Consider the following 72089-nt stretch of genomic DNA (forward strand, 5'->3'; position numbering starts at 1 on the left):
GACAGAACGGTTTTAGCGACTGCGCAGTCTATAGTCTGTGCACCAGTTTAACTGCAGTGAAAGTTTGTTGAAAGCAAGTCAATTACTACTGAAATATTTATGCACTTGAAATTAAGAACTACTGGAACTTATCTAAGCTGTAACAGATTTTGGGCCACATAGACAACTCATGTTCTGTGCAATATGAAGGCTTGTATATATTCTGTGAAGACAAATAGTGTAATTGTGTTTATGTTAAGTTTAAGTATTAGTTTGGTAATTATTTCAAAACCATTCTTTATCAGTAATTGAGATTTAGAAATTAATTTTGCCTGATTAAGGCTGGCAACCGTCTTTAATTTATACGACTACAGTTGTTACTTATTAAACAACCTACAGTTGGTTAGAATCCCTCTCGAATAACGTCCTTCTCTTCAGGAGACGAAATTTAGTCCGATCACTTTCCAGTGGTATACACTGTCATCATCAGTTCTAAAATCCTGTCAAAGGGGTAGCATTCCAATGTGGACTTCCTATTGTACTAACCCTCTAGAATGTTACACGTTCTTCATTGCGATAATTTTATCTTGAGAGTAACACCGGTTTCTACGTGATACAGGAAACGCCATAGTCAGTTCCATTTGTTAAATGCGTAAATTAATCGGACGGTGTGGTGTTGTGGTTTTTCTCCACTGTAGAGCATGTTTGGCTTAGTAATTTCGTTTAGATTGGAGACGTGTTATTTTAATACAACGCTAAATTGCTCATTGGCTATCAAGTCAACTGTCGCTCGTCGTTTAGTTTATCCTCCTCGGCTCTAGTGAACTGGTTGTTACAAGAAAGGGTCGTCCTACGCATGCTGGGCCTCCAAACGGTAGAGCGTAATAAACATAAACTGTCTTTATGCGCTTCGAAACTTAATGGTTTTAGAGACAGATGTGTATAACTGGGTCCGTCCCGAAGAAAATTACAGCAGAATACTGCGGCATCTGGCGCAAAAAAGATTATTGCGTCACCAACTACCCATTCCTTTCAGAAGCCTTACAAACTGAATGAAACCTAATGTAAGTCCAAGAAGACATCTTAATGCGGTCGCAGGGTGTTTGTGTGTGATACATAAGGTGGAAGCATCATGGGATGAGAAAAGTGTAACTCAATTACGGGCCGAGCAGCGAGCGCAGGAAATTGCGCTGCCGTTCCTGGCAGGCTTATTGCACATGTGCTGCGGCTCCACCGGTCTTTATGAATGCGTGGGATGTCGGCCGACGCCCACACCAGCACCTCGGCTGTTGCCTGCGGCTTGCAGTTGGGTTCAGCACCTCACAGTCCCTTCCTGCGAAAGAGTTCCGTTAACGCCCTCTTCGATAACATCTCTTGAGCGTCACCTTTCGCAAGTAGCGCTTCATGTGGCTAATGGACGAAAGGCTACTTAACATTTATGGCTAATTGGCCTGATGCAGACGTTGATATTGAGCATTACGGCTTAAATCTTGCTTTTGCGTAGCATATTCTGCCGTGGTCACGAGTAAAAGCTTGGACGTTCACGTCCAGAAAATGTCTCCACGTTTCATTGGTTGATCGTTGATTGGTCTCGTATGGCACCGTTGCTTTTCCTGGTCTCTGACTGCCCGGAATTAAGGGACAGAAACTCGAGTGCATTGCTCCCGAGAGAACTTTTGAGTCTGGCCCCAACGTTACTGTTCGGGATATTGATTTTAATACTTTGTGATCCAATTAGGTAAGTTCGTGGCTTCCGCTCAGACGATAAGTTCGAACGAAGCAGTCATTTATGTGATGACATATTTGGAAGATTGTAGCAGGCGGTAAAGGTGATTGTATCAGCAATTGTAAAATTATTGCGGGAGGCTTTACAATTGTGGAATGAATTTCTGATACCTCAAAATTTTAAATATTTACTGCTGGGAAGTAGATCTGCACATTCCTCTATCAAATCATCAATTGAATCGCGACCGTGCATGCTCTTCTGTAAGAGGGTCTCTGCTTTATACGACGCAAGGTGCTCTATCAGAATTTTAACGACGTGTGCTTGACAAGTATATGTACACCTCCAACTCTCAAGTGAACTGTTTGCTTGTAACCACTAGCCTTTCCCTAACCTCTGTATTAGAGATGCAGCTACCTTCGTAATTCCAACGAACAAGCCTAAAGTATTTCCTACAGATAACAAAAACACACAGCCACTGGGTCTTGCCTCTGGGGTGTTCGTGCCGCAATTTCTCCTTTGTGGCGGTCCGAGAGCCCACAGAGAGGAAAAAATTATTGTGCGTTACAGGTAGTTCCAACGTCAGGCGTCAGATGGACCCTCCTGGCAAGTAATGTCGCACTAGGCAAACGAATCGAACGCGCACTCTGGGTGTTTACCGCCAGTCGGGTGGGACCGTTTCGGAAACATTTGAGAGAGAAAATTGCAAATCGTCATTCTTGTTGGGAACAACGACGTCTTTCGCCTAGGTTGTGAGACATTTCTCAGTGCTTTCCAGAAATTGACGGTCGTGGAGAAGACGTCACTTTGCAGCTGTCGATGGGCAACGTCGTGTTCTGCAGCCTTATGGAGCGTCGATTGTATGACGAGCTCGATTGTAAATTTTTCGAACTACGTCCAACAGTGACCAGCCGAGTGGCCACTTCCGGTGTATAGCGCGCACCTGAACTATCCACAGTGGTTTTTAAGTAAGACGATACTCGGAACCTTTTGTAGATGAACAAGACTCATATAAAGCAATTACTACCAGACATCAGAAAACAAATGTGGAAAGTGAGAATCTCACAGTTTTATTTGTTTACTGCTGGAATATCGCAGCAAAGCGCCAGAACTAACGTTTCACGTTAACAGGATTCTCCTTTACGGCGTACTAGGAACTGTAAATTGTTTGAAACTCGAAGAATTTTCGAACATATCCGATGAATATTGGAATGATGGATTAGATTCCCCAGGAGAAGCAATGACAAACTGAAACATTATGTCTTGTGGGATCCGACATGATTATTCTTAATTTCTTTTTCGATTTCCTCGTGGTTTTCCTGTAGCCATTTGGCCTTAAATTCCCTGCGCTTTCTGTTTGTTTCATTTCTAACTGACTTATATACTTATATTCCTGTCTTTTCCTGGAAATATTTGTACTCTTTTCTTTCACCGATCAATTGAAGTATGCCTTAGCTTAATCCGATGTTTTTTTTATGGTTACATTCCTTGTACCTACATTTGTCTGTCAGATTTATGTGATTGCCCTCTTTAGAGATATTCAGTACTCTCCGACTGAATTGCCTACTGCGATATTCACTATAGCAGTATTTACAGCCCTAGAGTGCAGGATGGCTATAATTAAATTTTCGCTACCTGAGAGGACTTCCAGGGAAAACGAGTGATCGTATGACAATGAAACTTTGTGTAAGCATTTTTAAGGACATGAAGAAGAAAAATAACGAATAAACTTTCGAAAGAAACACATTTTAATTTCCACGTGAAAGGCTAGTTGCTATCTGCATCCCATGTTTACGATCCAGGTTAACAAAAGTAGCTCAATGCGACGACCATCTGCCTCCAAGACAGCTTGAAACCACTCTAGGGATATCATTTCGTAATTTTTCGCTGAACTTTTCGAACGGTTGACCGTGGAACTTTCAGCTGTCGTGACACAGCCTGTGCATGCTTGAATATCGTAAATTGCGTCCAGCATTCCACAGACGACTCCTGTATGTAAGAAGGCCAAAGAATAGATCAGCAAACTTCAGACCATTATCCCTAACATCAGTTTTCTGCAGAGTCCCTCAACACAATCTCAGCTCGAATATAACAAATTTTCTTGAGACCGAGAATTTTATGCCCTTGTATCAGTATGATTTTAGAAGGTATCGGTCGTGCTAAATTCAGCTTGCCCATTTGTTCCTTATACTGCGAACTACGGATGACTGGCATCAGGCAGATTCCATATTTCTAGATTTCCGAAAAGCATCTGGCACTCTGCTACACTGTACTGTTAACGAAGGTAGGAGCATATTGAACAGGTTCTCAGATATGTGAGTGGTTCGAAGACTTCTTAGTAATAGAACCCAGTACGTTATCCTCTATGTCTATCGTTCATGAGAGACAAGGGTACCGTCAGGAGAGCCCCAGAGAAGTGCGATAGAACTGCTGTTATTTCCTATATGCATAAATGATCTGGCAGCAGTCTGCAGTCTACAGTTGTTCGCTGATGATGCGCTGTGGTGTACGAGAAGGTGTCGAAGTTCAGTGACTGTTGGAAAGTACAAGATGATTCAGAGTAATCGGTGTGAGTCACGGTGTGGAAAGAGGACCTCTCTGCATTCCTTTGATGCGTCGATACTCGCGAATAGCAGCAGCCCTTTTGCTGTTTGTTTTGATAAAACAACTTTACGAGTAAGACTCTGCTCAACTTATCCAGACTCAAGCTGACAGTCTGCAACTTTAACCCACACTGATGCTTGTGTTTCAACTCGTCGTCGCCATACCACAACTGGGGCCTAACAGCACATCACGACAGTAATAACACTACTACCCTGCAGCGCACGCTCTGAACTTCGTTCCTGTAAAGTTCGGTCCTTTATGCCTAATAATTTTCCGTCTACACTGGTACAAGTACAGCAGGTCAGCAACTGGAAGCAGTTAATTCCATAAATTATCTGGGAGTACGCATTAGGAGTGATTTAAAATGGAATGATCATATAAAGTTGATCGTCGGTAAAGCAGATGCCATACTGAGATTCATTGGAAGAATCCCAAGGAAATGCAATCCGAAAGCAAAGGAAGTAGGTTACAGTACGCTTGTTCGTCCACTGCTTGAATACTGCTCAGCAGTGTGGGATCCGTACCAAATAGGGTTGATAGAAGAGGTAGAGAAGATCCAACGGAGAGCAGCGCGCTTCGTTCAGAATCATTTAGTAATCGCGAAAGCGTTACGGGGATAATAGATAAACTCCAGTGGAAGACTCTGCAGGAGAGACGCTCAGTAGCTCGGTACGGGCTTCTATTGAGGTTTCGAGAACATGCCTTCACCGAGGAGTCAAGCAGTGTACTGCTCCCACCTACGTATATCTAACGAAGAGACCATGAGGATAAAATCAGAGAGATTAGAGCCCACACAGAGGCATACCGACAATCCTTCTTTCCACGAACAATACGAGACTGGAATAGAAGGGAGAACCGATAGAGGTACTCAAGGTACCCTCCGCCACACACCGTCAGGTGGCTTGAGGAGTACGAATGTAGTTGTAGATGTAGATGTAGAAGTAGCGAAAGTTAGGTTATAAGACTTCAGCATATTCCTTCTTTCCATATTAACTCATCCTAAACTTCAGTCTACATCACCACTAAATTGTGATCTGAGTCTATATCTGTTCCTGGGTACAGCTTACAATTGAATATCGTTTTAGGAATCTCTGTCTAACTATTATGTCAGCCACTCGGGATCTTCCTCTGAGTCTCCAGCCTTTTCCACGTGTACCTTTTGCTAGCAACCTAGTATCATATAGTGTACCACTATCGCTACAGTCCAGTTGCACCAGCTTTCCTTACCAGATCATTCGTTTTGTTTGTCTGTCAGAATACATACGCCGTGAAATTAAAAGACTGCCTTTTATGTCTTCTGTCACCGTCGAAAACCGGTTTCATGAAGGGATTCCCAAGCCATGGTTGGAAAAATTTCGTAGGTGGTGCTGACGTCACATTGTGTCTACTGAGTCGTCGAGACGCGTTGATAATTGCCTGACAATCAACTTAACTGCACTTTCTATAGCCGACCGCGGTGGTCTAGCGAATCTAGGCGCTCAGTCCGAAGCCGCGCGACTGCTACGGTCCCAGGTTCGAATCCTGCCTCGGGCATGGATGTGTGTGATGTCCTTAGGTTAGTTAGGTTTAAGTAGATCTAAGTTCTAGGCGACTGATGACCTCAGAAGTTAAGTCCCATAGTGCTCAGTGCTCAGAGCCACTTTCTATACTGTCTTTTTTATCACCCAGGTTAACACGAACTGAATGCTAGTAGGAAAAGTACAGAATAAGTTACAACATTAATCTCAAATAACTGAAGGCCAGCTCCAAAGAAAGTAAACTCTTAAACTGGTATAGTGGGCTCAGATTTGAGGCACGTTCCATCCGAACGCCAGTTCGGTGTGTTACACTCCCCATCGCCTCGCTCGTTTGGAAGTACCTGAAGCACGAAGTTCATTAGCATCAGCATCCAGTCCAGCTGCCAATCGTGGACTCGGCTCACGAACGTCGCAGGGCAAAAACTCCTCTGGCAGCGGACACAGTAAGGCCGCGAATCGAGTTTGCAGTCCCAGAGGCGGGTACTGCGGCCGGGCAGCCATTAAAGTTCAAGGTGAATGTCAGCCCATTGCATAAAATCCAATCACTCGCTTTGCAGGCCAAACAGGTAGTCAAGAGCGGTTCACCTTCAGCAGCTTAGCAGTCAACGTGAGCGGAACAAACGGACAGCGGGAGCGCTGGCACAATTGCGACCGGGTCACCAATATTCCGCTGTCCCGCTTGTTGGTAATAACTAGCGCGTTGTGGCTTTCCCCGTGCATGCAGTAAAAGTCCGCTCCGATGACTATGAAGCGTCATAAGATCAATGGAATATACAAGCTGGCACATTGTTTGATTGCGGAGGGAACAGTTTTGTCGGGTGTTCCAGCACATTCGCGACGCAGGACCATGCTAACATATCATACCGTGAATCGAGTAAAAGTTAGCTAGCGCTACGTCATAAATTTACAATATCGCAAAACGTATAGGAGAATTCGCTAATGTTGTCCGAGCTAGTCGTAATAATACGATCAATCAGAATAGGGTTCTATTGATTACCAACAAGAAATTAATTAATGGATACCTTATTTATTTTTGTAAGTCTACCACTACAGTCGTACCTTCCTTCTACAGTGTATTTACTTTTCTTACAGTGTTTCAATACGAGTTGTCTAGAGTGAAGGTTACTTTCTTGTAGGACTGTCGTTGCGTAACATGTTGTAGATTCGCAGTTACAATGCTTCCTTTGTTTCTTTGTTTCTCCGCCGGTTGCTGTGGAAAAGCAGGATACGATACTACTCTTTCATAACAGTAGGATATATGAAGAGTGTGAAATATAATTTTGTTTAATGACTGCGAAATCTGCCGACAGGAAAACGAGACGCATTGAGGAAGAAAAAAAATTGGTTCAAATGGCTCTGAGCACTCTGAGACTTAACATCTGAAGTCATCGGTCCCCTAGAACTTAGAACTACTTAAACCTAACTAACCTAAGGACATCACACACATCCATGCCCGAGGCAGGATTCGAACCTGCGACCGTAGCGATCGCGTGGTTCCAGAATGAAGCGCCTAGAACCGCTCGGCCATCAGCGGCCGGCATTGAGGAAGAGGGTTAGCCTACTTGTTTTGCTTATGTACGCTACCAAGTTAACAAAAAGGAAGTGGCTTGTATGTGCAACGTTTATAGTCATGTAGGTATCAATTGTCAGTGCCTGATCTAGCGAAAAGATGTTACCGTTACAGTTCACTTACTTTCGAGTGCAATAAAGATGTTCTTGCCACTGAGATACCATGGATGGAATTGACGTTTTGGGAACCTCATACGGTGGTGTTGGATTGGATGAAGGGATTTAAAGCCTGCAGATATTCAAGCTGATGGAATCTCGTCTGCGAAAATAAGACGAAAATAGTTTCTCCTGTGACACTAAACCGTTTAAAATAACGAGAGTTTACCTTGCAGCTCTGTATCTCCATGCTCCGTAAGTGGAAGGTCACGTGTTAAATACTCATAGAGAGGTACTTTTTTACAAATCCTTATCAAAATGACTTTGGTCTTCATTTTTAATTAACTTTATTATTTTGCGCAGATCTAATGAAGTGAATTTGTATTTTAGATATGTGATTACCATAAAGTAGAGCTTATATTTTCTCGTTGTGCGAAAAGAATTTATGTTTTAAATGTTTGTATGTCGATAATCATTCAAGAAAATGTACTTATCGTTTTGGGACCAATGCGTGTCAAATATAAAGTCTTTAAACCTTTCAGTGGGCCTAGCTGTTCTAGTTCCTTTTGGTAACTGTCAGAAGAATTCGGTAGAAGGTGTGGCATTTATCACTGCTTCCTGTCTTCACGTTAAATTTAATTTCATATTCATTGTTACAAGTAAGTGCGACAAATAAGCATGAGCGTCTTTATAATGAGGTTCCACGATACTTTGTAGCGTCGCTGCGAAATTTCAAAGATAACACCATAACAGATCAACGTGATGAATTTATGTTGTTGCCAGCCACGACGCAACTGCAAACTCCACGTTCCCCCGGGGCACCCATCACGCGACCTCCGTGTGACATTTCTGCCTTTTCAGATGGTCGTCAGGAAATATGTTGTCAGCTCTGACGCAGCTGCTCACCCCGCAGCGTCTATCACAGATGATCGTCACGAAATTTACGTTGTCAGTCCTGACGTAAGTGCTCCCGTCCCCCTACCGCCCCGCAGCGCCGTACACACCACGGAAGGTTACAACTCGTTCTCCTCTCCTCCTTAAAATAAGGAACTGTAAAAATTATGCTTCGTCTGTTATGTTTAATCAATGGACAGCAATTTTTAAAAATATACTATGATAGATTAACAAAAATGCTGTAATTACAACGACATAACCAATTATTTCAAATGAAAAAAGAATGAAAGAAAGAAAAAGTTACACCAAAATAAATAACTCAATATGTTGTTTAAAATGTCGTAGTCAAGGATTCGAAATGAAGTTAGGAAGAATTATCACATGAATAAAAATAAAGGTCCCAGTCATTTCCATTAAGATTATTTAAAAACTTAACACGCCACGAAGTTTACAATTTTAAAGCTTTGGTCACTTTTTTAAATGCAGCTTCTTTTGGCATGTGAAAATTTAAAGTTTGTGACATCTCTTGCAGAATGCTAGGTTGGTCATGTAACTACCAAACAGATAAATGGTGACTGAACGTGAACAGTAAAAGAGAAACATATGCTTCACTAACTGTTATATGCATGTTTTTGAGACTTACAATTTAGTATACAATTTAGTACCTTACAGAACACAATGAATAAGCTGTGTCATGTAAATGAATGAATTCGAAGAACATTTTACCGCCTGTGCGCTGTTTTACAATATGCTGGCTAAGCCTAACAGGTAACAGTTACGTCAAAAAGATGTAATACTGAAATGTAGATCTGAAAAATATGTGTTTAAAATATTGTGATAGCATGTGTCTATCTTATATGATCCACCCACTTCAAACGATGAAAATGGTGATTGCAGGTAAGAAGTAAAATACAAACAGATTTTATCATGATGTTTTCTGTGCGGTAAATGTTTTTAAAATCGACACAGACATTACTCTACTAGAATATTCCAAAATGTGAGTTATTTTTATTTTCAAACGTAAAAGTCATTTCGATTAAGATTGTTTAAAAAATAATACGCCACGCTAACTGAACCCAGGACCTTTAATTTATGATTTTAGAGCTTTGGTCACTTTTTGAAGTGAAACTTTTTTCGGCATGTGTAATATTAAAGGTCGGACATCCTTTGAAACACGCGAGGTGGGTCACGTAACTACCAATCAGATAAATGATGACTGAACGTGAACCGTACAAGATAAACATATGCTGTCACTAACTGTAATGTGTACCTTTTCGAGACATACAATTTACTATATGACTTAGTACCTTAGGCAACACCGTGAATAAGCTGTGTCATGTAAATGAATGAATTCGAAGAAAATTTTTCCACCTGTGCCCTGTTTTACAATAAATTGGCTAAAACATAAGACTTGAGTCAAAAAGATGTAATACTAAAATGCTCATGTGAAAATTCTGTACATAACAGAATGTGGTAGCATGTGCTTTTTATATGTTCCACTCACTTCAACCGGCGAAAATGGTGAATGCGGGAAACCAGTAACACATAAACAAATGCTATCACCGTGGTTTATGTACAGAACTCTATTAGAACATTCAAAATAGAGAGTTGATGTTATTCCCACACAGTAAAGGAAATAAACAGATTAATATTTCAGAGATTTTGTTTTTGATTTTTAAAAAAATTTTGATGCCTTTTTTTTTTTTTTTTTTTTTTTTTTTTTTTTTTTTTTTTTTTTAAATTGAAATGCTTCGTTATCCTGTCGAGAACTTGGTCGATATTTGTACCTGTTAGGGACTGAGCATATCTGCTTTTCCTGCAAGGATATTGGTGAGGAATTTAATTTTGGAGTAGTTTCACTACAGTACACTATCGGCTCTGGACCAATAAGTTCAGGCGTCCTCGCATGAGTCGCTGTGTCCACGTTTGACTGGGTCTGGCTTTTAGCCCCTCCCGCTGGCGATACATTCTATTTTTCCGTAACGTTTTACCTGCGTACAGCGACGCTATGGCAGTACCTCTGCAGTTAACGATGTTTTCGAGGGATCACTGTACCACAGGAAATTATTTTTTTGTAAATTCTTAGCAAACGAGAGCCCACCAGGGTGAGCGGCTCAGGGCTGAGAAAATGGGACCCAATTTTATCACTCTACAGGCTTGGGAAAGTCTATTTCACCCTTTCGGTCCTCCCCTGTGAGAACTTATACGCTCTTACTTCTGACGCATCCAACTGGCGCTGATTTCAGTACTAAATGTATGTAAATTATATAATAGTTACGTGTAACGCTATTCGGTAAAGCAGGAAACCCCAGTTTATTTTGTAATTTATTTTCCCTTTATGCGGATCGAGGTAGCCGATACGAGCAGCAAGCCTGAAGATATGGTCCGACACTACGCAACTGGAAATCCAAAACGTTAAGCAGATGAAGAGAAAAAAAGCCAACCTGTTATATCGAAAATACGTAAGCTGTCTGAGATTTTGCTACTCAGAATGATGTTGCTGTATGTAAAGAAATTGTGGCAGAAAACATAAAAGTTGCTTCTCATTGTACAGATGATGGCCGTAGGCCCACTGTAAAATACTTGTTATGAACAGCAACTCTTTAAGAAGCAGCCACATTTTCTACAAGTGAAACGGTAGTCGAAAGGACAGCAAATCCTCCCAATTCAGCCACATGATCTTCCAACCAAAGAGAAGTTCAAAGCACGACAAGCCTTCTCGTCCAAGAGGTGTCTTCTTCAACCCAAAAAATGGTGGAAAATATATCACATGCTTCTAGCGTTATTACATATTGTGCAAGTCAAAAGAGAAACGAAGGTAAATTACACTCCAACGATATTGGTGAACGGTCGAGCAACTTTGATTTAGATTATGGGAGTGAGAATGGAAATAGCGAACTGCGACGTGTGAACAGTGTTTTTTTGCCTTCTAGCAACTTTGATTTAGATTATTGGATTGAGAATGGAAAGAGCGAACTGCAACGTGTGAACAGTGTTTTTTTTCCTTCGAAGAAAGTAAACCCGGTTCCGTTAAAAGCCATTTTTTACATGCAGATGCAAACCAACGAATAAAACTCTCGTGAAGGATTGATGTTATTTAGAATCTAAGGGGACACTTTTCTGTTTTGCTTGCAAAGAGCGGGATTCAAACGCTTCGTCACGGTACACGGAAGATGGATGACTGGAAGAAGGTCAATATTTTGTTGAAAAGGCATTAAGAAAGTATTTCACATAGGCAAGCGATAATTTCGTTGTTAGTTTATAAAAACAAGGATGCACGTGTTGTCTTTCAACTTGTGGGACAAACTGAGACCGAACAAAAGTATCAGAACAAGTAATTGCAGTTATAACGCATTTTGCAAAACAAGATCTTGCGTTTCGGGGAAGTGATTAAGTAGTCGGATCGCCCCACAATGGAAATTATTTAGGTTTATTAGCGGTAATAGTCAAATCTGATATTTTATTGCCAAACGTACGCATATTCATGGAAACAAAGAAAAGGGACGTACGTCATCTAATTGCACCAAGCATACGGAACTACATTATTCGTGAGATTAAGAGTTGCAAATATTATTTTGTTTCTTTGGATTCCACTCCAGATGTATCGTATGTAGACCAACTGACTCTGACAGTGCGCTATGTCCAGTCATCTGGACCACTGGGAAGATATGTAACATTCTTGGCCATGGAAGGCTACAATATTAAGCGACTCGCACAAAGGTTAGTAGATCTTTACTTGAGAAAGACACTGACGTCAAAGATTGTCGTGGCCAAAGCTATGACAGCGCCAGCAACATGAGTAGGAAATACAACAGCTTATAAACATTTAAAAGCACTAATTAAGAAGATAAACAAATAGAAAGAATACATTCCCTGCTTTGCGCATTCATCAAATTTGGTGGTAAAGTGCGCTGCAGAACGCTTTATAGAAACGTCCTTTTTCTTCGATTTCGTTGAAAACCACTGTATATTTTTCTTTCGCTTCCACTTATCAATGGAGTCTTCTTTAGAAAGCATTGGATAAAAACTAGGTAACAAATTCCTGTTTTCGTAAGGTTGTCGCGGTGGCGTTCTCGCTTCCCGCGCCCGGGTTCCCGGGTTCGATTCCCGGCGGGGTCAGAGATTTTCTCTGCCTCGTGATGACTGGGTGTTGTGTGATGTCCTTAGGTTAGTTAGGTTTAAGTAGTTCTAAGTTCTAGGGGACTGATGACCATAGATGTTAAGTCCCATAGTGCTCAGAGCCATTTGAACCATTTGAACGTAAGGTTGTCGGACGGTAGGTGGACAGCCAGCGAGGACGCGAAGAAGGCACTTGTCTGTGGTTTCACCACTATCAAGCAGCTTTCGGGTGACATATCTAACAACATGCATCGAAAGATACAGTGTCATAAACAGACTAACGGAATAGTTTCGAATATGGATAAACTGGAAACGGAAATAATAACTATGGCGCGTAGAAAAATCATAGAACACTTCCAGATGGCTAACGGTTCGCTGCAGTCGCCTGTTCACGACCATAAGAAGAGATACGCCCTTCGTATATTGTTACACGGTACCGTCCAACCAATGCGGTTCACATTTTCAGATACTGAAGCAAAAGCCAAAGAGCTGACAGGCTATGGAGAATATGAACAACATTTCAAGACAACACAACCGAAATACTAAGTACGACCATTATAGCAGCTGTACTACACTAGAAGAAATTGTAGAAAATCGAACACCTGGATGAAATTTTAAAATACAAGTGGTAATTATCATAAATGATAACGTGATGACTGTATTAGATAAACACATGAAAGCGTACCATCAAATGACTAGGATGTTTAGAATACTTCGGCGGTTTAAATAAAGACTGGAAAAGATTTGGAAAAGATGAAACGTCCCCTTAGAAAAATTATACATGACTGTGCTTAAACTGACACACAATATTTTTTTGCGCAACGCAATCTGACTTTCAATAATCCCTACAAGAGAATGGCCCTGACTAAATTAACCTATACGTTTCACAAATCACTTACCTCACAAAAATCTTCGTTACTCAAACTACTGCAATACAGCGAGCGCCAATACTGCTAGCTAAATAAAAGATTCAAACTACTGAAGGCACTGACTACTGATAGGCATAGTTAGCAAATGAAAGATTTTGATAGAGAACAAACAATGTATTTACCTTAAAAGTGTTCAAAAGTCATAATATATATAGCTGTTCACGACATCCATTCTTACAAATGTACTGTTTCTGATAGACACACGTCCAGATCATCCGCTCTCAAAATTCCGCCATTTCTCTCCCCACATCCACCACTGTTGGCGGCTCACATCCAACTGCGCAATACTACGTGCTGTTAACAGCCAACTGTCCAACACTACAATGGCAGACAACATTGCAAAACTAGCCACAGACTGCACACAGCACAGCCAGTGACTTTCACACAGAGCGCTACATGGCGTTACCAATAAGGAAACCTAAACAGCCTACTTACAAAGAATTTCAGTAATTATCGTCAGCGCTTACCCTGACGATTATGAGAAAAGCCTAGGTGAGAACGGGTGCAGTTCGCTGAGCTGCTCAAAACAAATGTGGCTGCTGCTATTTACAGAAGAATCCCGTGAAACTTTGGTTTTATAAGCTTTGAAGAAAAATTAATTAGAGTCGTGTTTCTCAAATGCAGAAATAGTCTTAAGCTTTTGCCTCTCTTGAATGATCACTAATTGCATTAGACAAAGTTCTTCTTCAATATTTAAGTGCATTAACAATGACTTAAGGAACACCATGGAACAAGAACGTCCAAACGACCTCACCTTAATAAACATACATTGTAATTTGCTTGGATGCATTGATTTGACTAGTGATAATTCCAGATTTATTCAAAAACTTTTTTATAACATGCTGTTTTATGTTATATCCTAAACTATGAGGCCTAAAGCATACCAAGGGCCTCTTCTTAGTATATGCTACTGGCTTAATTCGGCACTTGGTAGAGGGAGAAAGTGACTAAGAAAGTGTCCAGCATCACGTATTCAATAATTTAAAATGGAATAGTCATAGTTATTAACTAAAATGGGTCCCCCCCGTCAACCATGAACCTTGCCGTTGGAGGGGAGGCTTCCGTGTCTCATTGATACAGATAGCCGTACCGTAGGTGCAACCACAACGGAATGGTATCTGTTGAGAGGCCAGACAAACACATATTTCCTGAAGAGGGGCAGGGCAACAGCCTTTGCAGTAGATGCAGGGGCAGCACTCCATATGACTGACTGATCTGGCCTTGTAACATCAACCAAAACGGCCTTGCTGTACTGGTACTGCGAACGGCTGAAAGCAAGAGGAAACTACAGCTGTAATTTTTTGTAATGGCATGCAGCTTAACTGCATTGTTAAATGATGATGGCGTCCTCTTGGGTAAAATATTACGGAGGTAACACAGTCCCCTATTCGGACCTCCAGGCAGGGACTACTCAGGAGGACGATGTTATCAGGAGAAAGAAAACTGGCGTTCTACGGATCAGAGAATGGAGTGATAGATCCATTAATCGGACAGGTAGGTTAGAAAATTTAAAAAGGGAAATGGATGGGTTGAAGTTAGAAATAGTGTGAATTAATGAAGTTCGGTGGCAGGCCGAACACAAGTTTTGGTTAGGTGAATACAGGGTTGTAAATACAAATTCAAATAGTGGTAATCCAGGAGATGGTTTAATAATGAATAAAAAAAATAGGAGCTCGGGTAAGCTACTACGAACAGCATAGTGAACGTATTATTGTCGCCAAGATAATTAGGAAGCCCACGCCTACCACAGTAATACAACCTTATATGCCAACTATATCCGCAGATGATGAAGAGATTGAAGAAATTTATGACGTGATAAAATAAAGTAATCAGATAGTGATGGGAGACGAAAATTTATTAGTCATGGGGGACTGGAATTAGATAGTAGGAAATGGAAGAGAAGGAAAAGTAGTAGGAGAATATGGAATGGGGGTAAGGAATGAAAGAGGAAGCCGCCTGGTAGAATTTTGCACCAGAGCATAACTTAATTATAGCCAACACTTGGTTTAAGAATAAAGAAAGAAGGCTGTATACGTGAAAAAGGCCTGGAGACAATGGAAGGTTTAAAATAGATTATGTGACGGTAAGACAGAGGTTTAAGAACCAGGTTTTAAATTGAGGGACATTTACAGGGGCAGATGTGGACTCTGACCACAATCTATTGATTATGAACTGTAGATTAAAACTGTAGAAGAAGAATGGGTAGCTCTGAAAGATGAAATAGTGAAGGCAGCAGAGGATCAAGTAGGTATAAAGACGAGAGCTACGAGAAATCCTTGGCTAACAGAAGAAATACTGAATTTAATTGATGAAAGGGGAAAATAAAAAGATGTGGTAAATGAAGCAGGTGGAAAGCAATACAAACGTCTCAAAAATTACATCGAAAGGAAGTGCAAAACGCATAAGCAATGATGGCTAGAGAACAAATGTTAGGATGTAGTGGCATATATCACTAGGGGTAAGGTAGATATTGTCTCACAGAAAAGTTAAAGAGACCTTTGGAGACAAGAGAATCGCCTGTCTGAATATCAAGAGCTCAGATGGAAAACCAGTTCTAAACAAAGAAGGAAAAGCAGAAAGCTGGAAGGAGTACATAGAGGATCTATACAAGAGCGATGTACTTCAGGGCAATATTATGGTAATGGAAAAGGACGTACATGAAGGTGAAAGGGGAGATATGATACTGCGTCAAGAATTTGATAGTGCACTGGAAGACCTAAGTTGAAAAAGCCCCTGGGAGTAGACAACATTCCATTAGAACTACAGATAGCCTTCGGAGAGCCAGCCATGACAAAACTCTACCATCTGGTGAGCAAGATGTGTGAGACAGGCGAAATGCCCTCAGACTTCAAGAAGAATATAATAATGCCAATCCCAAAGGCAGCAGGCATTGAAAGGCGTGACAATTACCGAACTGTTACTTTAATTTGTCACGGCTGGAAAATACTAACCAGAGTTTTCTACAGACGAGTAGAGAAACTGATAGAAGCCGACCTTTGGGAAGATCAGTTTGGATTCCGTAGAAATGTCAGAACAAATGAGGCAATACTGATCTTACGACTTATCTTGGAAGATAGATTAAGGAAAGGAAAACTTACGTTTCTCTCATTTATAGTCGTGGAGAAATTTGTACAGATACCAGACGACAGTTACAAGAGTCGAGGGCCACGAAAGGGAAGCAGTGGTTGGGAAGGGAGTGACACAGGGTTGTAGCCTATCCCCGATGTTATACAATCTATGGACTGAGGAAGCAGTAAAGGAAACAAAAGAAAAATTTTGGAGTAGGAATTAAAATCCATGAAGAAGAAATAAAAACTTTGAGGTTTGCCGATGACATTGTAATTCCGGCAGAGGCAGCAAAGGGCCTGGGAGAGCAGTTGAACGAAATGGGCAGTGTCTTGAAAGGAGGTTATAAGATGAACATCGACAAAAGCAAAACGAGGATAGTGGAATGTAGTCGAATTAAATCACGTGATTCTGAGGGAATTAGATTAGGAAATGAGACACTTAAAATAGTAAAGGAGTTTTGCTATTTGGGGAGCAAAATAACTGATGATGGTAGAAGTAGAGAGGTTATAAAATGTAGACTTGCAATGGCACGGAAAGCGTTTCTGAAGAGAAATCTGTTAACATCTGGTATAGATTTAAATGTCAGGAAGTTTTTTCTGAAAGTGTTTCTATGGAATTTAGCCATGTATTGAAGTGAAACATGGTCGATAAATAGTTTAGATCACGTAACTAATGAGGTGGTAGTAAATAATGTGAGTTAACGAGCAATTCGCTTTCATTTAAGTATTTGGCTGAAAGATACTGCCTTCAGGAATTGTGGAACGAACCCTGTCGTCCAGGACCGTGTGCCAGAAACAGCGCAGATTCGCGACGAGATGGGGAAATTCACAGGCATCTATTGTGCTCATCAGACCTGAACACTGTTGTGTGCGAGTGAGGCAGACGAGAACCTACGTCATAAAGAAAACCCGTAGAAGCTATTTTTGGCCAGGGAGATGTAGCAGTGTTAAATATGGCGGACCTAAGATTGGCAATAAAGCGAAACACTTATGAAACTATTTAATTCTGTAGTAATTCAGGGAATGAAGCCACAGTAATTTTAATCTACCATCCTTCATAAATTTTCACGGTGATCCCAATAGAACTTGAATATTGATCATATCTATAATAGTTTAGCATTTACTGTTAAAGCGAAATTAACAAGTTTTGTAACCAAGACCTGAATGTTAAAATCTGAACGTTTTGGTCGCCCATAAACTTCGACATTTCATGTAGAAGCGGATCATTATAATGACAAATGTTATAAATATCAACTATGCAACTTTATTTGTTTAAAAGGTATAGTAAATTTTAATTATCAGTATTTTCAGTTAAGCATCAGATCATCATTTCCTCCACACAACACATATTGAACGATTACAGCATGACACCTTATTGAATAATTAGGTAACAGAATATTTGTTGTAATTTTTAGTGCATAATAGTGGCTTTCGTTCTTTATTCATTTATCAGAAAGGCCATTAGTGCAAGGCTACTGGCTGTGACATCCAAAGTTAAGAAGGAAATTGTATTGGATTTACGTGAAAGAATTTAACGTTTGTTATGTAATGGATACTATTTTTACTTTATTTTGAATGTGAAAGTGGTCAACCTTTGAGTATCTAAATATGTCAAAATGTAAAATAATGTAGAATAAGCTGCAGCCAATCACATGGACAGCTTTCGGAAAGGGAACTGCACTAGCCAGTTGAGCGAAGATGTTCGGAGCGCGGGATACGTGGCTGGGGACGAGTAGGACAGTGCTGGTGGAGACGCAAAAGCGGACGGTCGGTTTTTAGGTAGCTAGGAAGTGAAACGACTAAGAAAATTTCCCATTGTGTGGTATCGCGGGACTTTGTCTCTGAGCGGTGAGCAGCCTCGCGCCTGTTGTGAACTCTAACTTTTCGCGTAGTTAACGAGGTGGAGTACTGGAATTGTAATTTGCGATGAGACTGTGAATGATCTAACTGTGTCAAGTGGATACGCACACGAGTGTAATACTAATTCTAAATACGACCACCACGATATTAGCTTGTCTTATGAATAAACATTATTCCAACCAAATCGCAACTGTGTGGCCTACGACATTTATGGGTCGTTAGTTTAGCTCCAAATACTATTATTACTGTTGTTATATGTTATATTAACGTTTTATGTTTCATACGATGTCGAAAACTTGCCATCAGCGAGACAATTTGACCAAAGGGTCACAAGTGTCTAATTTAGGGGGTGTAATGCGACACACGCAGCTCAACCCATAGACGAGTTTGAGCCAAGACATTTCGACGAAGAGGGACCACATGTGAGTCCGAAAATTTTTGGGATGTTAGCTTGCAATCGAATTGGGGACAAAAGGAATTTGTGCACAAGTCGACTACACGAAGGGATCGATTGGTAGGACACGTTCAGAGGCATCAAGGATCAACAGTTTAGTATCGGAGGAAAGCATGAGTATGGGGAAAAGGGGGGTGTCACCCCACTCTCCATTGTTGCCAAATTTATTCAAGATGGCGGCGATGACGTCATCCAAGATGGCGGCATGTAGACTTGGCAACAGCACATGACGTCATCCAAGATGGCGGATTTTGGCGGGAAAATAGGTCAATTGTACTACAGCCACTAACCTAACCTCCAGAAAAAATGGCGGCAATTTTGAATTTTGGCGGGAAAATAGTCCAATTGGGCTATGTCCACTAACCTAAGCCTCCAGAAGAAAAAATGGCGGGAAGTTTGAATTCCAACAGGATAATACATGCAAAACCGTACTTGTCTTTATAATTATTATTCATTACTATTGATTTTCATTTATTAACATTCATTATCATTTATTATTATTTATTATCAATTATTATTATTTCTTATCGCTTATTATTATTATTGACCTGCCTCTACTAGAAAATTCCCTCCAAATTCAAATTCCAACACGATAATTGGTGCAAAACCTTACTTTCGTTTATTATTCATACCGTTATTGCGCAAAAGGTGATCAGACTGCGCTGTGCTGCTCGGGGAAGTAAGGAAGGACTGCACTCCATTTATTTCAAGCCCTTTTATTTAGTCGTGGAGTATATTTGTCACAATACACCCGCACCAATCCGACTGTGGTCATCTAACACAGGCCACAAATACGTAAACAACTCCTAATTTCACCACACAATAGCAAACAGCTCTTAAATAATGCAGTACACAATATTCGCAGACGAGCTCTGAACTCTTAAACTATCCAAATAAAGCACAGCACAGTGCACAGACATGCTCGCAAAATAGTGCAACAGACGTGCCCAAACACCCCCAGCTGCCAAACCGAACAAAAGTCTCTGCTCGGTCCCCCCCTAAAATTAACCACAACACAGTCGCATTCACGCCTAACACCGGAGAAAATGATATCTCCTATGCACCTTAGTTTACGCTCCAAGGCAGGCAGGAGAGAGGGTTCCAGAGCCTCCACCCAAGTTGCTTCCGCGCTCGCTCTTGAGAGCTGACCAGAAAGGGCAATTCACACGCCATTATCTCTGGAAAACCGTACTTCTATTTATTATGATTATCATTTACTATTATTTATTAGCATTTATTATGATTTATTATTATTCATTCAAGCTGGTCGATTTTTGCACAAGGAAGTCAAGTCCCTTACATCCATAACAAAAAATCTCTCACAAATTCAAATTAAAACATGATAATCTGTCACACCTACGAAAAAAAAGGAGATCAATTGAGGCCACGTGCACTAAACTAAGTCCACCTCATCCTACGAAGTTTGAATTTTTCGCCGTCACTTATTGTTTCACTCATAAGCTACGAAAATCGCGTCAAATAGTAATAAAGTGCACTTTTACTAACGTAAGTCAACTCTTGTCTTTATTTCAGACAGTACCGTCATCACTTGTTCTCCAATAGAGTTAGTACACATCTTAGGTCGCAGTCCAACCGCCACGAGGCCCCAGTCCTACTGAATTAGTTCATATGGTCGCCGTCGACCCGCGCGCCACCGGCAAACGAGCGGTCGCCTCACGTGACGGCCGTCAGCTGCGACCGCGCCCGCTGCCCGTCCAGCGGCAAGCCGTGTCACAGCCTACCACCGCCGACTCGCGTCACAGGCCTGTGCTGGTCCAGCGATGTAAACATGTTTTCGTGGACAGTTGAGTCCGCCCCCACCGACCAGTTGGCGCCAAAGCTGTTCGCTGGACAGGTTGGAACCTGCCCATTTCATAACGGTCGGTCGGTTGTTCCAGTACCTGGTTGACAAAGAATGCCCTGCCACACGTTTGACGCCAATGTTTGCTCGAGAGTGGAATCCGCAGTGTCGTCACAACAGGTGGTCCAGCAGATGTGCTCGTCACGATGTCCCTCGATAAGTTAATTGATCAACCGACTCTCATTATTCAATCCACATTCTGCACTTACCTAATCGGAGATCGTCACGAAAACACACGCCTATGCACGTGATCCTTCGCGCGCGGCGAGCTTAGTACCTCCGCAAGTGAATGTAACAATCTTCCCATGACTACTTGATTAAATAGATCAATTAATTAACCTCTCTGATGCGGAAAACTGCCACATCCACCTAGACTGTGAATCAATTTTCCACCAGTGCCACGCCTACCTGGACTCGTCCCACAAATACTTACCCTACATTTTATTTAGGCATCGAGTATATCTATCACTCTCAAACAAAAAACACTCGCCCTGACGGGCTTGGTGTCATGTTAGGTTAGTTTATACGTATGCGCTAATTAGTTTTCGCAATTTTTTCGATTTTATGTCAGATCGGTCCATGCGACCGCGACATAACATATCGTTCTGTGTTCTAAAATTGCCTGTAAATGTAACCCACAGCTATCCAGTCACCTCCACATTCGGAGAGCTCTTGCTCTGTTTTCTGTATTTGAATTTACAAATAAGCTGAGAAAACACGAAAACGAGCGTTAACTACACTCCTGGAAATGGAAAAAAGAACACATTGACATCGGTGTGTCAGACCCACCATACATGCTCCGGACACTGCGAGAGGGCTGTACAAGCAATGATCACAAGCACGGCACAGCGGACACACCAGGAACCGCGGTGTTGGTCATCGAATGGCGCTAGCTGCGCGGCATTTGTGCACCGCCGCCGTCAGTGTCAGCCAGTTTGCCGTGGCATACGGAGCTCCATCGCAGTCTTTAACACTGGTAGCATGCCGCGACAGTGTGGATGTGAACCTTATGTGCAGTTGACGGACTTTGAGCGAGGGCGTATAGTGGGCATGTGGGAGGCCGGGTGGACGTACCGCCGAATTGCTCAACACGTGGGGCGTGAGGTCTCCACAGTACATCGATGTTGTCGCCAGTGGACGGCGGAAGGTGCACGTGGCCGTCGACCTGGGACCGGACTGCAGCGACGCACGGATGCACGCCAAGACCGTAGGATCCTACGCAGTACCGTAGGGGACCGCTCCGCCACTTCCCAGCAAATTAGGGACACTGTTGCTCCTGGGGTATCGGCGAGGACCATTCGCAACCGTCTCCATGAAGCTGGGCTGCGGTCCCGCACACCGTTAGGCCGTCTTCCGCTCACGCCCCAACATCGTGCAGCCCGCCTCCAGTGGTGTCGCGACAGGCGTGAATGGAGGGACGAGTGGAGACGCGTCGTCTTCAGCGATGAGAGTCGCTTCTGCCTTGGTGCCAATGATGGTCGTATGCGTGTTTGGCGCCGTGCAGGTGAGCGCCACAATCAGGACTCCATACGACCGAGGCACACAGGGCCAACACCCGGCATCATGGTGTGGGGAGCGATCTCCTACACTGGCTGTACACCACTGGTGATCGTCGAGGGGACACTGAATAGTGCACGGTACATCCAAACCGTCATCGAACCCATCGTTCTACCATTCCTAGACCGGCAAGGGAACTTGCTGTTCCAACAGGACAATGCACGTCCGCATGTATCCCGTGCCACCCAACGTGCTCTAGAAGGTGTAAGTCAACTACCCTGGCCAGCAAGATCTCCGGATCTGTCCCCCATTGAGCATGTTTGGGACTGGATGAAGCGTCGTCTCACACGGTCTGCACGTCCAGCACGAACGCTGGCCCAACTGAGGCGCCAGGTGGAAATGGCATGGCAAGCGGTTCCACAGGACTACATCCAGCATCTCTACGATCGTCTCCATGGGAGAATAGCAGCCTGCATTGCTGCGAAAGGTGGATATACACTGTACTAGTGCCGACATTGTGCATGCTCTGTTGCCTGTGTCTATGTGCCTGTGGTTCTGTCAGTGTGATCATGTGATGTATCTGACCCCAGGAATGTGTCAATAAAGTTTCCCCTTCCTGGGACAATGAATTCACGGTGTTCTTATTTCAATTTCCAGGAGTGTATTTCTGGGGGCCAATATACAATTTCGGAAAGGTTGACTGGGCTCTCAACTTTTTTTTTTTTTTTTACATAGTATGATGATCATTTTAGATTGTGAGGGGAGGGCAGCACTGGGATGTGTGTGGACGGTGTGTGTGTGTGTGTGTGTGTGTGTGTGTGTGTGTGAACTCGCTCTCAGCTAATTTGACAACAGACGTGAAGGTGGAGATGTGTCGCAAATAGGCCGGCAAGCAATGGAATGCGGCCTTAACATGTGTGTTGGACCGCACTGAGTTAAGGACGGTGACAGACGACGCGCGCGACCTGGCTTGGATAGTTATGTTCGGCGCCTAGGTGATATGAATTTCTCAGGTGTCAGGTGTGAATGTGGCTGTCATCAAGTCATGTTTGAGGGTTCGAACAGAGACCTTTGAGTGAACTGAGAGCTGTCGAACTTGTGACTTAGTGTGGGACAGGTTCAATGCGTGTTTCTGTTGAGTTATTTTGCTGTGTTTTATCTGGGCAGATTACGAGTACTGATGATGTTTACTGTTTTGTGTACTGCATTATTTGGGAGCAGTTTGATATTGTGCACTGAAATTAGGTGTTGTTTGCGTGTCTGCCGACTGTGCAACATGACACCAGGTCCCTCAGGGCGAGTGTTTTTTGTTTGAGAGTGATAGTTATACTCGATGCCTAAATAAAATTTAGGGTAAGTATTTGTGGGACGATATAGAATATGGGAGAGTTCAAGTTGGTTATTATTTTTTCTACTTGGAGGTTTTGTTAGATCGAATTGCTGAGGCCGGTCGAAGTGGCCGTGCGGTTAAAGGCGTTGCAGTCTGGAACCGCAAGACCGCTACGGTCGCAGGTTCGAATCCTGCCTCGGGCATGGATGTTTGTGATGTCCTTAGGTTAGTTGGGTTTAACTAGTTCTAAGTTCTAGGGGACTAATGACCTCAGCAGTTGAGTCCCATAGTGCTCAGAGCTATTTGAACCATTTGAATTGCTGAGGCAAGTAGCTACGAGAGCGCGAGGGATGTGCTTGCAGCATATCTCCGTCTCTCAGCGGCTAACTGCAGGTGGGGCGAGCGATGTTCTCGGCTTAGGTACCGGGGGTGTACTCTGGCCACGTCCTAGACTGTGTGGATTGAAAAACAGTATTCGGGTCATAGTTTAGCTAGAATATTTACAGAGGAGTATGTCCGACGCGAGTACAAACGTTCAGGCTGTGACGTGGGCGGTCTCGAGCTCGTGGTGTGTGTGAGAGGCAAACCGACGATTTTGAATAATTACAGGTAACTTAGGTTAGTGGCTTCGTTTGCCACAATTTTCTTGTGTTGGTAGCGAAACACGAACTGCCCATCAGAATTCAGACTTGGCTTATTTGTATAGAAAAAATGTAATATACGTTAATGTAGGTTGGTGCACGTTAGTAAACGGCAGTAAACATTAGTACATGTTAGCCGACAAACATGGGTCGGTAAGGGGCCGCGGTGGTCGGTAGGGACTTTAACTATTTCATTCCGAGTGCACGTGGGCGTGGCACTGGTGGAAAATTGATTCCCGGTTTAGGTGGACGTGGCAGTTTTCCGCATCAGAGAGGTTAATTAATTGATCATTTTAATCAAGTTGTCATGGGAACATTGTACATTCACTTCCAGAGGTACTAAGCTTGGTGCACGCGAAGGATCACGTGTACAGTCGTGTGTTTTCGTGACGATCTTCGATTAGGTAAGTGCAGAATGTGGGTTGAATAATGAGAGTCGGTTGATCAATTAACTTAGCGAGGGACGTCATGACGAGCACATGTGCTGGACCACCTGTTGTGACGCCATGGCGGATGCCACTCTCGAGCAAACTTTGGAGTCAAACGTGCGGCAGGGCATTCTTTGTCAACCACGTACTTGATCAACCGACCGACCGTTATGAAATCGGCAGGTTCCAACCTGTCCAGCGAACAGCTTTGGCGCCAACTGGTCGATGGGGGCGGACTCCACTGTCCACGAAAACATGTTTACATCGCTGGACCAGCGCAGGAATGTGACGCGAGTCGGCGGCGGTAGGCTGTGACGTGGGCGGGCCGCTGGACGGGCAGCGGGCGCTGACGCAGCTGACGGCCGTTACGCGAGGCGACCGCTCGCTTACCGGTGGCGCGCGAGTCGGCGGCGACCATATGAACTAATTCAGTTGGCCTGGGGGCCTCGTGGCGGTTGGACTGCGATCTAAGATGGTGGTGGTGGTGGTGGTTAGTGTTTAACGTCCCGTCAGCAACGAGGTCATTAGAGACGGAGCGCAAGCTCGGGTTAGGGAAGGATCGGGAAGGAAATCGGCCGTGCCCATTCAAAGGAACCATCCCGGCATTTGCCTGAAACGTTTTAGGGAAATCACGGAAAACCTAAATCAGGATGGCCGGAGACGGGATTGAACCGTCGTCCTCCCGAATGCGAGTCCAGTGTGCTAACCACTGCGCCACCTCGCTCGGTCATCTAAGATGTGTACGAACTCTATTGGAGAACAAGTGATGACGGTACTGTCTGACATAAAGACAGGAGGCGACTTACGTTAGTAAAAGTGCACTTTAATACTATTTGACGCGATTATCATAGCTTATGAGTGAAACAATAAGTGAGGGCGAAAAATTCAAACTTCGTAGGATGAGGTGGACTGGTTAGTGCACGTGGCCTCAATTGATCTATTTTTTTCGTAGGTGTGACAGATTATCATGTTTTAATTTGAATTTGTGAGAGATCTTTTGTTGTGGATGTAACGGCATTGATTTCCTTGCGCAAACATCGACCAGCTTGAATAAATAATAATAGTGCACTACTGGAGTTCAGAAACTTCCTTATGTCAGCCTTACATATCGAAACCAATGAGATGCAAAAGTTTCAAAAAGATATGCCCCAAATAATTAAAGTACACTCGTGCCTCCTTCCATCAGTCTGTGGACTGAAATTATTTCCGAAAATTAGCAGTTGTTTGGCTATTTGGACGTAAATGTTTTGCATTATTTACGAGCAGTTTGCATGTCTGTAGGCTGCACTATCAGCTATTTTTTAACTGTTTACAATTAGGAAGCGTGGGTCTAGAGCATTATAAATGAGTTAAGTAGGAGTGTTTTGCAGGTCTGTATGGTGTGGAACATGTCGGTGTGATACATACCCTCCATGTCCGCCCCAGTAGCTGAGTGGTCAGCGTGACGGATTGCCGTCCTCTGGGCCCGGGTTCGATTCCCGGCTGGGTCGGAGATTTTCTCCGCTCAGGGACTGGGTGTTGTGTTGTGTTCATCATCATTTCATCCCCATCCGGCGTGCAGGTCGCCCAATGTGGCGCCGAATGTAATAAGACCTGCGATATGGCGGCCGGACCTGCCCCGCGAGGGGCCTCCCGGCCAATGACGCCAAACGCTCATTTCCATACCCTCCATTCCTAAATAAAGTAAATTGGTTCCTCCATCCATTGACCTAGTGCAGGGTGACTCCTTTTACCCAAAACGTGTAGGAAGAGGTTGAGTGCTGGTGGCTTAGTTTAGTGGTGATGAGCTTCCTTTGCAACAATTTTCTTAGGTTGGTGGCGGGAGCACAAGTGAGCTTTGTTTACTGGCAGATTTCAAACATGGCACTGGTTCCTAGGAGGAGGTGGCGGTCGGGTGGCTCAGGTTGGTACAAGTGCCCTTTCTTTTCAACAATTTTGTTAGGTTGGTAGAGAAAGCAGAAGTGAGCTTTCTTTACTGCCAGAATTCAAACTCAGAGCTAGTTCCCAGGAAGAGGCGGCTGTCTGGTCCTTGAAAAGTAGTTGAAATTAGGTAGTTGAACACCTTTGCATACGTATATGCAGTTGTAAATTGAATTATTTAATATGATTAAAATCCAAATGGAATTAATTACTTCGGTATTTACAGAAGATTATGTCCATCGCGTGTATGGAGGGTGTGTGATGTAAGCGGGGTGGTGGCGCATCAATTGAACAGTTATTAAGTGCGCGAGAGAGAGCGTCAATTACCTAGCGTTCTAGTGCGGACCAAACGTGCTGTTATATAGTCATATATAGTTTTATAGTCCACTGTCAAGCAAACTTTGCCCCCAAAAGTGTAGCACTGCGTTCTCGCTCACAAAAAGACAAGTGGTGGATGGTGAGCGGTCAGCATCGACAGGTTTTAACGTGCCAAGGAAAACAACTTTGACGCCAAAAGTGTGGTAGGGAACGGCCGAAGGTTGTGTGGTTCAGCTCCGAGGCAAACAGTTTTGGCGGGAAACGTGCGGAGGCGACGAATACACGTGGTGAGTGGACAAGGGACCACTGTGACGTCAAACTCGGCAAGTTCCAACGTGTCCAGCGAAAACATGTTCACGATGTGGGAGCGATCGCTGGGCTCGCCCCCAGCGTACCAGCAGTCCAGCATGAGTGGCCAGCCATCGCACGTGACAGGTGTCGGCAGTGTGTCCACACGCTGGCCAGGGTGTGGCTGGGATTTGTAATAATTCAGCTGGAGTGCAGACTGCACTGCGATATCAAAGATGTGTGTGCTGACTGTGTTGGAGAACAAGTGATGACCTTACTGCTTGAAATAAAGTCTTTCTTTCCCTACCCCCCTGCAAAATCAAAGGATGTGACTTACGTTACTATTAAGTGCAGGTTATTATTTGACGCGATTATGATAGGCTACCAGTGAAAAAAGATAAGTGACGGAGAAAGTTTGTATGTGTGATCAATTATGGTGTTGGTTTTTGAACTTGTGATAGAATTTTGTTATGGATGTAAGGCAAATGGCTTTCTCGCCGAGAAAATCGGACATCTTGAATATATAATAAATGATAATGATAAATAGAAGTACAGTTTTCGAGATATTATCGTGTTGGAATTTGAATTTGGTGCAATTTTCTAGTGGAGGTAGGCCTATAATAATAAATAATAATAAATGATAATGAATAATAATACATGATAATGAATGATAATAAATTACAATGAATGATAATGAGTGTTAATAAATGATAATTAATAATAAACGAAAGTAAGGTTTTGCAGCAATTATCGTGTTGGAATTTGAATTTGGAGAGAATTTTCTAGTGGAGGCAGGTCAATAAAAATAAATAATAATAAATGCTAATAAATAATAAGAAATGATAATAAATAATAATAAATGAGAATGAGTGTTAATAAATGATAATAAATAATAATGAATAATAATAATAAAGACAGTTTTGCATGCATTATGCTGTTGGAAGTCGAACTTCCCACCATTTTTTTCTTTGGGATGCTTAGGTTAGTGGACATAGCCCAATTGGGCTATTTGCCCGCCAAAATTCAAAATTGCCACCAGGTTAGGTTAGTGGACGTAGCACGATTGACCTATTTTCCCGCCAAAATCCGCCATCTTGAATGACGTCATGTGCTGTTGCCAAGTCTACATGCCGCCATCTTGGATGACGTCATCGCCGCCATCTTGAATAAATTTGGCAACAATGGAGAGTGGGTGAGACACCCCTTGTCCCCCTACTAGCGTGGAGGGTAAAAATCGTAGAGGGACACCAAGAGATAAATACACTAAGCGGATTCAGAAGGATGTAGGTTACATTAGTTACTCGAAGATGAAGAGGCTTGCACAGGATAGAGCAGCACGGAGAGCTGCATCAAACCAGTCTCTGGACTGAAGACCACAACAACAATTAAAATTGTTTCACGTACCTAAATTGCGTGTTTCACAATAAAACATAAGATATAAGAGAATATGTGGCACCAGAATCCAAAAAGTGCAAATGTAGTATACACTTGTGTCACAAAATTAACTAAATAAGATGTAAGAACAGTGATTAAGTGCAATTATTTACGTAAAAGTCTCAATGAACGACAGCGTATTCAGAGTACAGAGCAGCCGGTGCCGCCTTTGCTCTCTCTCTGGACAGCCTTGTGTTCCCGTGGCGGTGCCTGCAAGGGGCGTCCATCACGATTCCGCCAGTGGCGAGTGCGTGCGGCCCCGTGCCCAGTTGTTGCTGTGTGCCGAGCTGTCCCCTTGCAGATAAGTTCCTGAATACATCGAAACAGGTTTTCGAGGTAGACTCATTATATTTATTAAACAGTACTACCGTCTTCCATGTGGGTAAACCTCCGTTTCCCTCAGATAGTTTAGTAATTGTCCTTTCAGGGCTTTGCGCAACATTTCGAAATTCTCCTGTATATTTCCGGGCACAAGTTTCTCCATACCCAGCTACCTATCGAACGCGATGTCTTGTCCGAAGTTAGCCAAGTAATTACTCCCCGTCTGGCCATCAAAAAACCTTTAACAGTCCTCGCAGTTGAACTTGTACCACCCTGCATTCCAAATGTTTATTCCTGTTGTTGCAAACATCTTTGCGTAAGCTAGAGCCATATGTACCTTTTATCTGAAATGTTAGGATCAGTTTTTTTCTGAAATCTTGAGCAACTCCAACGGAAAGTGGACAATTGTACTTTTTTAGTCTACTTTCTCCTTCTTGGTAGGTATTTTTGACTTCGGTTTGTTGTATAATGGTGTAACTGCCAATTAACGTAGCTACATTAAACTTGACCCTACGTAGAAAGAGGGAAACAAGGTAACAAAGAAACACGAAATATGAGACAAACAGAAATGACCCTTTTACTCAAAGACTGTAACTATACTGAAGTCACTTCGATTCATGATGGTCCCGTGGACGTTAGAAAACGTGACTCATAGTTCTTAAAGGACTGTGTGATCACACGAACAACAAAACATCCCCCCCCCCCCCACACACACACACACTCACAGACAACTACTTCATGATGTTAGTGCACGTGGACATGCTGCAGTACGTCTTCCCAACACATTCCACTCGTGCTCGATGGGATTTAACTCGGAGGAACGGGCAGGTCTGTCCATTCGCTGAATATCCTCTCGCTCCAGGAGCCCCTACACCTACGCTGACCGATGCGGTCGCCCACTGCCATCCATAGAAATGAAGTCTGAGCCGAATTCATCCCTAAAAAGACTCACAAGGGGAAGGAGTACAGTGTGACAGGTGGGTATACCTTGTTAAAAGATTTGGAGGTCAGTGCGCACAAGCAAATTACGCCTCTCCACACCATAACACCTGGACTACCAAAACTATCATATTCGACCATATTCCTCGGCGCATTACGTGTTTACACCTCTCGCCATATGAGGGTACGTCTGTCTTTGCCGAACATGATAGGTTTCATGATGTAGGTGTTACGATAGTCTTTGAATACGGAACACTTACCTGTCAATATTATGTGATGCTGTGCTCCCACGCCATGTGAGACTTCCATCCTTAAGTATTATACACGAATGTATAAGTTTGTTGCTTCGCTGTCGCTATATTTGTTCGCCATGGCTACTTGTTTATTTATTTTCAACTCTTCCGCTTAGTCGTTTAGGTCCGGCGGCATTTTTAATGTCATGTTAATCATGGCAGTGGAATATGCCCATCCAGAAAAATCTATGTATTCATCACACTGCAGTTTCACGATAAACTCAATTTTTTGCTTCATTCTACTCATTCTTTCTGCTATTTCATTTTCGTCACGTTTACAAAATACACTCCTGGAAATTGAAATAAGAACACCGTGAATTCATTGTCCCAGGAAGAGGAAACTTTATTGGCACTTTCTTGGGGTCAGATACATCACATGATCACACTGACAGAACCACAGGCACATAGACACAGGCAACAGAGCATGCACAATGTCGGCACTAGTACAGTGTATATCCACCTTTCGCAGCAATGCAGGCTGCTATTCTCCCATGGAGACGATCGTAGAGATGCTGGATGTACTCCTGTGGAACGGCTTGCCATGCCATTTCCACCTGGCGCCTCAGTTGGACCAGCGTTCGTGGTGGACGTGCAACCCGCGTGAGACGACGCTTCATCCAGTCCCAAACATGCTCAATGGGTGACAGATCCGGAGATCTTGCTGGCCAGGGTAGTTGACTTACACCTTCTAGAGCACGTTGGGTGGCACGGGATACATGCGGACGTGCATTGTCCTGTTGGAACAGCAAGTTCCGTTGCCGGTCTAGGAATGGTAGAACGATGGGTTCGATGACGGTTTGGATGTACCGTGCACTATTCAGTGTCCCCTCGACGATCACCAGTGGTGTACGGCCAGTGTAGGAGATCGCTCCCCACACCATGATGCCGGGTGTTGGCCCTGTGTGCCTCGGTCGTATGCAGTCCTGATTGTGGCGCTCACCTGCACGGCGCCAAACACGCATACGACCATCATTGGCACCAAGGCAGAAGCGACTCTCATCGCTGAAGACGACACGTCTCCATTCGTCCCTCCATTCACGCCTGTCGCGACACCACTGGAGGCGGGCTGCACGATGTTGGGGCGTGAGCGGAAGACGGCCTAACGGTGTGCGGGACCGTAGCCCAGCTTCATGGAGACGGTTGCGAATGGTCCTCGCCGATACCCCAGGAGCAACAGTGTCCCTAATTTGCTGGGAAGTGGCGGTGCGGTCCCCTACGGCACTACGTAGGATCCTACGGTCTTGGCGTGCATCCGTGCATCGCTGCGGTCCGATCCCAGGTCGACGGGCACGTGCACCTTCCGCCGACCACTGGCGACAACATCGATGTACTGTGGAGACCTCACGCCCCACGTGTTGAGCAATTCGGCGGTACGTCCACCCGGCCTCCCGCATGCCCACTATACGCCCTCGCTCAAAGTCCGTCAACTGCACATACGGTTCACGTCCACGCTGTCGCGGCATGCTACCAGTGTTAAAGACTGCAATGGAGCTCCGTATGCCACGGCAAACTGGCTGACACTGACGGCGGCGGTGCACAAATGCTGCGCAGCTAGCGCCATTCGACGGCCAACACCGCGGTTCCTGGTGTGTCCGCTGTGCCGTGAGTGTGATCATTGCTTGTACAGCCCTCTCGCAGTGTCCGGAGCAAGTATGGTGGGTCTGACACACCGGTGCCAATGTGTTCTTATTTCCATTTCCAGGAGTGTAGTATAAGATCTACATACCAAGAAGCTGACACGTACTGATGCGATCCTAAACTCGACATCCTGTATACCCTGAAAAAAACGTGGACATTCCTAGCTTTGTCGTGCTAAAAAGTTTCCTGTAGGTGGATTACATTCCACTTTTCTAACATTTAGTTGCTATGTCGAGTATGAGTTTTTTATACATATTGTGTTATATTTTATGTTTGACATTTAACCACATACTTAAGCTCCTTTAAACCATTTTAATTAATCATTATGACCGTTCCATTTTACACTGTTGGTGCTGAGCACGTAGGTTAGCTCATCACTGGCCTCCTTGCCGACTGCAGCTCGTGTTTGCACAAGTAAAGGACGTACTTGCCCATGTGCCTGCGTGCACAAAGCATTTCACGTTGATAATCATAACAGAATACTTTTTAAGGTACGTTGCCCCCAACAGTAGTTTTAGCCTAATTGTGTACTCGAAATTGTTTTGTGTAGACTCTACCTTCCACAAATTGTACCTATTTATTTATTTTTCTTCATTTCGTTTTAACAGATCTGACTGCTTAGGTGAGGCGAAAACGTCATGTAAATTATATAGTAATGTGCGATCAAGTAAGTGCAGCATCACTGTTTTCATATCAACAGGCACTTCGTATAATTTTTAACTAAAATGGTGTTCTCAGATACTTTTCTTTCCTGTTTCCACAGTCATCCCAATTCAGACAGAGAGACTTTTTTACCACTACCAGGATATAATCGTCATTGTGTGTTCCAAGCTACAGTTACAGTGTGACATAGAGGCTTGGGCCACGAACGCTGGTGGACACCAGTGACGGAAATCCAACACACTGAGACGATATTCGTAAGAAAATAAAATACGCGGATCGAAAACCCTTTGTTTTTAGGTTAAAAACAAACATATTCTCAACGACTCGAGATTTATGGATTGTCTTTCATTGGGCATCTACTGTACTCGTGGTCATGGTCATTTAGGAAAAGGTTTCGCCGGCCACGGTGTCCGAGCGGTTCTAGGCGCTTCCGTCCGGAACCGCGCGACTGCTACGGTAGCAGGTTCGAATCCTGCCTCGGGCATGGATGTGTGTGATGTCGTTAGGTTAGTTAGGTTTAAGTAGTTCTAAGTTCTAGGGGACTGATGACCTCAGATGTTAAGTCCCATAGTGCTCAGAGCCATCTGAACAATTTGAAAAGGTTTAGATATCGCAAGCCGGTCATGCTATGAGAAAAGATTCATTTAATTGGACCTCTAGCATCGTAAAAAGTTGTATCAGTACCAAATAATATTCTTGATTAATAGCTGCTAGTAAATACAACGGTAAGTTAATTGCAAAGAAATATTAGCGTTTCTGACCACTTTATTTCCAGAAGACACTGATGCCTAATGTAGTGGGTCAGTGATTAGTATCTTTGACTTGGACTTGCTCTCAACCATAGTTACCAACAAATATCATAGCGTGTCGTGACCTAAAAATGTTAGCAATAGGAATAACCGCTCATTCGCAACAGTAAGATGTGATGTAATAGATTCTGGACAGACATTTCAAAGTTATAACAAGTTCTCCACTTACGACGGTTGAAGTGTATAACGAATATAACTTACTTGAAAGCTGTAGGATATTTTAAGTAAAATGCTTTTTGGAGTTTTGATTGCTGAATTCATTCGCGATATTACGCCTGAAAATTTTTCACCAGCACTAAGGTAGACCAGGGTAAAGCAGAACGTGAGGAAGACTCGCACGAGCTGTTGAATGGAATGGATGGTTTACTTGTCACAGATATGAGTTAGTGACAACCAATAAATGACAGCAGTGATGAGGAACATTAAAATATACAATATTAACTTCCACATCGCAGCTACGGAAGTACTACCTAGGAAGTACATACAGGATCGCCGAAGAAAAAGACATCAGAAGCAGGTGAAGAAACTATTTTCAACAAATGAGCTCCACTGTCATCAAATATTGACACGGGACTGAAATTTTGGCACAGTAAATCCTAAATGGTCAGACACGTATTCCTTAGAGCAAATAAATAACAAACCTTTTTTCCTGTTATCTACCTGATTACCTATGATTTTAAATAACGTATCGGAGGTATTTCAGTATACAGACTGTATATTTTAAGTTGACAAACCGGAATAACACGAAAAATAAGCTCCACAACAACAAATGTGTAGAATCCAAAGTTGATTATTGTCAAGGCGGACATTGCTGGTGTTAAAGTTAGCCCATTTTTTATTGCAGAATCAGATTCTACATAGAAAACTACGTAGATTTTGTATTAAACATTTGTTTTGATTCTTAGTAGTTGACGCTGTAATTCAAGAAAATCCATGTTCTCATTTTTGCGTGGAAAACGGTTACGGATAAATAAAAAGAACTTATTTACTTCGTAAATTTTGATTCGCTAAAACTGAACTCTCCCTCTCTCCCCATAGGGTGGGGTTTGAGAGAGAGTAATCAGAGTTTTACAAATGTTGACCCAAATATTAATATTTTCCGCAGATTCGGATAAGTTTTGTTTGTTTCGTGGACATGAGACCACACAACTTTTAACTATCAAAAAAAAAAAAAAAAAAAAAAAAAAAAAAAATCTGACTAGCTGACTAACCAAACATCCTACTTACTAACGAGAGAACTCATTAACTAAAAAGCTAACGGACTCATGAACCTAACTTTTTAATTAAATTCGGAGAATCACTCTTGTTTGTCGAGAAGTCTCACAACTGGGGTGCTTGCTTAGTTTGAGTCCTTTAGTTTCGGGTGGGAAAACGTAGAAACCGACTTTCATAAATTTATTGACCTAAATCAAATTGTCCACAACTTTATTTTATTTCGGAATATCGCGGCTGTTACGTCGTTTACGTTTTTAGAATTACGTACGATAATCGACATGCCACTCAGCCCTGAGCGATAATCGATGCCCTTATCCAATCCTTACTGATGAGCGTCGTAATGTTTCGGAGTGCCACCGATAGGTAGCGCCGGGACGAGAAATTCGCCCTTTCTCGTAATAAGACTGGGCTTTAGAAATTATAAGTATTAATGGAATAAGCGCGCTGTATCTTTTACCCGTCTGAGCATTCAGACAGCAATACGTCGTTTATAACGATTGTCTTTCGGGCGACTTATATTTGATTACCTTGTGTGACTGCGTGAGCTGCTTTTGCTCGCTACCAGTCGCGTTTGACGCGGAGTTAGTATCGCTAGGCGGAATTACGCCGACCGGGCCGCTTCTCGCTTATAGAAATTCTAACCTTGCCTTTCTCGACGCCCCTTATCTTTCCTCTCTTGAGATTAATAGGTGGCAAATGTCATTATGAATTATCTTTCTGTGGAAGAAAAAATTGAGATGGTATACATTTATGGAGAAAGTGAGAGAAATTTTGACGATGCAGTCGCGCTTTACGCGCAGTGTTTTCCTGGCCAAGTACGATCACAGTCCTCTTTTGTTCGAGTTATCAAACAATTTACTGCGGAAGATAGTGTGAACCAGAAAAAAGAACCCGTGCAGCTACTGTTTGTGGAGAAAAGAATCAAGTGGCAGTCCTAGCTACTGTGGCTCATAATCCACGTGCGAGAACAAGAGAAATATCAAGGCAATCAGGAATTTCACACATGAGTGTTTGGAAAATCCTGAAGCTCCACAAATTTCAACCATACCATGTATCTATGCATCGGGGACTGAATGGCGATAACTTCCAAAACCCTCTGTTTTGTCACTGGGCAGTTCAGAGGATGCAAACAAATCAAAACTTTTTTGCCAGAGTACTTTTCCCCGATGAGACAACATTCACAAAACACGGCGAAATTAGTCGCCATCACATGCATTACTGGAGTGAACAGAACCCACACTGGATTCGAGAAGTCAATCATCAGCGACCTTGTTCAGTTAATGTTTGGTGTGATATAATTGTCGATCGGTCCATATTTTATCGACGGTAACTTGAATGGCAACAAATATCAAAACCTACTTGAAAATTAACAACCAGATCTACTTGAAGACCTGAGCATCGAACTTCGACAAAGTATGTGGTGTCAACATGATGGCTGTCCAGCGCATTATTCGTTAGTAGCGCGTGATGTTCTAGATCGACTTTACACTGGATCGGCAGGGTAGTTCCTGTGAATTGACCAGCCAGATCGCCTGACCGTGCCTCGCCAGATTTTTCTTATGGGGTTATCTAAAAGATATCGTTTATCAGGAAACGCCTACCACTCGCGAAAACATGCTGCAAAGCTGCAAAGAACAAGAGATGCTTGCGCTGCAATTACACCAGACATGTTATCAAGATGTGTGCAGGGATTGACAACACGAGTCAATAAATGCATCGAAGTTGGAGGTCATCACTTTGAACATTTGATTTCATAAAACTGTGAGATGCAAGGAATTTACGGACAACAAGCAGGCCGAAAGTGAGAGGCCAGGGGACTCACTGGAAACAATCACCCCGAAATTCATTTACTTGCAAGTATTCTCAAATAATCAACAATAAAACGAAACAAATCGTTCCTTTTCTTTACCACCAAATCTTAAACGGGAATACGTTAATCTTCAGTTAGCGTGAGGGTTAGTCTTTTCCTCATTTAGTCTATTACTTTGTTTACTCTTTGAGTTAATGAGTTCACTCGTTAGTAAGTAGGATGTTCGGTTAGTTAGTTAGCTAGTCAGATGATTTGTTTGATAATTAAAAGTTGTGTGGCCTCATGTCCACGAAACAAACAAAACTTATCCGAATCTGCGGAAAAATTTAATATTTGGGTCAACATTCGTAAAACTCTGATTCCTCTCTCTCAAACCCCACCCTATGGGGAAAGAGCGGGAATTTTAGGTTTAGCGAATCAAAATTTACGAAGTAAATAAGTATTTCTTATGTATCCGTAACCATTTTCCACGCAAAAATGAGAACGTGGATTTTCTTGAATTACAGCGCCAACTAGAATCTGATTCTGCAATAAAAATGGGGTTCACATTTGAAATTTTAAAGTTGCCTCCCGCCCCACCCCCAGGGGGCTGCGGTGGTGGGCTAATTTTAGCACCAGCAGATGTCCCCCTCGAAAATAAACAAGTTTGGATTCTACACATTTTTTCGTGTGAAGCTAATTTTTCGAGTTATTCTGGTTTGTCAACTTAAAATTTACACCCTCTGTATGCCTACATGTTGTAAATCTAACAGGTAGTGCCACCTGTTAATGGCGTAGGGAACAGTTTCAATAAATGTTGTAATTTTGTTTATGGACGAGGCTGTAGTTCCAGATCGTTCTGACTTTTGTAACACGTTTTATATAAAGGCAAAGCAACACCAAAATAGTAGAACATGTAGTTGTAAAAACAAAAGTATGTAAGTACTTTTATTTGTCTTTAAGAGTAGTGTAAAGGTTAGGCAAAGAGTTTATTATATAAAAGTGTCGAGTAGCAGTAGTCTGTGGCTGACTGGTAATGCGGCGATGTGTATACCCGGAAAGCCGCGGTGTGAAAACATAATATGTGGAAGAAAGGCATGGTTTATCAAAACTGCGGCGGCGATATGTTACGAAGGGAAGAAGAAATTTACTACACTGTTTGACAGGATGCAAGAGTGACACAGAGGTGCCATTAAAATACGCGACGTTGAAGGCGCCAATACGTCGACAAGTGAAGTTTATCAATAAATTTTCTATAAAACGCAGCTTCTCAGTGGCTCTTTTCACGCTTCATTCGACATAAATTCATTAAACGACGATCTAGTGAACTTGAGTTCTTTTATGCTACTCAGTATCATCGTAAGGCAGTTTGGATAAGAAAAGTCGTATACAATCGCTCCTCGAAACCTTCTAGTCGTTGCTGTGAAATAGCAGATTTCACTTCCTGCACAGTAGGTTAGTACAGTGGCAGCGTTGACTAAGAAAATACACAAAAGTAAGATTCCATAACCATGTCTTTTGCAGCTTGGCTTTTCAAGATGGCGATGGATAGTCTGATACGCTAAAGTTCAACACTTGTTTAAGAAGGACAATCACGATGGACACGTTATAGGTCATGCAGAGGGATATCAAAAATTACGTCGGCAAATCATCAGGCAAAACTACATTACGAACTGAAGATTCACTAAAAAGATCATAAGATGAATGAAGTTATCGAAGTTTCTTATGAGGAGAATGAATATCTGATAGGAGGCCAAGGGGACTCAACTTGGTGCTGGAAGGAGCTGTAGAAGGAGAAAACTGAGGAGAAATATAATGGATAAAATAAGCAATGCAGGTTACGCAACACGCTGCGTGTGCTCAGAAAGAGAAAGACTAGTGCAAGACAGAAACAGATGGAGTACGGTATTAATTATATTAAAAGTCATATAAATTAAAAGGAAGAAAGTGTTTTGTAAGTCATCCGTCACAACCCAAGTCACTAACGTACGGTATTCTCTTGACATACGACCTGTCGATAAGCAGTGTTGATTCTGGCAGCCGCAATGCTTTTCATCATCGATAAGAGAAAGACATAGGGCGTAGTACAGGCTACTTGAATGTCATGGGTAAAATCTCCTATCTCTCCTGTAAAATGTGAGGGCGTAGGGGCCTATTTCATTGTAATGGTGAGGTGTATATAGCTTAGTGCCGTCAAACTGGTGTCACGGTATTATCTCAGTGCATTAAGCAGTGTGGGCGGGGGGGGGGGGGGGCGATTAAAACTGCAACATCAGCACAGTAAATGACAAAATCTTACTCGCTCACTGTATACAATATACTACGAAAAATATATTAAATTTGTAGTTCATTTGGGGCTATAATGCACGTGAAATGCGGTACACAGAGCTGCCACGTCTGGCAACCAGAATGCTTCTAAACCAGATGGCTATTGAGTTAAAATGAGAATTTATGGTAGAAACGGATACGTCATTCTACAATACTTCAGCTGTACGCCATAGTTCGTCAGTTATGGCCGATGTCGAGTGTATCGGCCAGATCACGACAGGACGTTTTCAGTGGGTGAGACTTCTGTAGAACCTGATGATCAGCTGTGTCGAGGTACATCAGTACAGCACGAGAAATAAGCAATCTTTGTATGAGAAATAAGTAAGGGAGACCTCGACAATATGAATGAGCCATGGCCTTATAAGTTCGCTGTATAAATTACCGGCGACGTGAAGCAGAGGTATTGTATGTCTGCCCAATGGGACCACTGGTGGGCCCTGTGTCAAAGCGTTACCGTAGGGCGCACCACCATCGGAGCGCCTCACTCTGCTGCCGCTACAAGGGAAACCGTAACAATGGCCGCCATGCTGATGATACTCCGTGGTGCATCGCAGTACGTTGTCGCACCGTCCTTATGGGTACTTGTCTTCCAAAAAACAAGCCTATTAGCTAACGGAAGATACACATTAATGTGACTACCTCTTATGTTCAGTAACAACGTGCAATAATCACTCACCGACGGCAGGTGGCAGCACTACCAGTAGAGGGTATACAAAGCGTATCGGGGGAACACAGGGAACAGTGCAGTCCTTGTCTTAATGGGGAAAGGGAATGATTTATTTTACGTCCAAAAGGGCACGATCATTGGCTTTCGGGCCAAGTGTGAAAGCATTTTCGAAATGGCTAAGTTTGTAAACTGTTCACGTGCCACCGTTGTTAAAGTGTAGCGTGCATGGCACAATGGCACAGCCAACAACCAGCGCCTAGGCAACTGTGGTGCACCACAGGACATAAATGAGAAGGATAAATTATGTGTATGGGTGAATAGACATTCAACTGTTGCGCAGCTGACCTCCTAGATGAACAAAGGGGCTACCAGCAGCTTCTTCTTAGCGGACATTGCTGCGTTTAGGCCTTCACAGCAGTCATCTATTTCAGGCACCCACGCTAACTGCTGTTGATTGGCGACGAAGGCTGGAATTTTAACGCCAGTACCACAACTGGTCGTCCTCTGAGAGGAACGGGTGGCTTTTTCAGATGACACGTTTTATTCTCCATCGGACAGATGACCGTTGGCGTGTAGTGTGTGAAGCCTCTGGAAACAAACACCCTGCAGCAATCGTCGGTTCATTACGGCGTGGGGAATATCTCCTGGAATTCCCTGGGTGATGTCGATTTGTTTCTCTTCTGGACGATGGCATCTAGCAGCAGGACAATGCAACGCGTCACACTGCTCTCAGTGTATGTGCGTGGCTCGAAGAGCACCAGAATGGGGTTAACCTAAACGAGAATCTGTGGGGACCATTTCGACCGGGCCGTTCGCGCCACCCAAGAAACGTAGCGCAGCTGGCCATGGCAAAGGATTTGACATGGCTCTACATCCCCGTCGGTATCTTCCAGAAGCTTAATGACACTCTTCCTCTTCTAGCAGTGGACCGCGCTATAGAAGTTGGTTATTCAGGGAATGGACAGTGTATGTGACGTGGCTATATGATACTTTGGAGGAGTACGCCTGTCATCCAGGGCGTTAGTCGCGTGGGGCCATTGATGATATCCTGCATGGCGTTATTTTCGTCCTGAATCCATCGATTTGATATGGGCATGGCAGACTTTGGATCCCACCAACGCGAGCATACACATGGTGGTAAACTGAAGCTCAGTCACAATCTTGGTGCTATCGAATACTAACAAATGCTGCAAGACGTTTCTCCTTCTTACATACAACTCACCACGGTCTTTTCACGAACAAAATTCAAATGGGATTTCTGAATGTAAAAGCCACTGAATAATATTTCCTCACATGCAGCAAATGGTTCAAAAGGCTCTGAGCACTATGGGACTTAACGTCTGAGATCATCAGTCCCCCAGAACTTAGAACTAGCTAAACCTAACTAACCTAAGGACATCACACATATCCATGTCCGAGGCAGGATTCGAGCCGGCGACCGTAGCGGTTGCACGGTTCCAGACTGTAGAGCCTAGAACCACATGGCCACCCCGGCCGGCTCACATGCAGCATGTAGAATGCGTTAGTGTTAGGTACTTTGTGCAGTTGTGCTGAAATGATCACGATTTGCGTTAACCAAGCATGTGGTGCCAATTCGACACTTGCTGGGTGCTGTCTTCATGCGTATTTCATAAGTACCCATGGAAATGGAAGACAGCGTTCGTGTTCGAACAAATAACTGGTAACGTGCTTACATGGTCTTTCACAGATTCTTTTAATGTAATCAGCGGTAATGTATCTCATCCCATTTTAGTAAGGTAATGTTTAACGCGATTTTTGCTTTTGCTGGTTTCACAATAACAATACCGTTCGCACTAGAGTTTTAAGAGCTGTAATGTATTGTTCACCTCTTGCGAAACTGTTCTGGAAATCATGTGGTATGCGTGCATAGCACTTAATGAATAAGATTATAAATGCTGTCGTCAGAATCGTTCCACATATATGACCAAATTACTCCTGGAAGTCTACAGTTTCAAAAACTGGATTGCAAGGAGAAATCCACTGATGACCTACGAACTTCGAATGGAAGCTGTTGAGTAGAGCAAGACTTTAGTTGACATTAAACAGTGTTGCAGTTTGATAACACAGAATAAAAACCAGTATCGAATCTCGACAGTCACCGTTGTTAACGAACAAAATGACGGTGACCGATTATTGTTCGCCGGTCGTAGTGGCCGAGCGGCTGTAGGCGCTTCAGTCCGGAACCGTGCTGCTGCTACGGTCGCAGGTACGAATCCTGCTTCGGGCATGGATGTTGTAGTCAAACGACGCAAGTTTTTTATAACCGATTTTCGTTTGATATATGACCATGTGCAGACTTCGTCACCTACGTCAGTTACAACCCACTTCAAAATGATTTATATTCTTTTTAAATTGTCATAGAATGGTTCTTGAACGAAACTGTAAAACATCAGTTCAGTCGTATGCAAAGAATTACATCACTTGCGCCAGTTGGTTTTCATAAACTTTTTCGATTTAAATTTCGTTTGTTTCTCCTCAGAAATTATATTGACACACGTTATCTTGATCTAATCGATATCAGAATCACACATTAAATAAACTTTTGAGATTCAAAGTTTCGATGAACGCTGTCAGACTCAATAATCTTGTCAAATATATTATTGATCCGTTCACATAATTCTTCATAAATAAATCCTCAGAACACGTGTTTCAACTTTAGTAGCATACACTATTTTATTAGCTTCCTACACCTACAGATGTGAACTTGACCGTTGACAAACAATGACTGACTTTTCAATTAGATTACGCTCTGTATGACGTCATTGTTGTACAAAAAGAGTACAAAAATTCATTTTTAATTTTTTAGAAGCACGACGCAACAACTCGGTTCCAGGATCTTCTGTTGCTCCTTGGCTGTCGACCCGCGACGTATAGCGGCCAGAAATTCCCTCTCTGGTCGCGGCAACGAAGATGCTGTCTCCGTTCGTTGCGCCGCCCTCTCCGTACATGAAACACATAAAAAAATACAAAACTTTTAGATAATTCACAGCTATTACAAATATTAAGAAAAATACATAAACAAAACTAAATTAAACTTATAGTCACCTGCAAACTGGGCTGACATTGGTGGATGGGTGACGCATAATTTCGTCCCACTACATACCCCACCCACAAGCTCAGTTTGTCAGGTTTTAACCGGAAATAAAACTTTTCAATATAAAATATTTAAATGTTAATACATTTTCCTCACATTTTTCGTAATCTAGAGTCCTTGCTCTTAGATAGATTTAATCCTTTTAATACGATATTGTTGTGACTATTTGTCATTTACTCTTAATTGTGCTATTATGGTAAGTCATAACCGAATATATGGAGATTACCCCTCTTCATTTAATAGTTGCTAATAAATACTTATTTAGTACGTTCTTTAACGTTGTTACATTAGGACAGAGCGTTCAAATTGTGATAGTTTCAGTTTCATTTATTTACTAGAGTTATTCTTTCCAAAAATGTATATTACTAATAAGTTTCTCACAATAACTAATAGTACTATTTACTTTACGTCATTCTTTTCGCTAATGCCTTATTTATGCCTGAGGTCAAGAAGAAATCAAGCAAAACTTTCTTTAGAATCTCGGCACGGCTTTCTTTACCTTCGGACACCTTGTTGGGTAATGGCAATTTATTTAGGAGAAACAAGCGAGAGAGCCCCGTTTGGTGTGTTCTATATTAACACTACTACAAACCTCTATTAAAGGCACTCTGCTATGTTCTCGTGAGCCATATAGCTCTGGACGCCCATGGTCCCTAAAATCATTAACCATCCCCTTTGGTTCCTACTATCCGAGTAAATTTAAAATATACAAAATTCCTTTTGACCTAATAGCAAGATTTCTTCCATATAAATCCCCCTTTTGGTTATCTTTCTCTTTTTGAAGTACCAGTAGATTATTGTAGAACACTTGTTTAAGCTTTCTGTCATTTATTTAAAATAACACGTAACTATCACGAAAAACTTCACATGAATAAACTATGAACGCTCTTCCGTGTGTAACATATACTAAATATTAACTTATTTAGGAATTAAGGGTTTCATTTGATCAACACTATATAATCCTTTAATTACACCTGGTGAAGGTTCCATAAGAAGTAACGCTTTGGGATGTACAATCTTATGTACAACATATGGACCTTCAAAGATAAAGAAGAATTTTCTACATTCCTTACCGATCTTAGAACTTTTAGGATGAGATCGTACTAACACAAGATCTCCTACCTGAAATGAGGGTTCTATAGCCAGTTGATTATAACTTTTAATTCTCCGTTCGGCATTTTTTACAATCTGTTCGCAAACTTTTTCGTCTGGAATGCATTGTTGGATCTCATTTACCGGTGGCCAAGGTAGAGCAGCTAGTAAAGGCTCACCTATAATTCGTTTGCCTAAAATTTCTGTAGGTGATAATCCCGTCGTTAGGTGAGGCAATTCATTTAATATCTTTTCGAATTCAGGCATTAGGTTGGCCCACCGAGTATGTTTATGTGCACAATAAGTCCTACATAATCGTCCTAATTCTTTCATGACTCTTTCTACTAAATTACTTTGAGGGTGATATTTCGAAATTAAGATATGTTTGATTCCATATTGTTTTATCATATCTTGAAATCTTTGACTAATAAAGGCACTACCGTTGTCAGACATAAGTCGTTTAGGAATGCCCCAGTTAACAAAGTAATTTCGGGTGAGGCAGCGTATAACGTTTGCTGTATTCCCTCGTTTCAAAGTATATAGCTTCACATGTTTGGACCAACATTCCATTACAACAAACACATAAGTTAATCCTCCTGAACTACGAGGCAGAGGGCCGAAAAAATCTAATGACAGTAGATCCCACAGACCTCGAGGAATTACAGCATATAATTTACAACGCTTAGATTTGTTATTAACTTTAACCTTTTGACAGGTTTCACAAGCCCTAATAATACTTCTCGCAATACGGGACATATTTTTGAAATAATAATACTTCATTAGATGTTTAATACATTTATGAATTCCAAAATGCCCGTAACCTTCATGAATATAAGTAATTAACTCGTACACAACAGTTTTCGGAATGCAGATTTTCCATCTTTGGTGTTCCCTCTGTGCTTTCCAATACAACAAGTCGTTAAAATATAACCACACGCCCCGGGTGTTAACTGTTTCGTCTACATTATCAAGGTTTTGTATAAGGTCCCTATATTGATCATCATTTCTTTGATTGCATCTAATAGCAGTTACTATCCGTTTAACCTTACGTTCGTTCTCCTTAGTTAAAAGGAAATAAACATGGTAATTTGTTCCTGGTTCTTCTGCAATATTAATATTCTCCATTCCTACGGGAAGCCTCGACAAAGCATCCGAAACTACATTCTGAGATCCTTTTATATACCTAATTTCGTACTGAAATTCTTGCAAGCATAATACCCAACGTAATTGCCTACGGTGAAGTAACCGACAATTGTTCAAAAAGATTAAAGCCTGATGATCAGTATATACAATTGTTTTTCTTCCCATTAATAATCCTCTAAATCGTTGAAAACCCCATACCACTGCGAGAGCTTCCTTCTCGGATACAAAATAATTTCTTTCATGTTTCTTTAAAGTTCGACTAGCGAATCCAATAGGCCGATATAATCCCTTTTCATTGGTCAGATCACCTTGGAATATTACACAAGACACACCATAATCAGAGGCATCCGTACACATACAAAAGTCCTGATTGAAATCTGGGTGGTATAACATTTTGGCTTCGGTTAACGCTCCTTTTATCTTATTAAAAACTTCCTCTTCCTCTTGTCCCCAGAGCCATACTGACTTCTCTTTCAATAAATCAAGTAATTTAGGGTTAACAATATCCTGCCCTGGAAGAAATCTTCTCAGAAATCCTACCATTCCTAAGAACGATTTCAGTTGTTTCCGATTTCTAGGACTCGGGCATCGAGCAATAGCTTCATACGTACTGGGTCTGGCCTAATACCTTTACTGCCCACTATATGCCCCAAAAACCTCACTTCCTCCTTTCCGAAGTAAGACTTAGATAATTTTAAAGTAATTCCTCTGTCAATTAAACGGTTAAACAATTCCAGTAATATCGTTACGTGTTCCTCCCACGTTTTAGTAGCTACCAAAATATCATCTACATATAAAATAATCTTTTGTAACAATTGCTGACCCAAAGCAGAATCTAATGCCCTAATGAAAGTTGACACTGATATATTAAGTCCAAAAGGTAAAACTTGGAACTGATATGACCTGCCTTCAAAAAGAAAAGCCGTATATTGCCGTGAATCCGGGTGTAATGTTACTTGATGGTAGCCGGCGGTTAGATCCATTGTACTCATATAACGAGAACCAGCAATCTTAAGAAGTACGTCCTCCATAGGAATAGGTCTGTCTCTTTCCATCTCTATAATTTTATTTAATTCACGGGCATCCAGAACCAGTCGTATCCCACCAGTAGCTTTCTTAACTACCCACAACTGACTGTTAAAAGCGCTACATGATCGTTCGACAATGTTTTGTTCTAGCATCTTACTTATTTCTCTACTAGCCGGTTCTTTGAATTGTACTGGAATGGGATAAGGTTTCTTAAAGAATGGTTTTTGATCTTTAATCTTAAGTTTACAAACGTAATCTTTAATTCTCCCCGGTTCATCTGAGAAGACGGCTCTAAATTCTAACAACAAAGATTCCAACTCTTCCTTTTCTTGTTCGGATAGACAATTCGTAGAGTAACATTTTTTTTCACTTCGGTTTCGATACTATTACTAGCCTGACATTGGTATACTGCATACTCAAGATCACTAAAATCTGTTAATAGGTTCATGGTCGGTGCGTACTTAATCTGTAAGGATTCGTAGCAATTTTCAGGTACTTGATTATTAGAAAACCTCACTTTAAAAGCGCATGCCTCCTTATGGATAGTTAAGGAAGAGTCTTTAAAATCTAATATAGCTTTATATTTACACAGCCAATCTATACCTAAAATTATGGCCACATTTAAGTTGGCTACGACTAGTACAGAGTGAGCAATTAATTGTTTAGCAATTTCAAAAGTTAAATAAATTTCCTCAGTAATATTTTGACTTCTTTTACCAGTAACTCCTATAATTTTCACCCCAGTTACAGGTAAGGTTGGGAAATTCCAATATTTTCTTTTAAGCTGAAATAATTCTTTAGATAAAATGCTTACTTCGCTACCCGAATCAATTATAATATTTACTTCGGTATCTTTAATATAACCTTTAATAACGGGTTTATAAGTTATATTCTCCCTTATCTGATTGTCTTCCTGACGTAAATCTTGTTGCCAGTCACCGTCCTTTTGGCAGCTTAATGATAAATTGCAATTGGGTCTTGTATAATCTTGACTAACAGTTCCCTTTAGTTGACCCGTACTAAAGGACTTTACAAGTTTTCCAAACTTTCTATGATAACGTCACCTACCACTTGACCTTCATTAATTACTTGAGGATGATTTATTTCATAATCGTTATTGTGTAATTTCCGCACTTTAGAGTTATTACCACGATTTTGTTGGCTCTCTTTATCTTTAGATTGACGTTTTATATAACAAAACCGGCTATGATTGTTGTTGTTAGCTTTTCGTGGTTCTGAATTATTATTATTTCGAGGATTGTCATTTCTACAAAATCTAAACTTCTCGTCTTCCCTTTCTCTATTAAGTATATCTAACTGCTCTAAATATCCTAACAATTCGCACGGCTGTGACCATTCTCTTTCTATCATTCTTTCCTTTACATAATACGGTAACCTACTAATTAGGACTCGTATTAAATGACTTTCAATAATTGGTTCTTCAATTAATTTAGCACGGTTTAAATGCCATTCAAAATAATTCCTATAATCTCCCCACCGTTTAGAATATGGAGGAGTGTCTGACAACTCTAAAGTTAAGTGTTGTTGTTTTCCTCTTGACCAATAATTTTGTTTAAACTGCTTAACAAAATCATCCCAGTCCCTAAATTCAGTTCTATGCAGTACTGCCCATTCCGCAGCTTCTGCTTCTAAATGTCCTATTACAAATTAATGCGTTTTTCATTACTCCATTTAGGAGATAATGATGTTTCAAAAGCTTTTATAAAGATTATAGGGTGAAGTTCGCCTCCTGGTTTGAATACAGGAAATCGACTTGCTACATTTGAATTTGTCGATATGTCATCCAAACATTCTGCGAGAGAAATAGTCGGATTTTGTTTAGATTGCAGAGACGGAGTTGCATCGGATTGGCTTGCCGTGATTTCTTTATTCATATTGTTGTCGTCCGAGCTAGCAAATTCGATGCGACTGTTGTCTCTGATTACGTTATTGCTTCTACTACTTGAAATGTTTCCATTATTATCTAATTCCGATAACCGTTTAGTAACTTCCTGTATTCGCATTTCTGTATTGGATACGCGATTAGCTAATATCGATTCTTCACTGTGTTCACGATGTGAACGCTCTGTACCTTCGTCAATGTTATTATCTTTGGCAGTCTCAAGGTTACTGCATATTTCAGTAATTAAAAATTTCATGTTTTCGATTTCGGTATGATCCTTTTCTACTTGATGAGTTAATGTCTCTAATTCTACATTATCTATTGAAGAGATCTCTACAGGGTTGGTAGAGACCTCTTTAATAGATTCCAATAATTCTCTACGAACAGTTTCTGTTTGCATAGAAAATTCATCTCGTAACATATCGTTATTTTTCTGTATTTCATTTACAACTAAGATAGTGACACTATCTAGTCTCTCGGTTAAGTCAGTAATATCGTTTCGCATGCGAGCTTTTTCCTCGCGCGATTCCTGGATATGTTCTTCTAACCTTTTACAATTATCAGCAATCTTATTACTAAGTCCTACTAATTTTTTCTGCATTTCAACTTTAGAAGACTCTATTTTATCACTTAATTCTCGACTGGTTTCATTAAGATGTTCCTGTAACCTGTCTGCAGATTTTTCTAGCTCCCCTTTTAATGTAGCGGTAGATTCCTCGTTAGACTGCTTTAATTCCTGTTTTAGTTCCTCTTTTAATCTAGCAGTAGATTCTTCGTTAGACTGTTTTAATTCAGCTAGAAAATCCCCGTTAGATTGTTTTAATTTAGCGATCGCCCTAAAAAGGGATCTCATGCTCCTATCGGACATAGATTGCTCTTCGTCTGACATTTCACTTCCCGACATTATTGTAAGATATTAACTATTTACACACGCAGACATGTAATCAACAATCCTATAAAAGCACACTCCCTATATACAACACTCCACTTCCAACTTGAAACAAACTCACTGGACACTTAATATTGTAATTTGTAGTTCTCGATGATCAGTGTGCTGCTATGGGCTGCAGAAGTAACAGCCGTCGATGCAGCCGCTGAGATGCTGCGACCCCCCTTCCGCAAGCGGCAGGACGCTGAGTCGAACACCGGAAACGTCACTGGCTGCAACCACGCCCGGCAACGCCGTAGACAGGCGAAGCCCTCTGCAACACCTCTAATACCAGCCGGAGGAACGCCCCGCAGCTGACGTACTGGGCCTATTAGTTTAGGGAGAAAAAAGGTTGTCGGGGTTTGCAGCGTTCAGCTGCTGCCCAACAGATGCGCCTTCTCGTGGAACAACTGCGTGACCGTACTGCTTGGCTGCGCTCCGTCAGATGCCCACACCCACGAAGTTGCCCCTGGCTGGTGAAGGCTCAACGAAAACTCGCGTTGACTTCCGAAGGACTCTTGATGTTTTGTTTCGTACCTGTGTGCCTTGGTTGCACACAAGTCCTGTTTCTAAGGTCGCCACGGTGTAGTGTAACGACGTAAGTTTTTTATAACCGATTTTCGTTTGATATATGACCATGTGCAGACTTCGTCACCTACGTCAGTTACAACCGACTTCAAAATGATTTATATTCTTTTTAAATTGTCATAGAATGGTTCTTGAACGAAACTGTAAAACATCAGTTCAGTCGTATGCAAAGAATTACATCACTTGGGCCAATTGGTTTTCATAAACTTTTTCGATTTAAATTTCGTTTGTTTCTCCTCAGAAAATATGTTGACACACGTTATCTTGATCTAATCGATATCAGAATCACACATTAAATAAACTTTTGAGATTCAAAGTTTCGATGAACGCTGTCAGAATCAATAATCTTATCAAATATATTATTAATCCGTTCACATAATTCTTCATAAATAAATCCTCAGAACACGTGTTTCAACTTTAGTAGCATACACTATTTTATTAGCTTCCTACACATACAGATGTGAACTTGACCGTTGACAAACAATGACTGACTTTTCAATAAGATTACGCTCTGTATGACGTCATTGTTGTGCGAAAAGAGTACAAAAATTCATTTTTAATTTTTTAGAAGCACGACGCAACAACTTGGTTCCAGGATCTTCTGTTGCTCCTTGGCTGTCGACCCGCGACGTATAGCGGCCAGAAATTCCCTCTCTGGTCGCGGCAACGAAGATGCTGTCTCCGTTCGTTGCGCCGCCCTCTCCGTACATGAAACACATAAAAAAATACAAAACTTTTAGATAATTCACAGCTATTACAAATATTAAGAAAAATACATAAACAAAACTAAATTAAACTTATAGTCACCTGCAAACTGGGCTGACATTGGTGGATGGGTGACGCTTAATTTCGTCCCACTACAATGTGTGTGATGTCCTTAGGATAGTTAGGTTTAAGTAGTTCTAAGTCTAGGGGACTGATGACTTCAGATGTTAAGTCCCATAGTGCTCAGAGCCATTTTTTTTATTATTGTTCGATGCTTGCTACCCCCCAATTATTAGATAAGGATCTTTCCTCTGCACATCTCCTTATAGCTAATCTTCTGCACCAGGTGGACTTTACTCTCTTACAGGTTGAATGTGCGCGTAAATCCGCTGAATGGTATTATACGTTAAACAACATGTCACCCGGAAAAACCCACAGAACAGTTCATATGCCGTCGACCTTGACTGAACGAGTTACGCAGCTCGTTCGTGGAAGGTCATTAATGTTAGTGCGTACCCCACCAGGAATGCTGCACCTCGTTTACCATATCTTCACGCTACAAGGAATATCAGATTAATTCTTTGAGTTCATATATCTCCCTTTTTCACTATCTATCTTCTCAAAGTTTATATTTAATGTACAGCATCTGCCCAGAGATTCCGACTAAAATATTATCCACACACGAGCGTAATCTTGGTAAATGATTAATCATTCATCGCCGCTCGGAAGGCACCGAATTCTTTGCTTTAAAAAGAACTATTCAAATACTCTTGTAAAAACGATGCCCTACTCCTTTACGTCAGGATCACACTTGTACCGTAATCCATTGAAGCAGAATCACAGCATACATTTGCACTTGTTAAATAAATAGGCAGATTTATATTACAGTCCAAATGCACTGGTGTTCAAAAGCTGAGGATGAAAATAACTTTCGCAATATCAGTCAATGCCATGTAACGTAGCTCGACGAAACATCGGTCATACAAAGAAAAAAACTGCTATACACAATACAGTACAGTACAGTACAGAAGTTAACTGAAAGAAATAAGCAAGCACCCAAATAGAAATGACGTCTTTATTCAAAGACGATAATAACAGTAAAGTCAAAACAATTCATGACGGTCAAGTGGAGATAACAAAAGGCGCGGCATAGCACTCAATGAGTGTGTCAGCCGGCCGGGGTGGCCGAGCGGTTCTAGGCACTTCAGTCTGGAACCGCGGGAGCACTACGGTAGATGGTTCGAATCCTGCCTCGGACATGGATGTGTGTGATGTCCTTAGGTTAGTTAGGTATAAGTAGTTCTAAGTTCAAGGGGACTCATGGCCTCAGATGTTAAGTCCCATAGTGCTCAGAGCCATTTGAACCATTTGTGTGTGTCAGCACCATGGTCGGCAGTACATGTCTGCGACATGTTCCCATGCTGGTCGCATGGCTGACAAGAAGTTCTTGTGGTAGGGCGTTACATTCCTACATCAGCGCAGTTGACACCTGCCGGATGGTCATTGGTGCGTGTAGGCGTAATGCGGTACGCCTCCCCGACTCATCCCACATCTACTCCAAGGGATTTAAGGCGGAGAAACGGGCAGACCAGTCCATTCGCCCAATATCCTTTCATTTCCAACAGCTCCTCCACCTGCGCTTTTCGACGCGGTTGCGTAGTATCATTCATAAAAATGAAGTCAGGGCCGAATTCACCTCTGAATGGACGCACATAGGGAACAAGTACAGTGTCACGAAACAGACCATGTTGGACAATTCATGTAAATTGGAGGTAGAGGAGGGGAAAGGGGGGGGGGGAGAGAGAGAGAGAGAGCATAGGAAAGCGAAGGAACTGATGACATCAGCTGCTTCATGACTTTATGTGGAGTCGGCGGCACGAGTGCAAAATGTATGCCGGACTGAAACTCAAACCCCTAATCACCTGCTAACTAGGCAATTGCGTTAACCAATGCACCATCCGGGCCCTGTGTTTACCACAAATGCGCGTACTATCTCGGCACTCTCCCCTGCGGATTCAAATTCCCGTCTAGCACCACCTCCTATTCGCAGTTCCCATCCAAGTCCTCCATGCTCGCTAATTTTAAATTTCCGCAGGAGTTCGAACCTTCGAACCCTGCATCCGCATTGAAGGTTGTGGATTCATTGCCCATCGAGGCGAATCAGTTATGCAGGGTGGTCCATTTATAGCATCAAACGAGAAAACTACAAAGAAAGAAACTCGTCTAGCTTGAAGGGGGGAACCAGATGTCGCTATGGTTGGCCCGCTAGATGGCGCTGCCATAGGTCAAACGGATGTCAACTGCGTCTTTTCAAATAGGAACCCCCATTTTTATAACATATTCGTGTAGTACGTAAAAAAATATGAATGTTTTAGTTGGACCACCTTTTTCCCTTTGTAATAGATGGCGCTGTAATAGTCACAAACGTATAAGTACGTGGTATCACGTAACATTCCGCCAGTGCGCACGGTATTTGCTTCGTGATACATTACCCGTATTAAAATGGGCCGTTTACCAATTGTGGAATAGGTCGCTATCGTGTTGATGTATGGCTGTTGTGATCAAAATGCTCAACGTGTGTGAGCTATGTATGCTGCTCGGTATCCTGGACGACATCATCAAAGTGTCCGGAGCGTTCGCCGGATAGCTACGTTATTTAAGGAAACAGGAAGTGTTCAGCCACATGTGAAACGTCAACCACGACCTACAAAAAATGATGATGCCCAAGTAGGTGTTTTAGCTGCTGTCGCGGCAAATCCGCACGTCAGTAGCAGACAAATTGCGCCAGAATCGGGAATCTCAAAAACGTCGATGTAGAGAATGCTGCATCAACATTGATTGCACCCGAACCATATTTCTATGCACCAGGAATTGCATGGCAACGACTTTGAACGTCTGTCAATGGGCACAAGAGAAATTACGGGACGATGACAGATTTTTTGCACGCGTTCTATCTAGCGACGAAGCGTCATTCACCAACAGCGGTAACGTAATCCGCCATAATATGCACTGTTGGGCAACGGAAAATCCACGATGGCTGTGACAAGTGGAACATCAGCGACCTTGGCGGTTTAATGTATGGTGCGGCATTATGGGAGGAAGGATAATTGGCATCCATTTTCTCGATGGCAATCTAAATGGTGCAGTGTATGCTGATTTCCTACGTAATGTTCTATCGACGTTACTACAAGATGTTTCACTGCATGACAGAGTGGCGATGTTGTTCCAACATGATGGATGTCCGGCACACAGCTCGCGTGCGGTTGAAGCGGTATCGAATAGCATATTTCGTGACAGGTGGATTGGTCGTCGAAGCAGCATATCACGGCCCACACATTCACCAGATCTGAGGTCCCCGGATTTGTTTCTGTGGGGAAAGTAGAAGGATATTTGCCATCGTGATCCATCGACAACGTCTGACAAGATGCGTCAGCGCATTGTCAATGCATGTGCGAACATTACGGAAGGCGAACTACTCGCTGTTGAGAGGAATGTCGTTACACGTATTGCCAAATGCTTTAAGGTTGACGGTCATCATTTTGAGCATTTATTGCATTAATCTGGTATTTACAGGTAATAACCCTGTTACAGCTTGCGTTCTCAGAAATGATAAGTTCACAAAGGTACATGTATCACATGGGAACAACCGAAATAAAATGTTCAAACGTACCTACTTTTCTACTTTAATTTAAAAATCCTACCTGTTACCAACTGTTCGTCTAAAATTGTGAGGGACGTGTTTGTGACTATTACAGCGCCATCTACCACAAAGCGAAAAAAGTGATCTAACTGAAACATTCATATTTGTTTACGTACTACACGAATATGTAATACAAATGGGGGTTCCAATTTAACCCATTACTGGCCAAAACTCTATCGGATCGTTTTTTTGCAAACTTTTATAAATAAATACGTTACGTTGAGTGATTAATTGAATAAGAAGTTGTTTTGAAAATTTTCAATTTATTGGAACACAAACTACAGACCGTCTCATTTTTGGGACATTGGCTAAATGCGCTATCCAAATGCACAACCTTATTCTCCATGCATAATATTGTAAGAAACAACACAAACAATAAATGAAGAATGATTTAATATTATTGAATGTCTATTCAGTATGAAATGAAGCAAAACACTTGTCGTGTATACCAACATTGCACCTATCACAAATTTTTGTTTTTTTTTTCCTTGCAGTAAGCACATCTCTTCTGTGTTTTACTTGGCACAATGAAATGATTTCCTGGATCTGGTCGTACATCTGTGCTCACCTATCCTCCCATCAATTTGCTTCCTTGTGCTCCTCTGCTAGGTGAAACATCACTATTCTCCGTCGGACATTCAAAAATGAGAGCTTCTCATTAGAGTTAGCAATTTGGTACGCACGCCATATGTATACTACGCAGATATCTATCATCTGTGTGAATAATGGCCACCACCATTTCTTTGACCTTATCCTCGTCCTATAAAGTGATATCTCCTTGTCCAGCAGATCTAACCCCCTACCCCCCCCCCCCCCTCCTATGGGCATTGTATACTTCAATGAGATGTGGCATTGTAACAGATATTTCCTTTTTCTTTGCCCGTGAGTATCTTTCAGTAGAACTCAGAGGAGTAATAGTACTGTAATTTGTCGCTACACATACTGGTTTGTTGTCACTCCATTTCACAAGCAGAACTTTGTTCTCTTTGTCAAACATGTAGTCATAGAATTCTCGTTCCTTTTCTTTTGCCTTTCTTTTCGAGTCAATCAAAGGACATGCATTAGTTCAGATCTCTCTTATTGTTTCTGTAGCTTTCATTTTACTCTTTCCGAGTGTGATCACTGTGTCAACACTGGTGTAAAAGTTCCCAAGGAAAAGCTTATAATTCGGATACTCTGATTCTGGAATCATGCTGGTTAGTTCATTTATTACCCTTGCACCTAAAGGCGCCTGTTTGTTGTCAGTCTTGCCACAGTATGGCGAAAAATTATAAAGAAAGCTATTGGAACTTGTAAGGCACCAAATTTTATATCCAAATTTATAGACTTTCCCCTCAGAAACATTTTAGCTGAATGTTTGCCATAATAACGTACCATCATTTCATCAATTAAGAGTTCTGAATGAAATACCCCAAATTTGCCGAATTCCTTTTTCAGCATTTCAAAGTACAACCTCAGTTTGTACATCTTGTCGTTTCTGTCTATTTTGGAGTTGTCATTGAGATGAATTAATCTCTTTATTTCCCGAAACCTATTTCTTGACATGGAGTTGAAGACTAAAGGAACACCGACATCAGGAGCCTGTTCCCAGTACATATTCTCATGGGGAAGCTTATGATAACCACTCAGGAGTAGTATGCCAATAAATGATTTTAGTTCTTCTTTGGTTAGCAGAAAATTTATTTTATTATGTAGGCAAGCATAGATTTCGCTTTGTTCAATAATAGTATCCGTTAGTTTCTCAGAAAAAAATCCTCAAACACCTGGGGCACTGTCTTATTTGCTAGACATTCCGCAACATAATGTTCGTTGCTCTTCCCTGGTTCACTAGTCTTTGTGTACGTTGGTTGACATTTATACCATTTACATTTACATTTTTTTGTAGATATCGTACCGCTTTCTGCTCCATCTCCTAACGCTTTCCTTCTTTTGACTTCTGGAGGTACAACTGTAGCATTAGCTTCATATCGGCTGGTTTGAGCTCTAAAGTACCGTCTACATCTAGTACAACAGACTCATTGTTCAGTAGATTTTCGTCAATGTCTTCATCTTTTATTACATCTTCATCGGGTGGAATAATTGCCAATTCTACGTCATCATCTTCATCGTCACTCTCTTGATAGTTCTCTAGTTCTGCTAGAATTTCTTCAGGTGTAAGTCCATGCGGCATGTTTTTATCCTGTTGTAATCGTAAAATTCGAATAGAATATGAAAAAAGCAGATATAAAGAACGTAAAATGCAATTCTTCCCTGTATAATACGTGTACACAAGGACAGGGAACATCAACAATAAATGATAGTGTAACATGCCATTGTGCCCATTATTGGGACGCATAAAATATATCGATATTGCACTTCCATGAAAAAATTTGAAGTGTACTTAATCATACACGGACATCCATATGTTCATAACAAACACGCCCAGACGACTAAATCAGAGCTCATTTTCGTCCAGGAACTACCAGCAGACATATAGTGCTGCCAAGTGCAAGAACAAAAAATCAGCAAGTTTATAATTTTCCTGACGTGAAGTACTTAGAATAAAGTTATTTATTTTATATTTACAGGCATTATAGCAGTTAGCTGAACCTACATGTGTAACAATAAAGGCTAAAAGCTCCATTGCCTACGTAGAAATAAGTACAATATACACGTCCCAAAAAAGGGACAACGTCCAGTAATTGGTTACAAAAAAACCGCAGTTGATATCCGTTTGACCTATGGTAGCGCCATCTAGCGGGCCAACCATAGCGCCATCTGGTTTTGAAACGTCCCCTTAGAACAATTTATACAGGACTGTGCTTAAACTGACATACAATATTTTTAGCGCAACGCAATCTGACTTTCAAAAATCCCTGCAAAAGAATGGGCCTGAGTAACATTAAACTATACCTTTCAGAAATCACTTACCTCACAAAAACCTTCATTACTCGAACTACTGCAGTACAGCGAGTGCCACTACTGCCAGCTAAATAAAAGATTCAAACTACGGAAGGCACTAACTACTGATAGGGATAGTTATCAAATGAAAGATATTAATAGAGAACAAACAATGTATTTACCTTGATAGTCATAATATATATAGCAGTTCATGACAAATTACAAAACTCCGCCATCTCTCTCCCCACATCCACCACTGCTGGCGGCTCACCTCCAACTGCGCAACGGTACGCGCTGTTCACATCCAGCTGCCTAACACTACAATGGCGAGTATTACAACAATGCAAGCAGCCACAGACTGCTACGTAACGTTGCCAATAAGAAAACATAAACAGCCTACTTACAGTTTCCCCCTTGAAGCTAGACAAGTTTCGTTCTTTGTAGGTTTTTCGTTTGACGCTTATTTCGTGAGATATTTGGCCCAGTCACGATCAATGGACCACCCTGTATATCGTCGTTGTGTCTGTTCTTTCATACGGCTGGAGGTGTGAACATGTAATCCACCCAGGAGCATCGAGCACGTGTGGGAGACGCTTTGCAGCACCAGCGACCATCCAGCTGTTATGAGCCGCGCTAGTGGAGGAAAGGAAAACTCTGTGGCAAGAATTTCAACAAGCTTGTGGCCTGCATGGGAGCAACCTGCATGCAATGCAGTGCTGTCCGTGGTAATAGCACACACTCTTAGGAACCATGTTAATGGAAACATCATAAATCGCGGTGAACTCAGTGCACTTATTGTCGCTGTGTAAAAGAGTCTTTTCCGTTCGTCTGATTGCGTATTTCTTTCAGTTACCTTCTTAACTACACTGCAGCAGTTCTTTCAGTGTATGGCATAAATTACATAGAGCTGTGTTACTTTTTAGTGACACATCATATGAAAGTTACTACTGTCCTTAAGTTTTGCACAGCTGTATAATACAAAATACGTCAAAATTTGTTGTATATAAGAAAACTCTCGTCACTAAATGCAGGAATTTAGCAGGTGTATGAATATTACTTCGGTTACTGACATGCTTCTCATGCATTCACTTTTTTTTATTTTTTCACCCCATTTCGTCGTTTCCATTACTTTATTGCGACGATATTCACAATGTATGGCAAGGGGGCCAGTACGATAGTTTGTAGAGGGTTGGCTAAACACAGGGTATGGAGTATTTCTAATATTTTGGAAGATGAACGGAGACTTATAATTAGCCATAAAATGGTTTCAGTACCCACCCTGTTAAAAACCTGCTTACTGCCGAATTTTAAATCATTTTATTGAAAGAAAATCACCTGACTACACTATGTTTTTTCCTCTGTTTCTAAGCTACGATGTGTCACGGCATCCTCTTGAACACGGTTATGGATCCCGGGTAGAGCCGCCTTTGTACTGTGCTGCTATAAATGATTCATTCATTTTAGAGGTCTGTATCTTCCAAAGTATTACATGCACAAGTATGACTAATGTATGAATAGAACATTAACCTCATCGAGTTCGCATAGTGCCTACCAGTAGGCGTTGCCTCGACAAAATGGCGATAAAGCAGGAAAAGAGTTTTTGTGTGTTTGAATATGCGAGATGCGTTTCTGTACAGAAGTGTAGAGTGTATTCAGCAGGAATTATAAAAAAGAACCGCCATGCAAACAGAGAATCATGCGTTGGTATAGACAATTTACGGACACTGGTTGTCCTCTAAACAGAAAGGCACTCATCGATCAAGTGTGCCACATGCAACTTTGGAGAGTGTTAGAGAAACTTTAGCTCGCAGTCTAAAAAAAAATCAACGGTCGGCAGAGGCCATGAACTTGAAATACAGCAGCAAGCTGTGTAAAAGGGTTTGCGACTGCGGTCCCATTTCAAACCGTATTGTCTGCGGGTTGTGCAATGATCAAGAGTGGAAGATCATGGCCGGTAACTCCAGTTTTGCATCAAAATGCGGGAAGCACTTGAAGATGTACATTTCGCCTCCAGGCTAATTTTCAGCGGCAAGTTTATGAGTCACAGTTTGAGCGATCGGGACACTGGAAATCGTTGTGAAATTGGGACTCATCAACGAGATTCGTGAAATATTAATGTTTTCTATGCAACGTCACAGACGAAGCTGAATGGACTGTATTGAGAAGACAGTGACGCTTACTTATTACTTTTATATGCCGTAATTGTGATCGTATCGACAGCTGACTGCCGATTCCGAGTATTTCGTATTCCAGCAAGACGGTGCACTCCGTCACTCGAGCATCGATGTTCATCGAGCACGATATCGTAGTGGTGGCGATGACGTGGTTATATTCCCTTGCCCCCCCCCTCTCCTAACCCCACCCCCAACCCCACACCCACCCCCTCCGCCCCAATTTACCTGACCCGACGCCCTGTGACCTTTTCCTCTGGGGGTACAGTGAAGACAGTGTTTACATACTCCCACTACCAACATCACTGGAACAACTGAGAGAACACATCAATGTTGCTATGACGACCATTGACAGGATCTTGCTACATACGAAATGGAACGAACTTGATTACCAATTAGAGGTTTGTCGTGTGACCAAAGGGGCACTCATATAACATTTGTACAGTGCAAAGTGCACACTTGGCGAGTTTACGGTTCCATCCCTGCATGATTGTACTTGTACGTATAATACTAAGTAAGTAATGACACAGTCACTGTAATGTCGTGATCGCAAAACTACAAAATTGTTAAGGTTTTCGTGGCCACTTGTTGACAGACTGCCTGTTGGATTCTGTCACGGGCGAACATTTTTGGTGACTTTTCTTATGTTTCACAGGCACGAGTGGCTGGCATTGTCAGAGCTTCACCATCCCTTGGTCGTGGTGGAAAATGCCAGCTACTCATTCTGGCGAAACGTCAGAGAAATCGTCAGACATACTGCACACGATAAACCCGAGATAGAAAGCAACAGACAATTTGTCGATCTTAGTAGTCTTAGCAATGTGTGTATTTTTACCGCCTGGACAGCAAATTATTTATATTAATTCGTATTTCATCGTCAATCCACACAAGTGATATTAAATCAATAATAAATATTCGAAGCCAGGTCCGTAAAATATAAAATGTTCAAACGTGGTACCAAATGTATACTATCGCGGTGTCAACTGCAACTTTGAGTTCCAACAATGAGAGGGGAGATGTGTCCATATTGCGAGCCTCTCTCTCAGATTCTTCAGCAGAGTCCTGCATGACCGAGTAAGTGAGCACAAAATACGAGGTGGGGCGAGCACACCCTAACTGGATAGGCTGCCCGCACTAGTTCTTGTGACCGAGCATAGAAGCCGTGACCGAATACGTAGCACGTAACTTCAAACATATTACATGTCATTATCCGTGTGACATTGCAGCCAGTACGGGCTTCTTATTTGTGGTGTGTCTCTCTATGTCATGCAGCGCGAGGAACCAGTGCAGTGAGACGTAAGATTGAAACCAATGTTTACACATTGAAGAAACTGGAAGGTCTAAAAAGCCAAGTATGGAGTACATTTCTGTTGGTTGTAGACGAAAACAGTGCGTCTACTGGGTACATATAGTGCCTAAACTGCTCCACATTATTGTGTTTCCAGTCGGGAACCACTCATTGAAAGAAACACAGTTGCAAGAAACCTCACAAAGATACACCTCCTTCAGGGATAGTAGTAGTAGTAGTAGAGGTGTTTCAGGGATACCGGCTTCAGGGATACCGGCAGTAATAAAACATCCAACCAGGGTGCCAATGTGATAAAGGATTTCGAAAATCACTAAGGATTCCTATTGCTGCTCACTGTATGAACATAGCACTTAGCCGTATTTTCGATGAAGATAACTTCTTGTTAAATCATGCCCCGAACATCGCATCAACAATAAATAACGCAAAATGCATTGTAAGGCACATTAAGAAAATTGGCCTCTGTTCGTCTTTGAAATCATCGTTGAAACAAGAGGTCTGCATACTCTGGAACAGCCTGTACACTATGCTGGGATCCTTACACACTCAGTATAACAAAGTTGCTGCTTTGCTGACGGCGCTTACAGATTGAAAAATTGCGCATTTTCTGGCACCATTTAAAGAGGCAACAGATGAATTAGAAGGCGAAAAAGAACCGACAGTCCAGTTATTTGTTCTTTGGTTTCACAAACTGCAACAAATTTGCAGTGTCTATGACATTTTCTGTCAGGGGAGTGATTACTGCACTTAAAAGCACTGTTTCATAGTGATACGTGACAGATTTATAATTATCTACAGTAATTGATGTGTACTAACAGATATGTATTTTTCAACAGGAGGTACGAAGGATTAAAAATCGAGCCTTGACTTTCGTTTGTGAGAAGATTATGATCACTTCCAGAGATAAAATTGCTACGTTTCTTTGGCCGTCTTTCCGTGATCTTAATATGATTGAAATAAATGAAAAGCAGGAAATTCTTAGCAATGTGCGGCAAATGTGTGCTACTTTCGCAAGTACAACATGCAATCATTAACATAATCGTTTTTGCATAGTTGGTGGATAGTGTATTATAGAGCAATGGGAATGCTAAAATTTGTATAATATTTCATTAACGCAAAACATCTCGTTTTCACGGGGACATTTCGATGATTTCCACATCGGTTCTGTATTACTTGTCTCTTTTGATTACTTTTATACATCCTTCAAGTACTGTGTCATCACCACCCAGAAAGAGAGATCGTTTCAAGGATCGTTTCAAGGAACAACAGGTCATCCGCAGCAGATGAAGTAGATCTCTACATTTTAATGCACCCCGGAGATGATGATATCTTAAAATGGTAGAGCAGACATGAAACAGATCTGCCAGGCCTGGCTGCAGTTGCAAGACGTATTTTATGTATCCCAGCAACAAGCGCACCTAGTGAAAGATGCTTTAGTAAAGCCGGCATGCTACTAACAAATCGCCGCAGCCAATAAAATCCGGAACGCTTTAGTGATTTACTGCTGATCAACAATAACTATTGTGGTGTCACCGCCAGACACCACACTTGCTAGGTGGTAGCTTAAATCGGCCGCGGTCCATTTAGTACATGTCGGACCCGCGTGTCGCCACTGTGTGATCGCAGACCGAGCGCCACCACAAGGCAGGTCTCGAGATACGGAAGAGCACTCGCCCCAGTTGTACGACGACTTTGCTAGCGACTACACTAACGAAGCCTTTCTCTCATTTGCCGAGAGACAGTTAGAATAGCCTTCAGCTAAGTCCATGGCTACGACCTAGCAAGGCGCCATTAGCCTTACATAGTTTGATAGTTATCGTATGAAATGTCTCATCAAGAACGTTGTAAACCAATGACGGATTAAAAGTTAAGTATTCCCAAAGCAACGTACTTTTCTTTATAGCAATTCATTGAGCGTCCTGTTTCAGACTTCAAGATATTCTGCGTGAGCTTATAGCGTGCCTATCGGCCCCCTCAAAATAACACTGTGTAGGCACTTCTGTCAACACTACAACTATAATTTTGTTTCTGTTGCAAACAAGAGAAAAGTATGACAAGCTACGTTTGTAAATGTTTAATGTTCTTTATATGCTTTCTTTATGAAGATCGTTGTCTTCTAGATTACAGGGAATGCACTTATTTAATGTTTCTTTTTAATGAAAGGAAAAATAAATCTTCTATTTGGAAATGAGACTCGTCTTCTATCCACGATTGTACTGAAATATCGTTTTACTTTCCAATTTATGTGTGTCACGTACCCGTTCTTGGAAACGTTACTTTTGTATTAAAAGAGAGAAAGAGGCAGAGTTAAATACATTGTGTGTTATATATATATGTGTGTGTGTGTGTGTGAGAGAGAGAGAGAGAGAGAGAGAGAGAGAGAGAGAGAGAGAGAGAGAGAGTGTGTGTGTGTGTGTGCAGAAAGAGAGAGAGAGAGAGATAGAGAGGCGTTGGATTTGTACAGTACAGTGCAGCGAGCCGGGCCGAAGCGAAGTGAGACGTCAGCGGTGACCGGTCATGCTCGGTTATCCGCGTGTCCGGAATCCGGACAACAGACATGGGGCGAGTACGTGACCGAGCCGAGTCGTGTGGGGCCCGGCACAAGCGGCTCGGTCCCCGCTTCAACAGGCGAGCCGCGACCGGTCAAACACAGAGCGTTGCAGCACTCTAGTGTCCATATTGCGAGCGTCTCTCTCAGATTCTTCAGCTGATGAGTCACTGTGTGACGTATTCCAGTACGTATGGTTGTATACAGAAGTTAGACTGATTTGTATTCCAGTTTCTTTGTATTTAACTATCTCTCTTTTCAATCCTTTTAAACAGATTATCTGACGATGACACAATCGAAACCGATAATGATGCCACTGATGTTAAATGAAGATGAAAAATAAAAAATTAAAAAAATGCATCATAGTCACTTCGTTTCAAAGAGTTACTGCACCTGATCTGTTTCTGAACAGTGGATAAATTATGTCTCTAATCAACTGATGTAACTAACTGATGTTGGACTTCACAACCTTCGCCATTCCACTCCTCTCCGTAAACCTTCCACCAAGTAATACCGTGCTCCAGCGGTTTCCCATAAGTGAAACTTTCGTGTGTGCTTACACTGTAAAAGGTATTCAGACAGTTCTTATACCTAGAGGATACAATAACATCTCTGCTGTCCTTGAATGCAATCCTGTTCCATCGTTACTTAGATATCACACAAAAACTGTGTTTCAACTAAGCAAAGCATGACTCGAGTGGGTTGAGGAGAACTCTTTCTATCTAAATAAGACATATCTCGATCTATTGTAGGGTTCTCTTACTCCATAACTTGGGCACCCAGATTTCTTTTTATTTGCTTCCACAAAGAGTAATGACCCACCAGTTACTGATATTCTTAAGCAATAGATATTCAGTCATTTTATCCATCCTTTCTGGGGTGTTGACTTACAATATGCGATTGAATATCGACGAGAGATTATGTTGTATATCGTGGAGACCTACTTCTTTGACATGTCCTGTGATTATTTTGATGCAGCAGTGTGGGACGTCCCCTCCTGTACCGACTTCTTCATCTCCGAATAGCACTTACACACTATTTCCTCGATTATATACTGGATATATTCTAATCTTCGTCTTTCCCTAAACGTTTGTCCTCTACAGCTCCTTTAAGTACCGTGTAAGTTATCTTCCGATGCCTTTAACACATGCCCTGTCATCGTGTCCCTTCTTCTTTTCAGAATTACCCACATATAGCTTTCCTCGCTGATACCGCGGAGATTCTCCTCAGTTCTGACACTATCAGTACACCTAAATTTCAACATCTATAGTACAACATTTAAAACACTTCGAATCTTCTTTTTTCCGGTTTTCCCACAGTTCGTGATTCACTTGCGTACCATTTTGTCATCCAGACTTACATTCTCAGTAATTTCTTCCTGAAATGAAGCCAAATGTTTTACACTAGTAGACTTCTCTTACACAGGAATGCCCTCTATGCTCGTACTAAGCAACTTTTCTTGTCCTCCATGCTTCGTTCATCATAGGTTATTTTGCTTCTGATTTAGCGTAATTCCATAACCTTATCTACTTCTTGGTTCCCAAATTTGATGTTAAGTTACTCTCTATTCCCATTTCCACTACTTCCATAACAAACAAGCCTGGGATAAGTTGAAAAGGGCTGTTTATGGACGACGTGACCCACCAACCACTCTGAGGGATCTACGCAGAATCGCCGTTGAGGAGCGGGACAATCTGGACAAACAGTGCCTTGATGAAGTTGTGAATAGTATGCCACGACCAATACAGGCATGCATCACTGCAAGAGTACGTGCTACTGGGTATTAGAGGTACCAGTATCTACAGCAAACTGGACCACCACCTCTGAATGTCTCGCTGTATGGTGGTACAACATGGCCGGCCGGTGTGGCCGTGCGGTTCTAGGCGCTTCAGTCTGGAACCGCACGACCGCTACGGTCGCAGGTTCGAATCCTGCCTCGGGCATGGATGTGAGTGATGTCCTTAGGTTAGTTAGGTTTAAGTAGTTCTAAGTTCTTGGGGACTGATGACCACAGATGTTGTTAAGTCCCATAGTGCTCAGAGCCATTTTTGGTACAACATGCAATGTGTGGTATTCATGAGCAATAAAAATGCCGAAAATGATGATTATGCTGATGTCTGCCCCAATTTTCTGTAGGGATTCCGGAGCTCTCGGAACTGAGGTGATGCAAAACGTTTTTTGATGTGTGTGTATTACCCTACTTTCGCTGAAGCTTAAGGCTATTTATCTTGAAATTTCAGACGTCTTGCGCGATTTTACATGATCGAACGCTTTGTCAAGGTCCACAAACCCTGTGAACGTATCTCGAATGTTAAGCCTTGCTTCCATTATCAAGCGTACAAGAGAACTGCCTCTCTGATGCCTTTACCCTTCCTAAAGCCAAATTGGTCGTCACGTAACAAATCCTTAACTTTATTTTCCACTCTTCTATTCATTAATCTTGTCAGTACGTTGGATACTTTAGCTGTCAGCCTGATTGTGCTATAATCGTCTCACGTATCTTCTCTTGGTGTCCTCTTAATTGTGTTGATGATATTTTGCTGAATGTCTTACGGTATGTCTCCAGTCTCGTTGATTCTACAGACCAACCTGTAAAATCATTACCATTTCCATTTGACCTTAGAAATGTTTAGGGAATGTTGTCTATATCTGTTGCCTCATTTGATATGAAGTCTTTCGAATTCGAAACTCTGTCAAGCAGTAACCCCAATATTGGAACCTCTGTCTTCAAAACTGACTTCTATATCTTCTTCTATCACATCATCAAACATTTCATCCTGCTCGTAAAGACCTTCAAAGTATTTCTTCCACCGATCCGCTGTTTCTTCTATGTTTAGTAGCGAATTTTTCCGTGCTCTTAATGTTGACAGCTTTACTTTTGATTTCTACTGCTCTTCTACATGCTGAATTGTTCCTTTCTACCGACATGTCTTTTTCGATTTCTTCTCATTTTTAATGCAGCAATTTTACCTTAGAATTCCTGCACTACCCGTTTATTTCATTTGTAAGAAACTTATACTTCTGAATTTCTTTTTACCTTGAGCATTTTTATATTTCTTCCTTAAATTAAATTATTTTTCTGGAATCCAAAGTTACTGTGCAGTTTCCTTGTTTATATCGACATTTATTTGTCGAACTTCAGTGATTTCCCATTTTAGAAATGTCCATTCCTCTTCAATTGACTGCCTACTGAGGCATTCATAACCGCAGTGTCTCCTGCCTCAGAAGAAACAGATGTCGTCATTCCTCAGTGTTCTACACTGAAGCGCCAAAGAAACTGCCTAATATCGTGAAGGTCCCCCGCGAGCACGAGGAAGTGCCGCAATACGACGTGGCATAGACTCGACTGATGACTAAAGTACTGCTGGAGGGAACTGACACCATGAATCCTGCAGGGCTGTCCTTAAATCTGAAAGCATACGATGGGGTGTAGATCTCATCTGAATAGCAAATTGCAAGGCATCCCAGATATGCTAAATAATGTTCATGTCTGGGGAGTTTGGTGGCCAGCAGGAATTTTTTGAACTGAGAAAAGTGTTCCTGGAACCACTCTGTAGAAATTTTGGACGTGTGGGGTGTCGCATTGTCCTGCTGGAATTGCCCAAGTTCGTCTGAATGCACAATGGACATGAATACATGCAGATGATCAAACAGGATGCTTACGTACGTGTCACCTATCAGAGTCGTATCTAGACGTATCAGGGGTCACATATCGCTCCAATTGCACACGTCCCACACAATTACAGAGCCTCCACTAGCTTTAACGATCCCCTGCTGACATGCAGGATCCATGGATTCATGGGATTGTCTCCATACCCATACTCCTCCATCCGCTCGATACAATTTGAAACTAGAGTCGTCGGACCAGGCAACGTGTTACCAGTCTTCAACAGTCCAATGTCGGTGTTGACAGGCCCAAGCGAGGTGTAAAGCTATTTGTTGTGCTGTCATCAAGGGTACATGAGTGGGCCGTAGACTCCGAAAGCCCATGTCGATGATGTTTCACTGAATGGTTCATACGCTGACACTTGTTGATGGTCCAGCATTTAAATCTGCAGCAATTTGCGTAAGGGCTGCACTTCTGTCACTTTGAACGATTTTCTTCTGTCGTCGTTGGTCCCGTTCTTGCTGGATCATTTTCCGGCCGCAGAAATGTCGGAGATTTGATGTTTTACAGGATTCCTGAAATTCACGATAAACGCGTGGAAGGGTCGTACGGGAAAATCACCACTTCATCGCTATCTAGGAGAGGCTGTGTCCCATCGTCCATGCACCGACTATAGCACTACGTTCAAACTCATTTAAATCTTGATAACGTGCCATTGTAACAGCAGTAATCGATCTAAGAACTGTACTACACACTTGTTGTCTTATATAGGCGTTGCCGACCGCAGTGCCATATTCTGCCTGTTTATATATCTCTGTATTTGAAAATGTATGCCTATGCCAGTTTCTTTGGCGCTTCAGTGTACTATCCCACTCCTTTTCCTGTTGACGCTTCCTTGCAGATTGTCTTAAACTTCAGCCTACTCTCATCATGACTCAATTGTTGTCGGAGTCTATATCTGCTTCTAGGTTCGTCTTACAATCCAGTATCTGCTTTCGGAATTTCTGTCTCCTTCCCGTGTCTCCATGCATTCTGTTATTACACAACTTCCTCATAGGATTTTTCAGCAGTGGTTCAAATGGTTCAAATGCCTCTGAGCACTATGGGACTTAACTTCTGAGGTCATCAGTCCCCTAGAACTTAGAACTACTTAAAACTAACTAACCTAAGGACATCACTCCCATCCATGCCCGAGGCAGGATTCGAACCTGCGATTGTTGCGGTCGTGCGGTTCCAGACCGAAACACCTAAAACCGCTCGGCCACTGCGGCCGACTTTCAGCAGTGCATTTGCTGTTACCAGACAAGATTAACTGCAGAACTGTATTAGCCTTTCTCGTCTTTCTAAACTAAACTAAAAACTAAACTAAACTCTGTTAGAACAGGCTTCGAAAGGTCCAAGGGCACCATCCGACCGTTGTGTCATTCTCAGCCGATAGGCGTCACTGGAAGTGAATGTGGAGGGGCATGTGGTCAGCATACCTCTCTCCCGGCAGTAGTGTTTTCGTGACCGGAGCCGCTACGTCTCAGTCAAGTAACTCCTCAATTGCCCTCAGAAGGGCTGCGTGCACCCTGCGTACGAACGTCGCTCGGCAGGCACAAATTGTCACCTATTAACTTCTGTGATCTTGTTACCACTGCGGCAAGGTCGTTGGCTCTTTCATTCCCAACCGCGGGCCCATATTCTCCCGAGACTCATTTTCAGTTCCTCCCTACACAGCCACATTCTAATTACCCATTGTAGTTAGATTATAATTTTGCTTCATACTCTAAGTTGCCCGTTTAGTGCTCTCATATACTCTAACTCTTTATGTTCTACTTTGGACGTCGGCATGTATAAGTGAATTGTTGTTGTCACCACTGGTATGCTGTCGATTCTGATGACGATATTCCTCTCACGGAATAGTTCAATGCAACGTACTCTCTCACCTACATACTATACTACTTCCGTTATACTATTTCCTTTTTACATCGATATTACCCTACATTTATCTGACCAGAAATCCTTACCTTCTTCCTATTTCACTTTACTGACTTCCACTGTATCTAAATCCAGTACTTATATTTCCCTTTTGAGATTTCCTAGATTCCTACCACATTCAAACCTCGGCGTTGCACTGCTCATGGAATATTATTTTATAGTTGACTGTTCAATGTTTTGGCCAACGGCCTTGCCGCAGTGGTAACACTGGTTCCCATCACATCACAGAAGTTAAGCGCTGTTGGGCTGGGCTAGCACTTGGATGGGTGACCATCATGGGCGTACTCAGAGAGGGGCAGGGGAGGGGGCAGCTGCCCCACCCCCTAGAAGATATTCGCAGTGTTGTTTTTACTGTTTTATTTAATAAGAAATGCTGCATGTCTTCTCGGATTGTACAAGTGCATTCTTGTATTTAAAATGTTTATTATAAGCAGTTTTTCACTGGTTTACTGTTTTATTTAATAATAAGTGCTGTATTTTGTCTTGAGTCCTTGTTTCCTGAGACTAGTACGACCTGCCCCCCCCCCCCCCCCCCCCCTAGTTCAGATCCTGGGTACGCCCTTGATGACCATTCTGTCTGTCGAGCGCTGTTGACAAATGAGGATGCACTCAGCCCTTGGGAGGCAAACTGAGGAGCTACTTGATTGAGAAGTAGCGGTTCCGGTCTCGGAAACTGACACACGGCCGGGAGAGCTGTGTGCTGACCACATGCCTCTCCGTATCCGCATCCAGTGGCGCATAGGGGCCGAGGATGACACAGCAGCCGGTCGGTACCGTTGGGCCTTCAAGGACTGTTCGAGAGGAGTTCAGTTCAGTTCAATCTCTTGTCATGGTTATCTCCCTCGTGGCTTTCCCCTCGTGGAGATCCGAATGGTGGACTAAATTGGAATCTTTCCCCAAAGGAGATATCATCATGGCACTTTTTCAATTCCAAACCACTTATCCTGTGACTACATATTGTCTTTCACGCGGTGGTTCTCATTGCCTTTTGCTTCCTCATGCCATTGATCACTGGAGATGCATCGGTCTTTAGGGGCAGTTTCCCACCCGATAGGTAAGCGGGCACCTCGAACCTCTGTTTTCTCCTCAACCGTTGGCAGAACGAAGAAGAATCTTCGGTCACCATTTCTGATGATTTTTATTTAGAATTTAAACAGTGGCTCACACTGAACACGGGACTCTAGACGTTGCGCTCAACGACGCTAACTTTACAAGTTTGTGACACTTGTGCTCTGTTGATTGTACAGAGTGACATTTGCATAGGGATGGAATGTGTTGACGTTTCTGCGGAGCCCAGGACACTTCAGGTAGTGGACCTCCGAACAGTGTGTTCCAGAAATACGAGGCCTGTTTTTTCAGTAAGGTCCGTTTTGTTGTAGACTCTTGTAGTTCGCGCGCGTACGGCAACGAGCGCGTGCGTCGTGTACTGGCATGCCTCGGAAAGAACTGTGCTCAGTTTCAGCTCTGTAACTAACCCGTACGATTCTGTTCTGCGCTTTCAAAATGTTTAAGACTATCAACTCGCCCGCCGCGTGTGAGGTTCGCTCAGTGATGCGGTTTTTGTCAGCAAGGAACCTGTCTGCCGCAAAAATTCATCTCAGAGTTGCGAAGTGTACGGTGATACTTTTATGACTGAAAGCGAACTGCGTAAGTGGGTACGAGAATTCAAAGATGGCCGTGACAACGTCCATGATGAGGACCGCTCCGGTCGCCCTTCTTTGATTACAGACGATTTGGTGGCTTCAGTTGAAGCGAGGGTTCGTGAGAACAGGCGCTTCACAATAACAGGGCTCTCAAACGAATTTCCTGATGTGTCGAGATCAGTGCTTTACAACATAGTTTCTGAACACCTAAAGTTTAGGAAGATATGCTCCCATTGGGTCCTGAAACTCCTAACAGAGGACTACAAAAACCAAAGATTTAAGTGTGTGATGAAGTTCTTGACTCGTTATCACGAAGAAAATGATGGCTTCTTGAGTCAGATCGTAACTGGAGACGAAACATGGGTTTCGCATATCACGCCCGACTCGCAGCAACAGAGCATGGAATGGAGACACACACACTCGCCTGTAAAGGTGAAGGCCAAACAGACTCTGCCCCAGCGCAAAATCATGACGTCGGTGTTTTGGAATAGGCATGGTGTTTTGCTGGGCGACTTCATCCAATTAGGAACCACCATCAATGCAGAAGCATACTGTCAAACCCTGAGAAAGCTACGCAAAACGATTCAAAACAAAGACGCGGCGTGCTGACAAGGGGAATTGACCTTCTCCATGACAATGCAAGGCCTCACATTGCAGGTCCGATCATCGATTTATTGGACAGTTTTGGCTGGGAACTTTTAGAACACCCCCCCCCCCCCCCCCACTCCCCTACAGTCCTGATCTTGCTCCGAGCTACAGGGAAAGGTCACTTGCTGCACTAAGACCTGTGTCCGCACAACAGTTTATTGATAGACCGCTGTGGTGCGAGGCTTTCTCCCAAAGTTCAGTAGCGCAGTTGATCTCTGACTGGCTAGTTGCATTTCGTGTTCTCAGTGTTGTGATGAGGGTATTGATGGAGAGCGCGAAAGGGAAACGTTAAATGATTTACAACGTGCGTTAGTACATAGTATACTATACCGGTATTGTGTAAACTTTATAGTCAGTAAATGCAAAGAAAGCCTATCCACGAGAAATAACACTATTTTAGGCGAAGGTAGGAACCTGTGCATTCGAGATGAAGCAGCAAATGAAAGGTGAAAACGTGTTACAAGTCCAAAAAGCTTGGAAAATAAACAAATACTACTATTTAATCAGTTTACGTTCAAGATGTAGGGTTGCAATCGACGCTACGAGTTACTAACTGCGTCACTATCACATAGAAGTGAGAATGAGTAACCTTGCCTCATTAGAAGAAAATACATAGGTCCAACGCAAGATCCCACCAATTGTGGAGGAATATTCTTCTATCAAGGATATCATTTACTGTTGATTATGTTATAAAATTTTTATTTGCGGATGTCGACAGAGGATCGAAAGGGAGAATGTCTACCAGCGAAAAGGAAAAATCATGTTTGTCAAGCTGTGAGTCATTGTTTGTGTAATGAACGTTCAAAAATTCGAGAAAATAAGGAAAACAAGGAAATAAACTGTTATATAAGAATGTGTTCAGCCCCAGCACATCTTCCCCTGGAATGTTTGGATGATGATTGACACTCTATTCAGGATAATACATTTGATTAGTATCAGGATTTATACGACTATTCCTGGACCAATGGCTCAATAACGAGCATATGTCAAACGATCTGTGGAACTGTAGTGGTAGGCACCATCGTACAAAACAACTTCTTTGAAGGATGGGTCCGAACGATAAATTAAATAATGTCAATTACTTATCCAATTGTTTCATGACAAAAAAATCTTCGAAACGATGACCGTCAGTGCGATCGATTAATTTTAAATATCGATAAGAAAAGAACGAAGATTTAGCAACTAATACGAACGAGACCACTGCAATGCCTTCAAAAAGACTACAAACTGACGGCAATTTAAAATCATTTCTGGCTTGTGTCGATTAAGCACAGAAATTACAGTGAAGAAGAAAACATCACAACCACTGGAAATTAGCTAAAACTGGAAAGTAGTTTAAATCACGTCATACTCATTGGCAATCTTGTAAACAAGTTAATATTGTGAATGAGTTAACTGGGAGATGAAATGAGACTACCTTCTGGTGGTTCCCTTGGAAAAGACACAAGGGAATGTCTCCTGTAATTTGTAAAATATCCGCTGAGAAGACCGACAAGACTATCTCAAAGGCTATGCCTCTCAAATGGCATTCCCCGTGAGACAATCTAAGAATCAAAATCTGTATTGGTGGACACCAACAACGAAATAGTTGCAGCGGAAATACAAGAAAATAGCATAGAGTACAGTCTGAACATGTGTCGTGTACTACAGATACTTATGTACACTGGTAGACGGCTTAGTGTGCCTGTAACAGTGAAAAGCCACTTAGCAGGAGTCCCAGGTTGCATAGAAGTGTTACTCCGTGCAAGTGTTCCAAACCCATTCTCAGAGAAGCGATGACATTGAAATATATTTGATATGATTTTCTGCAGGTGGTTAGCTATACAACTCCATGAACCAGTTTTAAGTCATATTTGTGGTTGTTATTGTTGTTGTGGTCTTCAGTCCAGAGACTGGTTTGATGCAGTTCTAC

Source organism: Schistocerca serialis, chromosome 4, assembly GCF_023864345.2.
Source record: "Schistocerca serialis cubense isolate TAMUIC-IGC-003099 chromosome 4, iqSchSeri2.2, whole genome shotgun sequence".
NCBI classification, from domain to species: Eukaryota; Metazoa; Arthropoda; class Insecta; order Orthoptera; family Acrididae; genus Schistocerca; species Schistocerca serialis.